General features: G+C 41.3%; 1 protein-coding gene, 1 long non-coding RNA gene and 1 pseudogene across 2 annotated transcripts; 1 reads left to right on the top strand and 2 right to left on the bottom strand.

The window, feature by feature from the left end:
- Positions 1-1,437: 1,437 nt before the first annotated feature.
- LOC127483409 (uncharacterized) lies at positions 1,438-15,576 on the bottom strand. Its single transcript, XR_011381583.1, has 3 exons — positions 14,804-15,576; positions 8,076-8,218; positions 1,438-7,032 (listed from the first exon to the last, which is right to left on the bottom strand). It is a non-coding gene; the product is annotated as an uncharacterized lncRNA (long non-coding RNA).
- Positions 15,577-17,840: 2,264 nt separating this feature from the next.
- LOC100338765 (prostaglandin-E(2) 9-reductase) lies at positions 17,841-44,493 on the top strand. The gene is given in 12 exon segments (XM_070054989.1): positions 17,841-17,933; positions 20,137-20,223; positions 21,096-21,137; positions 26,483-26,650; positions 27,392-27,508; positions 28,321-28,354; positions 28,357-28,397; positions 28,633-28,755; positions 31,412-31,521; positions 32,351-32,516; positions 40,663-40,745; positions 42,550-44,493. Coding segments are annotated over 12 exon segments (1,107 nt in total). The 3' UTR covers positions 42,593-44,493.
- LOC138845113 (U2 spliceosomal RNA) lies at positions 25,729-25,862 on the bottom strand (annotated as a pseudogene).
- Positions 44,494-64,755: the final 20,262 nt, after the last annotated feature.

A 64,755-nucleotide genomic window follows, 5' to 3' on the forward strand; every position in this document is an offset into this window, starting at 1 on the left:
GCAAACTTTCTGAAGTACCCACATAAATAATAATAAAAAATTAACTACATGTGATATATATATAACATTTTCAGTAAACTTTTATTATTCTTTTTTATATATTAGATAAAATAATTGAGTAACTATATGCTATTCTAAAATTTTATCATTCATGATAACCTTGAGAATCACAATTCTCACTATATCAGAAAATAGATAAAGATTTTAGGTTGGAATAGTTAAGGACAGCCCAGTAGCCATAGATTTAAAAGTAAAATATCAATATGAATTTATGAGGCATTTTTATCTTTTAAAAGCATGTTGACTGCCTCGCTTTATGCATTCAATGAAAAACAGACCAACCTAACAATAATAAACACACTGAATGGATACAGTGCTGCTGAAATGCAATTTCAAAATGAAAAGAAGCCAGAGCCCATAGAGAAATCAGTGGTTCTAATTCCAGGGCAAGATATGTACAAAATTAGCCTGAAAAATATCGTCATATGAGAAAGCAGGAAGAAACTTTAGGGGCCAAGATGCAGAGGATCTAACTGTTAACAATGGGAAAATTTGAGCACCATGAGGGTCATACAAGCCAACTATGGACTGCCAACTATGCAAGAATAGAATTCCAAATTATACTTTTAAAACACTACTTGGTCTTCAGTAGAGGATGCTGTTTAGAAAGCTAGTAAACAAGGAGAAAGAATTAAACACTTATTCTACTTTTCCTATATGAACAATACCACAGAGTAACCAAATAGTAGATGATGACCTTATAGAAATATTCCAGTTTTAAATAGATAGAATAATTACCATTTTGCATCTTGTTTCTTATAATAATAATATACAATCAACATTATGTGCCTCCAGGTAAGTATACTATCACCTATGAAATAACCTGGCTGCCAATGCTAAGCCTTTTTATGCAACTATTACTTCCCATGCAATACAGAGGAGCCAGTAGTAAGTTAAATTAAACTTACAGGGCTGTGATTAGCAAAGTCAGGCTACAGGAAACCACCAGAACAAATGACCCGGTTTCTTCAATAAATAAATCTCAAAGAAAATGAACAACAAGAAAAGATGATTGAGAAGACTATAGAAAAACAAAAACAAGCAGAATCAAGCCATATAGAGAAGTCATTTAGAGTGTTTAGGATATACTAAGCTAAGAATCCAAACTTTTCATGCAGGAAAAACTGTGTAGCTTTCATCATTTTTTTTTTAGAATGTAGCCACTCAAAGGAAAAATACCAAATGAAATTTAATGATTACATGTGCTTTATTTATTTATTTATTTTTAACTTTTATTTAATGAATATAAATTTCCAAAGTACAGCTTATGGATTACAATGGCTTCCCCCGCCATAACTTCCCTCCCACCCGCAACCCTCCCCTCTCCCACTTCCTCTCCCCTTCCATTCACATCAAGATTCATTTTCAATTCTCTTTATATACAGAAGATCAGTTTAGTATACATGTGCATTCTTGACAATAGTTCTATTACAGACTTCAGTAACTTAAGTTTTTAACTTTTAAAATTTAAAAGATGCCTCTAATATTCAGACTTAACTGAAATTAAGCAAGAAACCAGATTTCAAATTAATGTAAGACTTGAAAAGTATTTACCTACAAGGAGTGCAGAACAAGAATATTCTGCTGTAGAGCTAACAATGTGACTTTCTATCATGGTCTACTGCTACTTCCTTACCTCAGGCAAGGTTAACAAGCCAGGGAATTAACATTCACCAAGGACCAAAGACACTAGTTAGACACTAGTTAGACAGTTCCATTTGGAGCTAACTTTCTAGCAGGGAAATAAATACAAATGTGATTATGTTATGAAAACAGGATTCTCTCAAGTGAGCCACTGTAAGTAACAGGAATATGGAGTAACTCTCCGATGAGATGACGCAGACAAAACAATGGAAATTCATCTTAAGTACTTAACCTCTGATTCTTTCTCCCTCTTTCCGTCTCTCTCTCACCCTCACCTCCCAACTTCTTTCTTTGCCCTCTTCCTTCTCTACCGCCCTCCTCCTTTCCTTCCTTTCTTTCCATCTTCAGATGAAGCTAATAAAATCAAGAATAATAAATAGGGGCCGGCGCCTTGGCTCACTTGGTTAATCCTCTGCCTGCGGCGCTGGCATCCTATATGGGCACCGGGTTCTAGTACCGGTTGCTCCTCTTCCAGTCCAGCTCTCTGTTGTGACCCAGAAGGACAGTGGAGGATGGCCCAAGTGCTTGGGTTCCTGCACCCACATGGGAGACTGGGAGGAGGCACCTGGCTCCTGGCTTTGGATTAGCGTGGCACTGTCCGTAGCAGCCATTTAGGGAGTGAACCAACGGAAGGAAGACCTTTCTCTCTGTCTCTCTCTCTCTCACTGTCTATAACTCTACCTGTCAAATAAAAACAAAAACAAAACAAAAACTATGGATCTTAAGACCTGAAGAAAATATACCTTGACACTTTTTAAGGTTACAATGATGAAGAAAGGAGAAAAAAGAACGCTTATCAACAATTTTTAATATAAAATGAGAAGAGAAATGCAATCATCTTAACCTCTGTCTTTTACTACAGTTGAAAATATGTGTACATGCATACACACAGCCATTACAATAATCCAATGGAAACCTGTACCATTACTGGAGAAGTTATCCTCTTAGTCCCACAGTAGCAGATGGTTACGACCTAACATTAGCTCTCACACTGGAAGATTCTGATGGCTTCCTAGAGAATTTACCTAAAGCTTCTAAGAAAGATGTCACATTAGAAAGACACAATAGTCTGAAGAAGTGAAATAGTTCAGTAAAGCTCAGGATTTTGATCTTAAAAATCACATGCAAAGAAGACTATCTTATTCAACACTCTCCTGTAAATAACTTTGATACATAAAAACTTTTTTAAGAGTCTCACCCTTGAGAAAATACTTAATGCCATTTATTCTTTGAGCTTTTATGAAAACAGTTTCTAATAATCACCTTATAATTTATATGTATTTAGTTACTATGCTTCAAATTATCTGCTTTATTTAAAAACATAATTAAGGTAATATATTGATCATTCTTATATTCCACACAGTGATATTTATTTTTTATCTGTTTTGTTTTGTTTTCCATATTAATCTATGGGATTTAGAGTTGTACTTAGCCAACTTAAAAGTATACAAAGGATAAAAATACAGTTAGAACAGCTTGGGGGCTGGCGCTGTAGTGTAGTGGGTAAAGCCACCGTCTGCAGCAACGGCAAGCCATGCGGGCACCTGTTTGAGTCCTGGTCACTCCACTTCCATTCCAGCTCTCTGCTATGGCCTGGGAAAACAGTAGAAGATGGCCCAAGTCCTTGGGTCCCTACACCCAAGTGGGAGACCTGGAAGAAGCTCCTGGTTCCTGGCTTTGGATCGGTGCAGCTCTGGCCATTGTGACCAACTGGAGAATAAACCAGTGGATGGAAGACCTCTCTCTCTCTCTCTCTGCCTCTCCTTCCCTCTGTGTAACTTTCAAATAAATAAATAATTTAAAAAAAAAGAACAGCTTTTAGCCTCATTCATTTCTCTATCTGCTATTCCTTTGCTCTTAAGTTACCTTTATCATCTTCACAACGAAACAAGGAAGAGACAGAAACATAGGGAACTAAATTGTGTTACTTGTTTTTAAAAGCCAAAACCAAAGGCATTTAAGTAATGGGCTTTTATACATTATCTGTCCTCTACTTTTACAGAAACATCTAAAGAATGTAGAAGGAATATGTATAAAGAAATCTGTCTAAATTAACAACAAAAAAATCATCCACTTTAAAAAAGGATAAAATGTTTACTTTTTTAAAAATACACAGAGTGGCCAGCTTTGTGGCACAACTGGCTAGGTGGCCACATGTGATGCCCATGTCGCATCTCAGAATGCCGGTTTAAGTGCCAGCTACTCCAGCTCTGGTCCAGCCCCCTGCTGATGCACTTGAGAAGCAGTGGGTAATGGCCAATTAACTTCAGCTCCTGCTACCCACTTGAGACAGCTCCTAGCTCCTGGCTTCAGGCTCACCCTGCCCCAGCTACTGCAGTCATTTAGGGAGTGAACCTATGGATGGAAGATCTCTCTCTTTCTCTCTGTCACTCTGCCTCTCAAACAAATCCTTTAAAAGTAAAAATAAAAACATACAGAGAAGGGAAGCTAAGGTGCTGGCTGTGATACCCATGTCCTCAGAGTGCCCAGCATCAAGTCCCAGGGTCAAGTCCCAGCCCTACTCCTGATTCCATCTTCCTGCTAATGCCACCCGAGTGTGGTTCAAGGTGTTGGGTTCATGCCACCCATACAGAAGATGGATTGAGTTCCTGGGTCCTGGCTCTTCCCTGGCCTAGTCCTAGCCGTTGCAGGCATTGGGGAATGAACCAAAGATAGGAACGCTTTCTCTCAAACAAACAAGCAAACAAAATCAATTATTTTAAAATCCCCAGAGATCGGGCTGGCGCTGTGGAATAGTGGGTAAAGCCATTGACCTGCAGTGCCGGCATCCCATATGGGCACCCTTTCAAGTCCCGGCTGCTCCACTTCTGATCCAGCTCTCTGCTATGGCCTAGGAAATTAGTGGAAGAAGGCCTAAGTCCTTGAGCCCCTGTACCCACATGGGAGACTCTGAAGAAGATTCTGGCTCCTGGCTTCCAATTGGCACAACTCCGGCCGTTGTGGCTAACTGGTAAGTGAACCAGCAGATGGAAGACCTCTCTCTCGCTCTCTCTCTCTCTCTCTCTCCTCTCTCTCTAACTCAGACTTTCAAGTAAATAAATAAATCTTTTAAAAAAATCCCCAGAGAAACACACATAATGAAAGGCAATTTCATAACTGAATACTCCCTCGTGACTAGTATACAGCATGTAAACCGAGGATTCATCAAGCAATTTGATGTTGTTCTATTCTTATTTTTTTTTTACAGGCAGAGTTAGACAGTGAGAGAGAGAGAGACAGAGAGAAAGGTCTTCCTTCCATTGGTTCACCCCCCAAATGGCCGCTATGGCCAGCGTGCTGCACCGATCCAAAGCCAGGAGCCTGGTGCTTCCTCCTGGTCTCCCATGCAGGTGCAGGTGCCCAAGCACTTGGGCCATCCTCCACTGCCTTCCCGGGCCACAGCAGAGAGCTGGACTGGAAAAGGAGCAACTGGGACTAGAATCTGGGGTGCCAGCACCACAGGCAGAGGATTAGCCTAGTGAGCCGTGGTGCTGGCCCTATTCTGAATTTGTCTATGAAAATAAATAGCATCAGAAACTAGAGACAAAAGTAATTTTTCCTTCTTTTAAACTGAATGTTTACTTGATAGAGTTTCAAAAATTTAGGATGAAATTGTTAAACAATTTTCTTCAGAGGGCTATGAACTAGTGGCATAGTGTTTAATACACATGCCACACTAATCCCACATTAAATCAAGTAATGAGGAGCTGGTGTTGTGACAAAGCAGGTTGGACTACCGCCTATGACACCTGTACCCCCTACTGGAGCATGGATTCAAGTCCTGCTCTGCTCTGCTTCCAATCCACCTCCCTGCTGATAAGCATGGGAAAGCACCAGATGGTGGCCCAAGCACTTGATCCCCTGCCACACACATGGGAGACATAGACACAACTGCAGATTCCTGGCTTCGGCCTGGCTCAGCCCTGGCTGTTGTAGCCATTTGTGGAGTGAACAAACAGGTAGAAGATCTCTCTCTTTCTCTCTCTCTATCTCTCTGCCTTTGAAACAAATAAATCTCTAGAAAGGTAATGAACAATTAATTCTTTAGTTTCATTACAAAAATAGCAACTGATTAACCAAAATCTTTTTAAAAGAGACTTAATGTTTCCAAATGTTAAAAATTCTTGATAGCAGGCCGGCGCCGTGGCTCACTAGGCTAATCCTCCGCCTAGCGGCGCCGGCACACCAGGTTCTAGTCCTGGTTGGGGCGCCGGATTCTGTCCTGGTTGCCCCTCTTCCAGGCCAGCTCTCTGCTGTAGCCAGGGAGTACAGTGGAGGATGGCCCAAGTCCTTGAGCCCTGCACCCCATGGGAGACCAGGAAAAGCACCTGGCTCCTGCCATCAGATCAGCGCGGTGCACCAGCCGCAGCGCACCGGCCACGGCAGCCATTGGAGGGTGAACCAACGGCAAAGGAAGACCTTTCTCTCTCTCTCTCTCTCTCACTGTCCACTCTGCCTGTCAAAAAAAATTCTTGATAGCTAATAAGCAATTATAAATAGTACATATTTATGTTTCATTTATAGTATTTTTATAAAAATTATGAATAAATACAGGTTACTTATGTATGTTGCTGTGTTTGTTTTCTGAACAACAGTGTATTTCTACAAGACAAAAAAGTGACTTCAGCTCTTTCTAACACATGTAGGCTTCCAGATAAGACAGGCATTTTGGAGAGCCTTACAAGAAATGTTACAGGATATTTTTGCTTTACTTACTTTGTAATATGGTCAATGTTGGCGATTTGCTTCTTGTTCTGTATGATCTTAATGGCTGCCCAAAGCTGCTGGATAGCTTTTGTATCTGCCTGTGGTCATTTTGTTAAGTGTGCCATGACCTGTTTTCTGTCGCTCCCCCTCTTCGTGGAGGAATGACACTAAACCCTGCGCTGTTCTTTTGTCTGCTCGGCCCTTCCCGGGTTTGCTGCTGGTCCTTCCCGGGTTGGCTGCTGATCCCTCCACCTCCGTGGAGGGGCGGCTCCCCCTGCCACTTTCCCCACTTCCGCGGGGGAGTGGCACACCACCGGCCGGCTCTCTCGGGGGCTGCTCAGATGTTATCCGGATGTTCCTGGTGCATGTTGTCTCTCTCCTCCTTTATAGCCCTCTTCCACCAATCCCAACTCTGCTACCCACACGCCGAGCACGCTGCTCTCCTCCAATCAGGAGCAGGATCAGCTCCTGCAGCTTATCAGTCAAACTGATGAGGCAGCTGCGTAGAAGTTGTTTACTCCTCTCCCAGCGCCATATTGTGGGAGAGCAGATGCATAGAATAAGTCTTAATTCCAGTAACTTAGTCTAGTCCGAGTTGCTCCCCACAGTTTACGTCTTTAGCTGTAGTGAAAAAAAAAAAAAAAAAAAAAAAAAAAAAAACACGAGGAAAAGAACATGGATTACAAGATGAATTGGCAACATAGTAACATTTTCAGCTTCTCTTGACTATTAACTGTACTAATGCAGGCTGCAGTACTGCCAACTTTTTATTGCTGACCATTGATTTCACCAGTTATTTGATAAAAATTATCATTATTCCATTACTTTGTAAAGAATGACATGCTAACAACCATAAAGTTAAAAAAGAGGTCTTCCCAAGAAAGACAAGTGGCAACCTTCTACCAGTATAAATATGTAGATATCTTTCTAAGTTTTATGCTAAAGGATAGAAATATTGCATGATAAGCTTTAATTTTTTTAAAAAAAAATGTAATTTGACCAATACAAAATAGAATGTGTATGTCCTCAGTACTTCAGAGTATTACAGTCATGGCATGAGAAATGAAATGATTGATAGAGATGAGTTTATAAATAAAAACATTTCAAAAAATAAAACAGTTACTTCTGACATTTCTCAGATGAGGCGTGAAAGGCTGGGGATAGTACACTAGATGATCAGGAACAATCAGTTTCTTGGATTAAGTGTTTCAAGGTTAGGCAACAACATTGGTATTCTATTCAAATTTCAATATTCTGGGTGAACTAAAAAAAAATAGCCACCACATCTACATCTAATTTTCCAGCTGTCTCCTGGCAAGACTGATGAAAATTACAGGGGATTTCAGCCCCTGTCTGACTACAGATGGTATTATGGGAAGAGCATGGATTCTGTCTATTAGGAATGCTGTAGGTCTATTAAATCTTCACCATGGACTTCGTCTTTAATCATGAATCTTGGCATTGATGAACCAATGCAACATATAATCTCTTAAATCACACAGCTTATGATGTTGAGTTTAAAATCTAGGCCCTTAAATATAAAGTTAACATGAAACCGTCTCAGTTTGCGGAAATCTCCTTGACCTCTCCTTTCCTATCTTCTAAGGAAAGAGACGGAGCAATGGAAACTCATTCTTTGTTCCAAAATTTGCTGAGAGACTTACATGAATCTCTGTTCTCTCTGCAATTCTTTGCACAGTCCTCTCAGTTTTCCCTCTTCCTCTGGTAGCCTTAAGCAAAACCTGCGGTGGTCCTCAAAGCTTATGTGGAGAAGGCAGATGTTGGTGAGTCTGGTCTCAGTCAGCTCCTAGAATAGATGCTTTTCAGAATGACACTGGTCACAGGATGTAATATTTTGTAAAGGTACTCTTGAGTATCCTATTTTTTCCCCATCATTACTTCTTTTTTTATTTTTAATTTTTAATTTTTAATTTTTTTGACAGGTAGAATTAGACAGTGAGAGAGAGAGGGAGAAAGAGAAAGGTCTTCCTTCCATTGGTTCACCCCCAAATGGCCACTGCAGCCAAAGCTACGTCGATCTGAAGCCAGGAGCCAGATGTCTCTTCTTGGTCTACCACGAGGGTGCAGGCACCCAAACACTTGGGCCATCCTCCACTGCCTTCCTGGGCCACAGCAGAGAGCTGAACTGGAAGAGGAGCAACCGGGACTAGAAACCGGTGCCTATATCGGATTCTGGCACTGCAGGCAGAGGATTAGCCAAGTGAGCCAGGGTGCTGGCCCTCCCATCATTACTTCTAATCACTACAAACCTTGCTCAGGAGAATTACTTTTTAAAAAAAAAATATATGGGAGACCCAGATGGAGTTCCAGGCTCCAGGCTTTGGCCTGGCCCAAAGTCAGGCCTTTGCAGACATTTGGGGAACGAACCAACAGATAGAAGATCTCTCTCTCTCTTTCCCCATGTGGTGTTTGTCACCCTAGCTCTATTTGTTTCAAATAAATGAATAAATGTGTAAAGAAAAATAAAATAATAATGCCAGTATTTACATTTTAAGAGGACTTGAGGGTCCAGCCTTGTGGCACAATGGGTTAAGTCACCACCTGCAGAGCCAGCCATCTGGGGAGTGAACCAGTGAAGGGAAGATTTCTCTGACTGAATCTCTCTGTCTCTGTCTCTCTCTCTCTCTCTCTCTGTGTGTGTGTGTGTGTGTGTGTCTCCCTCTCTAACTCTGCCTTTCAAATAGATAGACACATCTTAAAAAAAAAAAAAAAAAAAAAAAAAAAAGAGGGCTTAGGGTCCTAGGATGTGGCATAGCAGTAAAGCCACTGTTTGCAGCACCAGCTTCCCATAGAGGCGCCAGTTCCAGTCCTGGCTGCTCCACTTCTGACCCAGCTTCCTGCTAATGTGCCTTAGGAAAGCACTGGAAGATGGCCCAAATCTTTAGGCCCCTGCAACCATGTAGGATACCTGGATGAAGCTCCTGGCTTCAGCCTGGCCCAGCACTGGCCATTGCAGCCATTTGGAGAATAAACCAGCAGAGGGCACACTTCTCTCTTTCTCTACCTCTGCCTCGCCCTCTCTGTAACTTTGACTTTCAAATACAATACATAAGTTAAAAAAAAAAAAAAGACTTAAGGAAAATCAGTAGTTCCATATGCACTTAGACATACTACTAAGATTTAAAAATTACAATCACAACTTATGAACATTTTTAACATGTACAGAAACTTCTCAGGAGTGCTAGTCATCAGAATTAGATAAACCTTATAATAAGGAAATTGTTGTCAAAATATAAAATGTTCTAAAGGTGACATCTAATGGTGAACTGCAATAATACAACTCAAACCTGAAGATTATTCAAATTCTCAGATAAAAGAACAAAATTTCCGTAAATTATTATACGCTTTAAACAAGTACAGTTGTTCATTTTGTATAAGGCACTATGTTTAAAGTATTTAAAAATGTATAAATGGTGATCCTTCTCAAAAAATAACCAAGAACTGGTAAAGTTTGACATATACATGGAACAATACTAACTGTACAGTCATATAGAACAAATAAATGGTCCAGAATATGTGCTACGAGAGTTCACACAAGAGACACACTACTTTGAGGTAAAATTTAGACAAAGAGAGAACTCTGGTGAATGTTTAAGAAAACATAAAGGTCTTTTTTCTTTTTTTTTCTTTTTTCAATTTCTTGAAGAAGTAACTGTTTGGGGTTTTGTGACACAGAGGATTAGCTACCGCTTGAGATGCTGGTATCCCAAATCCAAGTTGCAGTTGGAACCCAGGCTATTCTGCTCCTGATTCAGCTCCCTGCTAATGCAAGTGGAAAGGCAACAGAAGAGGACCCCCGTGCTTGGGCCCCTGACATGTGGGAGACCAGGACGGAGCTCCTAGCTCCTTGCTTTGGTCCAGCCAGGACCTGGTTACTGTTGCCATTTGCAGAATGAACCAGCAGATGGAAGATATCTCTCTCTCTCTCTCTGCCTTTCAAATTAAAAAAAAAAAAAAAAGATTTTCAAAAAAGATAATTGTCTAAAATAAAAATAACTAATAGGTGTCATTAAGCATCATACAACAACCACTACACAATGAGGGGGAAGTAAATAGAATTATTATAAGTATCTTAGTTTCAAAATGTTTACTTTATAGTTTAAAATTTCTAAAAAAATTGAGTTCCCATATACCCATCATCCACTTTCCCTATTATTAGCATATTAGTATACTTGTCACAAATAAATGGATTTTCTCATTTTATGTGAAGTAGTATTATATTAATCCAATGGACACTATATAAATTAGGATATATCCCATAATCTCTAGAGCAAACAGTGAAGAATATTACAAATAGGCATAGGTAACATATAGCTCAAGTTATTTATTTTTAAATAATTATGATCTGTACAATTAATAATTTATTCAAAACTATACAAAAATGTATAATAGCAAAGCTGACATTAAAATAATACTAAATATAATATAACACTTACAATAATATAGTGGGAGGCTAAGTAGCAAAAGGTTTTTAAATGATGTCATATATTCCTAGAAATGACAAAGCCAAGATTAAAGAATAGGAGCAGGCGTTTGGCACAGGACATCTCCAAATCACGGTCCTGAGCTGAAGCCCCAGTCCTGCTTCCAATTCTGGCTTCCTGCTAATGTATACCCTGGGAGGCAGCAGGTGATAGCTCAAGCACTTGGGTGGCCATCACTCACGTGGGAAAGTCACTTTGATTTCCAGGCTCCTAGCTTTAGCGTGGCCCAGCAATGGCTATTGCAGGCATTTAGGAAGTGAACAAGTAAATAGAAAGCTCCATCTCTTTGGCCCCGTCTCTCTTTTTAATATATATTTTTTTAATTTAAAGAATGAAGCAGGCTGGCGCTGTGGCTCAATAGGCTAATCCTCCCCCTTTCGGCACCAGCACACCAGGTTCTAGTCCCGGTCGGGGCGCCAGATTCTGTCCCGGTTGCCCCTCTTCCAGGCCAGCTCTCTGCTGTGGCCCGGGAGTGCAGTGGAGGATGGCCCAAGTCCTTGGGCCCTGCACCCGCTTGGGAGACCAGGAGAAGCACCTGGCTCCTGCCATCGGATCAGCGCGGTGCGCCGGCTGCAGTGCGCTGGCCGCAGCGGCCATTGGAGGGGGAACCAACGGCAAAGGAAGACCTTTCTCTCTGTCTCTCTCACTGTCCACTCTGCCTGTCAAAAATAAAAAAAAAAAAATTTTAAAAAAAAGAATGAAGCAATACTACACTTCAAGAAAAGTTGAAATCAAAGATTTCTGAAATTATAGTTTCTGTCAGTGAAGTCACAGAACATAGTTATACCTCACAACAAAGTGAAACCATGAAGGGATGATCACCAGTTATAAGAGCCCAAGTAGAACAATACAAAGAACATAAGAGGAAGACGATCCCAAATAAAGTAAACACAAGGAAGTTTGTGACGTACCTAAAAGTGCCAAAACGACTTGACTTATTTTTAAAGTACAAATTCTTCTTTCTTATGAAATATAAATTCTTTCATTCACTGAACATAAATTCCATGCATGTTTGTTATGTACCAGATATTCCTCTACTCTAGAAATACAACAAATAAAACAGGCAACATTCCTTCTTTCTTTCGTTTTTTTTGTTTGTTTTATTTATTTATTTATTTATTTTTTGACAGGCAGAGTGGACAGTGAGAGAGACAGAGAGAAAGTTCTTCCTTTTACTGTTGGTTCACCCTCCAATGGCTGCTGCGGCTGGCACACCGCGCTGATCCGAAGCCAGGAGCCAGGTGCTTCTCCTGGTCTCCCATGCGGGTGCAGGGCCCAAGGACTTGGGTCATCCTCCACTGCACTCCCGGGCCACAGCAGAGAGCTGGACTGGAAGAAGAGTGACCGAGACAGAATCCGGCACCCTGACCGGGACTAGAACCCTGGGGTGTATTAGCCTATTGAGTCGCGTTGCCAGCCAGATTCCTTCTTTCAACTAGCAAATATGATTAAGGATGTGACTAAATATGAGGAAAGCATATAAGGAATTCATCAATAAGGTCTTAGCAAAAAACTCCCTTGCAATTGACTGCCTATCTTCCTTTCCCTTCATTTAGCAGATTATGACTATTATGCCAAGTTTTCCTCCCCAAGCTGTTAATTTGAAATGCCTACCTGAAGCTGACGCCAGGGCCAACTCAAGCCGCCGACTGCCGGACTCTGCACCACATTTTTTGCCTTTAGAGAGACTTACCATCAAGGAGGATGAGCAGACCAGAGTCATTGTTGTGGCCAGATTCATGAGGAGTGGTAGGAATAGAAATGATAATTGTGTACACACAGGTCACCATGGGTGCTTTGTGAATAGTATTTCCAAGGTGGAATTAAGAGCATTACAACAGTCTTTTGATAGAAAACAGCCAAAGTACTACAATATGATTGTTGCTGTTCACATGTGGGAACTTACTCAAAGTGGTAGAAAAATCTCACTGCAACCAAACCTTGCTTTCATTATGGAAACAATTGCAAATGACAGCTTCTGATTTCCCAAATTTCATGTCATGGGGCTTATTATTCATGTCAGTCATGAAATCTGGGAATTGCTGGCAATCCCAGTTGTGAGTAAAAGGCCCATGGAAGTAATACAGATTTGGGAAAACTGAGAATTTGTTTTTAAGTGGAGATAAGCAATTGATTCTGTATATATCAGATGTTTCATACTTTCTTTTTAAAAACAGAATAGTTAATGTGTTTGTAGACATAGATAGCATGCCAGGATTCAAACTTGATAACGTGTGTTGGATGTTTTTGTAAAACATAACAGCCCTCATGCACTAGTCCTTCAATTCCAACTCATACAGATTGAATTTACAAATGGTTTTGGTGCTTCTATCACACAGTAAATGATTTTTCCAATGTCAACCATATTTATTCCTATTTCACTCAGTTTTAACATTAAGAGTTACAAATTGTGCCTGTGAAATACGGAGCATGGCAGGAGGTCTGGTAATGAGCAGCACAATGCATCTGAGTCGAGGTAATGGGCCCTGGTGTTCCACAGAAGAGCAGGGTAACTATAGCCAGTTTTATGCTACACGTAACTGTTGGAATATTGCACAATACTCCATAAAATATAAGGGATTTCATGCTAATCCAAAAAATTGAAGAAACAAAATCACTGACACTTGACTGAGTATTGCACCATTTAGGGAAAGAAAGTTCCCTCTGCCTGTAGGGTGGAATCTATGCATACAACTGGGGCCTGAGTAGCATGGAACCTCAAGAAGTTGAAGTTTCCTACCTCAGAAAACTACCCAACACACTTCCTTTTTTTAAAAAAAAATTATTTATTTGAAAGGCAGAGTTACAGAGAGGCAGAGAGAGAGAGAGAGGTCTTCCATCTGATGGTTCAATCCCCCATTGGCTGCAATGGCCAGAGCTGTGCCGATACAAAGCCAGGAGCCAGGAGTTTCTTCCGGGTCTCCCAGGTGGATGCAGGGGCCCAAGGACTTGGGCCATCTTCCGCTTTCCCAGGCTAAAGCAGAGAGCTGGATCGGAAGTGGAGCAGCCCCGACTAGAACCAGCGCCCATAAGGGATGCCGGTAGCACTTCAGGTGGCGGCTTTTCCTGCTATGCCACAGTGCCACCTCCCCCCATATTTTGTTTAGAAATCTTCACGTCTCAGTTTATTACCCTTCCACAGCTCTTGGTGTTCCAGCCTGTCGCCAGTGGAATTTAGCAGATGCACGGACAACAGGCTGTGACTGTGATTTCAAAGATGATGGAAGTGTGTTCTCCAGTGCAAACCTGTTAAGAGAAATCAGTGCTCATAATCCAGGAGGAATGAAAATGCATTAATGTGGAGCTGGCGCTGTGGTAAACTTGTCTCCGATTTTATATGCAAATGTCATTTTGTTTTGTTTTGTTTTGTTTTGTTTTTGTTTCAATAGTAGCTTCTTAAAATCTTTGTTTTTATTACCAATAGATTAGAATCACCTGCTGCTCTTAGTAACCTTGATTAACCATACCTTCTCCCATTTGGAACCTGTAGTGCATTATTGGTTTCATCTGCTTACAGAGTCATCCCAAAGTACTGAATACAAAATCCCTCCGAGTCTAGTAGGACAGTTAGACACATAACCAACAATGTTTTAGTTTTATGAGCCACACATCTGAGATACAAAACTGTTGATGACAAAAGACTTTAGATAGCCACGTTTAAATTATAAACACATTAACCAACAAGAGGCATTTGCTTACTCCACACAGTATTTTTGAAAGTAGCAAATGTAATTTTAACAATGATTTTTTTTGTACAATTTAGTAAAATTCACAGTGAAGATCCACGTTTGTGTGTATGTGTGAAATATAGGAAATGAAACATGAATGAAAGCTGATTTCTACACATGGGCAACACATGTGGTATTGCTGTCCCATATGGGGCTTACCTCGCTGTGGATAAGGGTCTCCACCGCCTTTGACTTTTGGAGTCGCTCCTATGTGAGAGACCACGACTTGACACTTGTGCACTGATGCCCTGTGCCCACAAGGCCTTTGTGCGCATGCGTGTCGCCTCCACCTTCTCAGGCGCACACTGCGGAATGTGTACAGCAGCGTTGCTTGGCAACGGCTGTTCATTCTGAGCTGAGAGACTGCAGACTGCGGAGCCGCGCTGTGGCACCGTGGTGGTCCGACCAGTTGATTGCCGTGTTTTTGTGTTCCAGAAGCAGCGAAACGCCACTAGTAGCCTCGAGGATGAGGAAAATTGTCTGGTGGGCTTCAAAGAGGTCCTCCATCGGGTGCGAGAATGGCATTGAAGCCAAATTCGGCTACCGCATGCGACACAAGGATCTCCGGAAGCTCCAAAAGGCCGCCAGCGACGGGGATGGAGCCAGGGTCCAGCACCTCCTCTTGCTGAAGAAAAGCAGCGTGAATGACCGCGACCGGATGAACAGGTAAGGGGCCTGGGAGTGGGCGGCGAGGGCGGGCGAAGTGCTCCCTCCCGGGCTCTCCTGTGCTGGCGGATGCCCGCCTTGCTGCCTTCCGTGGGCCTCAGCACCAGACAGCGACCCCTGTGCGTCAGCGTCTTCCTGAGTAGAGCAATCAAAAACCAACCTCACCTGGGTTCTGATCTCTCCCTCTTCCCCGCCCCCCAAAACCTTTTACTTCAGATGTACAAACTTCCTAAGTACAGCTCTAGGGACATAGTGATTCTTCCCACCCTAGCCGCCCTCCCACCACTCCTCCTCGTCCCTGTCCTGTTCACATCCTTATATGGTATTAGGAGCTATCTTCAATTAACGTAATTCGCAAACAATTAACTCTATACTAAGTAAAGAGCTCAACAAATCATATGAAAACAAAACAAAACAAAAAACCTGTTCTACAACAGTCGAGACAGGGCTGTTCAAAGTCATTGCATCTCAAAGTGTCTATCACACTTAGTGAATTCTGTACAGCCTTCATCTTTAGTGTGCATGAATTCAAAACCGTATTGTTGTAAGTAGAGTAGTAAAGTGCATAAGGAGAGAATTTACCGAATTTATCACTAAAATTAGAGTAAAATCCAGCATCACTGTCCATCTGTGTATTAATGTTTTTGAAGGCTCTTGGATGAAAATGTTGATGACTGAGTGTTCTTAAACAGGAGGAGTTACTTCTTTCAACAAATTGTGAGGTTTTAACAGTTTATCAGTTTTTCATGAATCCAATAAAAATATCAAGGTTTCATTTCTTTTAGTTGCATAAATAATGTCATTTACCCATGTGATAATATCAGATCATAATGTATTAAAGACTTACTCATCTAGATATAAAATATTTTATAAGTTTCAGGACAAATAACAAAATACATAAAGCATACTTAGAAAATTATTTGCATCACATGTGGTTCAGATGAAAATCTACATTTTACTGAGGTTTCTTTGAAATGAAAAAGCAAGAAAACTATAGTCTTTGAAATTGCGCAACATGAGTGGAGGCTTAGCCTACTACTCCACAAGGCCGGCTTCTAAAAGTGTATTATTAATGAAATAATGTCTGGGTAGAGCAGATAAGGAATCTTGCACAGATAAAACTTTCCTAGTTTTTATTAACTTTCTGGTGCATGACTGTCTGGGGTAGCATGCTCTGCCACCACCTGCGATACCCCTATGGGCACCATTTTGTGTACTGTTAATTCCACTTCTGATTCAGTTGCCTGAAAATGGCCTGGGAAAAGCATCAGCAGATGGCCCAAGTACTTGGCTCATGCAATCCATGTGGGAGACCTGCATGAAGATCTTGGCTCCTGGATTCATCCAGGATGAATGTTGGCACTGCAGCCATCAGAGGAGTGAATCATCAGATGAAAGATTTCTCTCTTTCTCTCTGTCCCTGTCTCTTCCTCTCTCTTTGTACTTTTTACCTTAAAAATAAATAAATCTTTAAAAAAGTTTTTAAACCCTGCCAGTTAGACTATTATTGTCAGACTGGATTTCCCCAGGCTAAAGACTAAATTAGCTTACACCATTCACATACGGTGGGTGCTTTAGAACAACAGAGGCTTCTTGTTCCAGGACTCTTAACATCCAGCAACTTGAAGGAGAGCTGAGAGGAGGCCCATACTCCCTCTCAAGGTCCTGAGGAAGGGTCTGTTCTGGGGCTCTGACAAGCTTCTGGTGGTTTCCTGGCTTGTTATAGTACAGATTCAATCTTGCCATGACATTTTACTTAGAAACAATGCATTCAGATTAGACCTAATGACTCCATGTTTTATTTATTTATTTATTTATTTATTTATTGACAGGCAGAATTAGACAGTGAGAGAGAGAGAGAGAAAGGTCTTCCTTCCATTGGTTCACCTCCCAAGTGGCTGCTACGGCCAGCGTGCTGCGCCTATCCGAAGCCAGGAGCCAAGTGGTCTTCCTCCTGGTCTCCCATGCAGGTGCAGGGGCCCAAGCATTTGGGCCATCCCCCACTGCCTTCCCAGGCCACAGCAGAGAGCTGGACTGGAAGAGGAGCAACCGGGATAGAATCCGGTGCCCCAACCAGGACTAGAACCCAGGGTGCCAACGCCACAGGTGGAGGATTAGCCTAGTGAGCTGGGGTGCCGGCCCATGACTCCATCTTTTAAAAGATTTATTTATTTTATTTGAAAGGCAGAATTAGAGAGAGAGAGAGAATCTGCCAATTGCTGGTCACTCCCTAAATGGCCACAACAGCCAGGCCTGAGATGAGCTGAAGCTGGGATATTGGAACTCCATCTGAGTCACTTATCTGGGTCTTTCATTTGGTTGGCGGTGGCCCAAGCATCTAGCTCCCAGATTGTCAGCAGGGAGCAGGATCAGAAGTGGAGAGGCCAGGTTGATCACAGATTACTCTAGAGATTGTATTAGCAAATGCAAGCCTGGAACTGCGGGGTGCAGATAGGGCCTTCCCCAGTCCCCATGAGTGATCACAGGTGTCCTGGGACATACATCAAAGTCACAGACTCAGAGCTGTAGGATGCACCATGGTCCTTACCCAGGTCTTACAGTGCAAGTTCAGGTTATACCTGCAATTCTGAATAGACAAAGACCAGCTAAAACAGAGATGCAGGTAAGGCCCTCCAGTTCCCACCTGTGAGTAAGAGTTGCCCCAGGGATTGTAGTACCAACAATCACAGCATCAGGGCTTCAGGACTCAGAAAGGACTCCCCCAGTTCCCAAGGACATGCACGTTTGTTTCTGGTGCAAATTGAAGGGGATGCAGGTTACAAAGAGGAATTATCTTTGATGGTTGTTTCTGAAAGAAAAGGTTAAAAGAAACACTGTCTCAAATTCAAATAAGTAAAAGAAGAGAAGCAGAATTCACTTTGGAGGATTGTTGAGAAAGTACACTGAATTATGAGGCTAGGTCTATGTGAAGCAAAGCAGTTCTTACCTTATGTTTAGGACATTGAGATAGTGACTTAGATATGCCCTATCATGTCCAAATAAACCAGTTGGGAGACCAGGATTATTGCAAGGCTTAAATCCCAAGACTAACCACAAAAATCCGATCTCAAGGGAGATCATAGATGGTGATAATGTTCAGGAAATGCCAGCCAAGTAAAGTCAGAGATAGTAGAATCTATTTTGTATATGTCATTGGAAGGGATTGGTAGCAGCTTGGTTAGCAGTGGAAAAATAGCAAAGACTGAAGGACATGAGATGAAATAGGAAGCATTGAGTAAAAGCAGTTTGATATACAGTTTAGAGTACTGGGTATCTGTGAGGATATTCCACTCTCTTCAGGCTGTTGAGTACAGATCTTTCCCTCTTTTATTAGTAAGCACTTTGACAAGTTTCAAAAGTGGTAAACTTTAATTTCAGAAGGCTGAAAATCACAGATAGGAAATTTTGAAACCACCCATAGTTGTTCAGAAATTATGATTTACATTTTTCTGTTTTGCACTATTTATGAAGTGTATTGAATGAAATTACTGATTACAGTACATACTCTCCACTTTTCACTGAACACATCAAATGCCCATAGTCTTATATGTAAATTTTTTCTATTAATATGGATTTCAAATATTCCATTTTAGTTGTTCAAAATATTCTGTCAATGCACTGAAGTTTACCCAACTATCAGAAATTTGTAGTTTAAATTTGTCCAGTTTGTGCTCTTATGAATAAAGTTGAATAAGATCAGAAAACAGGCAAGCATTCTATATATAAAGTTACAGAACATACAATTGTTACCGGAGAAATTGCAGGGTTCTTGTCTTCGCGCAAGAAAGAATTCAGGCGTGAGACAGAGAGTAGTGGGAGGTAAAATAGCAAGGTTTATTAGGGATGGGACATCTGTAAGGATGGATGGGCACCCCTCCAGACAGAGCCTGAGAGACTGGGGCGGAGGGGCGGGAAGGAGCGAGGTTACATGATTGAGTAGAGAGATTACACCTGACCAGGCCAGGCGGGCGGCTCAGCAGAGAGGCAGAGGGCTGAGCGCCGAGTCCGTTGAGGCTGGGGGTTTTTAAGGAGATGGGTCTCTGTCTTCACACATTTCCTCCTGAAACAAAGGATTTTATGGCTGTAAATACTAAGAAGCTCCTATCTGAGTTTTTCCTTGAAGGTATCAGGCAGGAGGAAGCCTAGCTGGCGCCATCCTGGGTTCAGAGGAAGGGTGAGCAGGACCCCCTAGAGAATGAGGATCCAGAGAAGTAACAAGATTACAGACGTTATTGGGCCAAGGAGAGGAAATAGCCAGGATTTCCATGACCAGATGTCAGGCCAGAAATCCCAGCCCTGCTTGGCCTGGTCCTGGAGCTGTTTGGCTTTGTGCAGGAGAAGTACAAATTTGGGTTTGTACCTGTCCAGTCTGATTGACCCAGAGACAACATTCTTCCTGGAACATGGCACAGACACCTCCTGGAGCAGCAGTTAGCATGTCCAATATTTATTTCTTTCATAGCCTTTTGTGACTTCCGCACACCCTCTTCAACTTACTTGAAACATTCCATCATTTCCATTCCAGTCTACAGTAAACTAGCCATCAGGATAAAGTCATTCTTACAAACCATGTCCTTTCCTTATTAAAAAAAACTCTTTCCTTCTAACCTTCATTACCAAGAACACATTTTTATACCTGTGGTGTTTTCCATAGTCTGGTTGGCTCTTTCTACCTTACTGGGAGACTGAGGTCTCCATGCAGAGTGAAGGTGCCAGGTTATTCCTAGGGCCTTACAAATCCCTTGTGTAACCTGGGAGATGAGGGAAGACCCATTGTCGCTTTGTAAAGATTTTGCAAGACCAAAGCGTTGGATAACTTCCTTTAGGAGAGTTTTGGTCACTTCCTGAGCTCTTTTAGTTCTGGTTGGGAAGGCTTCTACCCATCCAGTAAAGGTGCCTATAAGTACAAGCAGGTAGGTACCTATAGCATTGACAGAGGCTGTGTAAAATCTGTTTGCCAGCCTTCCTTGGGGTAAGTTCCCTTTTGCTGTATAGACCCCTGGGAGTTATTTTCTCTTGTCCTTACCTAGTTCTAGAGCTCTAGTTAAGTGATCAGTTCTGCTAACTGAGCAAAAGTTCCTGGGGGCAGAGCACGCTTCAGTAACGTGCCATGCTGTGACTGCTGTATACCCTGAGAAGCAGGTCCCGTCTGACAAAGCTGCTTCCATCTATGAACCAAACTTCATCTGTGTTAGTCAGGGGGCTGTCTTTTAGGTCCCTTCTGCTGGCATAGATCAAGTCTATAGTCTCAGTACAGGAGTGGAGGGGACCACGTTCCCCCAGGGTTAGAGTAGAGCAATGCCTTATTTTTACCTGAGGGTTTTCTAGGAGGAGGACTTGATATTTTAGTATTCTACTATCTGTAAGCCAGTGAGAGCCCTTTTGCTCTAATAGAGAATTTATTTGATGTGGGGTATAACGGGCGATGTCTTGTCCCAATGTAATGCTAGATACCTCCTCTGTCAGCAAGGCAGCTGCCACTATCATCCTTAGGCAGTGAGGCCATCCTTGTGCAACCATGTCTAAGGTTTTAGAAAAGTAGCCCACAGGTTGCTTAACAGGTCCCAGATCCTGAGTTAACCCTCCTAAGGTGACTCCCTGCCTCCCAGTGATGTGCAGCTGGGAGGGTCTCCCTGGATTTGGCAGTCCTAGCACAGGGCTTTAGTCATAGCATCCTTTAGCTGAGCAAAGGCTGTGGTTTGCTCTTTCCCCCAAAGGAGGGGGCTCTGCTTTGGCTGCCTGTCAAGAGCCTGGTTTAGGAACTGTGCTGTTTCCCTGTATCTAGGAACCTGATAGAGAAAACGGGGACTGCCTGAAGTTTGCAGAAGTAGGCATTTGCTGCATGGCCCATATCCTCTCTGGGGCAGGTTTTCTCTCCCCAGGGGTGAGGATTAGGGTTAAATAATTAACACTCTAATGGACTAGCAATGCTTTGTTTTCCTCTGGATACCTAATAGCTAGTTTTGCTAGGAAGTTAAGCCAATGTACAAGACTAGAGTCTCAGGCTGGGAAAAGAGACAGACTAACAAATTATTTACATTTAACCATCTACATTATGGACTATTGTGCACCCCCCTCAAGAGATAGGCCCTTTAAGTCCTCAGTGAGGACCTGTCCAAATAGGTGCAGGACTATTTGAGTTAGCTGTTACTGAAAGCCCTGTTTTTAGGAACTGGCAGGGAGGGCTTTCTAAGCTTAATGCTATTGGATAGACTTTTAAGGCCTGGCTGGGTGTGTGAGGCCCAGACCTATCCATGGGGTGCTGGAAGAGAATTGCAAGAGATGCAAATCTCCTTTAAGGGAGGCACCCTGTTGACTTGCATTACATGGCTGGACTAGGAGGAGAGCTGAATAGGAGGCTGATAGAAATAGGCAACTTATGTTTCACTGACCCTAGGCCATCCCCTCAATAACAGTGGCTGGAGCTGGAAGCTGGGCAGAGCCAAAGGCTTTTTAGCTTGGGGCCACAAAGTCTGTGGTTCTGAACCAGGAGTCCTTCGACACCCAGGGCAGTTCCATGTCCAGTGGCCTTGCTCTTGGCAGAGCTGACAGAAGGCAGTTTCTGTCACAACAGCTGCTTGCCCAATGCCCTGGCTCCTTATATCAGCAACAGGTGCTGTTTGGGGTGCACTGGCCTTGCTGGGTCTCCTTGACGGCAGATCACCATGTAAAGCAGCCATTGATTGGCCTGTTGCCCATCCTCTGCTGCTTGCTTGCTCCTCGTTCTCCTGGTCTCTAATAAGGTAGACCAAGGAGGCAGCCTCTATGATGTCAGTCAAGGGGGTGCTCAACCCAACCCTGATTTTTGGTGATTTCTTTAATATCATCAGGGTGACACAGAAAACTATGGTCATGGGCAAATTCTGACACTTAGTATTTTCCTGCGAGTTAAAACCGTGCCCATGAGGAGAACTATGACCTTTTAGGTAAGATCAACTGTGGTGACCTGCTTTTGTATACTTTGAGGTCATCAGTGCAATTTCCTATCTATCCCTCAGTTTGGTTAAAAGGAGAGTTCTGCCCATTTACCGCGTACACCGAAAAATCAATTTAGCTGTCACATTTTAACCTCTTATTCTGGCTATGCTGTTTGGTCCTCTATACTGTGGCCAGGCATTATTACAGAAAAGGTCAGTCATCCCTTACATAAGGTCTGGGGATCAAACCGTACATCACAGTGGAGAGTCCTGCAGAACGGTAGTAACTTCCCTTCTGGAAGAGAAAAGAGGAGAAGTGAGGCAGCGAGTCGGGTCTCTAGCCTGACTTCCTGGGCTTTCAGATTTAACTGGCGGTTTAACCAGTGCTTACTGCATAGCCTGACTTAGAGGAGACATTGTGGCAGAGGTCTCTGCCATCCTTTGGCTTCTGGATATTTACCGTGTAGCCAGTGGGTTATGGGCCTGGGTTTCCGGGTTTAACTAGTATTACCGTGTAACCCATAAGTTTAGGTTTTGGGGCTTCTGGGCTTCCACCGTGTAGCCTGTGGACACTAGAGCTTTCTTGGGCTCCTGGAACCCAGTTCTCTAGCATCTGGCACATAACCATCTCCCGTCGTCTCTAAGTCTCTTTTGGAACACTTTCTCCCTTTTGGCTAGACCTCCCCTTTGATCCACATTTGAACTAGCAATACATTTGAACTAGCAATGCCTGGTTGTTCAGCATTAGCTGGACGGAGACTATGTCAGTCCCTCTTTAAAGGATCTGGCTTCTGAGCCAGAAACTGGAGCAGCTAGAAAGAAACATGTTTATAACTGAAGTTTAGCATCATTTCACATCTTGGCACCACTTTTAATCTAAACAGCCCGATTGGTTATATCTCTGCAAGATGAGAGATATATCTTTTGACATCTCCAGGGGCCCTCTGGAGATACCAAAAGTCCAGAGAATTTAGAACTTTGATTTTCAGAAAGTCTGTTAAAGGTGCCAAGAGAACTTAGAGTATCTGGTCAAAATAGAATTCCTTAATGTCGCTCCCCCTCTTCGTGGAGGAGCAACACAGGACCCTGCGCTGTTCTTTCATCTGCTCGGCCCTCCCCGGGTTTGCTGCTGGTTCTTCCCGGGTTGGCTACTATCCCTTCCACCTCCGTGGAAGGGCAGTTCCCCCTGGCCGCATTCCCCACTTCCGCAGGGGAGCGGCACACCGCCGGCCGGCTCTTCTCGGGGGCTGCACGGGTTCCCTTAGATGTTCCCCATAGATGTTCCTGGTGCATGCCGTCTCTCTCCTCCTTTATAGTCCTCCTCCGCCAATCCCAACTCGGCTGCCCACACGCCGAGTACGCTGCTCTCCAATCAGGAGCAAGTCCTACAGTTTATTGGTTGAACTGGAGGCAGCTGGGTAGAAGCTGTTTTCTCCTCTCCCAGCGCCATATTGTAGGAGAGCAGATGCATAGAATAAGTCTTAATTCCAGTAACAGTCTAGTCCAAGCTGCTCCCCACAGAGGAGAGCAGATGCATAGAATAAGTCTTAATTCCAGTAACTTAGTCTAGTCCGAGCTGCTCCCCACACTTAACATCCTGAAATGATAGCCATTCATTAGTCAGGGTGATTTTAACACTTTTAGACCAGATCTAATCACAGAGACAGTAGAGTACACAATAGATTACTTTGGCAGAACATGAATTTTATGTCTCTTGTTGTCAAGTAAGCCAGAAATAAAAACCTTGAACATTAGAGTTAGCACACAAAATCATCACATAACTCAGAATTATTTAACAGAGTCAAAAAGAGCTTACAGGACCTAACTTTAGAAATGGCAGAGTAACTGATGAAGCAGACACTGTTAAAAAGAGACGTTACAGTTTTTGCAAAAACAGATTCCAAGATTTATGATTGAGACCATTTACTAACATTAGTACACATTTTTTAAAAACCCCATTGTTATAACAGAAGATCAGACTTCAACTTTAGGTCAGTGTAATTTTGGCGTTAGCACTCAACTTAAAGAAAACTCTGTAAACAACTTTAAAATTGTAAACCTTTTAAAACTTTTCATGACTTGCTCACACCTTCTGAAACTTTACACCCATAGTTACTTTTACATAGTCTTGAATTGTCATGTATGGACAACCTATGAGAATACATGCTAACAAACTCAAATAGTCTCTCTTACCGAATCTGAGATGTTAAAAGTACACATAATACATTTCCCCAAGTTTTACTTAGCACTGATGCCTAGATAACTTAAGACACTGAGTTATTAATGAATACCACACCATTATCTGAATTAAAAGTCAAAATTACATTTCCCATGCTTTTAAGTAACCTAAGGATAACACCTGAGCAGCAACAGGGACACTAGTGCATGTTTACAACTTTGAAAAGATCTTCATCATTAAGAGAAACAAGTTTAAAGCATATCAAAGACATGTAAAACTGAGCAAGTGAGCCACCTTGCAAACCGAAGGGTGTTTGCATTACCTCAATTCTCTGAACCAATCTGCATTGGTTTACTTTAGTTAACATAAAGGCTTGTATACACAGAATTTACTCTCATTTTCATAAGACCACTCTAGCTGGAAAGTAAAAACATGAATACAGCATAGGTCTGACACCATTTACAACATTTTAATACACTTCACATAATCTGAATTGACTCAAGCAGCTGTTACTTTAACAAATTTAGAGTCTCATCCTTTGAGAGTTCCAGGGATCTGACTGGAAGCCCAAAGTTGGAAGACTCGGTATAGAATTTAAGCTGTCAGAGAGTCAAACCATTTAGCCAAAATTAGTACATTTCTGATCAGTTCGGCTGACATCCAGGAACCTAAATTTCTCACCATTCCCTAATTGAGAAGGATGGAAAATGTACCGAAATGGATTTTCCAAGCAGTGAGGTTTAAGTAAACCAAGTAAACCTGCTTGCTTTAGGAGACTGAAAGTTTGCTATGTGCTAGTAGAAGGAGTGCAGGCACCCAGTTTTCAGTGCAGATCGGAGAAACTGAGCTTCAGTAGCTTTCCTGACAACATTTCCCACATGTTGGCCTAACTCAATGGTGGGGGAATTTCTTGTGCTCTGCATGACTTCACTGGGATAAAACTCATTGAAATTCAGAGAGTACTTAGTCTCATGCACATTTTTCCTGTGTTAATTCTACTTCGTACCCTCACAATATCAATAATTTTGATGTACAGTGTGATATAAGCACAACTTCTAGTGAAAATGTTAGAAATTGCATCTCTAACTTCTTTGCATATTATATTTCTCATTTATTGACAAAGTTCAATACCCAGGGAAAAGGACCCAAAATATAGGTAGGATGAGTAAGTTCTATTGCAGAAGGAGTAAATTCTTATATTCTACAGCATAGTAGAGTGGCCATGAATCACCACTTATTGTATGTATTATAAGTGACCAAAAATTTTGAAATTTTCTAATTAAAGAAATGATAAGGATACAAAAATGATAATTATCTTAATTATAATGTTCCATCTTAAAATGTAATGAATTATAGTATGTTACTTCAAGTATATGTTCATTCTTTACCCCATAAATGTGTTTAATTGTTATATGTTAGTCTACACTTGATCTTAGCCAAAAGGCTGAGAAGCAATTATATGTCAGTCTAAAAAAGAAAACATGAAAAAATAATTTATTATGGAGTTCACGGTTTAGAAAACAGTTAACTGTAATAATAAGACTCCACAACACATCATTTAATCAACAATCAAAGGTTTTTCTTTTCAACAGGTATTTGTAAGTTCTTTATTAAACTTTTAACTCTCATCCTTTCCTCTAAAAAAAATCAGTGCTGGAGGAATTCAGACTTTTCTGTGTGATTTTCTGAGAGGAATGAATAATGCTTGCTCTGTGTTTTTTTATGCTTCATTCCATGCATATTTTCCCTCTTTGAACCTAACTTTTTGACCTTACTGCATGAATAACTATGAGTGTAACTCTGGATATTAGTCTTTCCAGCTAATCATTGAACCTGGATGATGTTTCTAGTGACTTATGATATTTGTGATTGCTGGGACTGAACGTGTACCTGGGATGCCCAACTTTATTTTTTCAAAAAGGAAAGAGCCAGGCAAACTGGGATGAGTTCATGACTCCAACTGCAGAACTAACCCAAAACAAGAGGAACAGTTGATTCTTGTCAAGGTCAATGCTTTTACCTGAACTAGCTCTTGTCACATGAATTTCCAAATGCTGCTTTTGGTTGCTCCTCTAGGTTCCTAAAAGTGAGGCTTTGGAGGCCACCAAATTAGCTATAGATGCTGGATTTCGCCATATTGACTCTGCATATTTGTACAAAAATGAAGAGGAGGTAGGACTGGCCATCAGAAGTAAGATTGCAGATGGCGTTGTGAAGAGACAAGACATATTTTACACTTCAAAGGTACTGTCTTATGGTGCACAGGTGTACAAAGTAATGCAATGTTATGAGTCGAACTGATAATTATATGATTGGATTCATAGCTGTTGGTGTATTGTGTTTAGTGCTACAAATTTTATTCAGATACATTTGCATGTAACATTTATTTCTTCAAATGTATGTTTTATATTCAAATCTATGTTTTAAGTAAAGTCCCTTTACCTTTCTGAGTCTCTCTCAAAGCACTGTGATGTAGCATGGCTGTGGAGATAGACAGCACTATCATCAGGTTACAGTTTTCCTCAGTGACTTTAAAATTTTCACGTTATTTTCATTATCAGTCGTCACCTTTATCAATAAGACAGAACAATTTAAGAGTTCTCATTAGACATTAAATATATATAAACATATTTAATATGTGTAACACATCAAAATTTTCAAAATATTTCCCTTCAGTTTTGCCAGTAAAAGGGATACTAGCTCTTCCCTATTGAATTAAGCAGATGTCAGAATTATATCATTAAATTTTATAAAAACTCTGCTATTACTTGATAGCATTTTTATCTCTGGTGCCATGGTTCACTAGATTAACAACAACCAAACATATACTACAGGTCATATAGATATAAGATCACAGGAAACCCCCAAAATGGAAGGAAGTGCTTTTTCCTTGTAGTCATCAGTTTCTAACCAGTATAAAAATATACCAACAAAATTTGGTTAATGTATTCCTCCAACACAATATTCATTCGTTAACTTCTTCAGCTTTGGTCCACTTTCCATAGACCAGAGCTGGTTCGACCAAGCTTGGAAGAGTCATTGAAAAAACTTCAACTGGACTATGTTGACCTCTATATTATTCATTATCCAGTGTCTCTGAAGGTAGGTGATTTGTATCATAAAGCTTCTATAAGTTGCCAATATAACCACAATTTTTATGAATTGTTGAATGACACATGTATATAATTTATATAAATTCAATCTGTGTACTTTATAGAAACTACTGAAGTTAGCTATGAAAAAGAATTTATTGGATTATTATTATTATGTAACTGGGGAGTCCAAGCCACAAATAGATGTACATATTTTAAGTAGTCTTAAGATATGTGCATTGATATTGATCTTGCCTCCTCTGTATCACTGAAGGTTACTTGATTTTTGTTGAACTTTCTCCCAATGGTGTAAAATATGGTCTTGGAGCAATTCAAGGCTCATGGTCATTAACACTTGATAGAGTCTCTGCATCTTCCAGTATTAAAATTAATTTTGAAAGGAACCTTATATACAGGTAATGTGACTTCACTTGGAACAAACAATATTGGGGTAGATAAAGAAAACTGTTTAGCTTGGGTCAAGGCTGCACTCTATCACTGCTACAGTTCAAGGTTATGTAATTATTGGTTTTCCAAGTAAAACAGAGGTGTTTCTTCAGAGAAATATATAGAGGAAGGAAAAGTAATAATGGATGTGGGAAAAGTGTATCTACTAATACATATAATAGGTGTAAAAGAATAGGGAAATTCCATATAGTTGCACATGCAATCTTTTTTTAAATACACACACACACACACACACATATATTTGTAAAGTATTTCCAACTGCTTCCTGGAGGTTTGGTGCCCAAGTATAGGAGCATTGCCTTGGCTGGAGATTTGTGTTGGGTGACATCGTTGTGATGACTGCTTCTGTTACAGCCAGGGGGAGAACTTATTCCTAAAGATGACCATGGAAAGTACTATTTGATACAGTGGATCTTTGTGCCACATGGGAGGTGAGTATGTAGAGGGGAGAGTAAGGAGAAGCCTGGAGAGGAGGTTCTGTCACACTTTCACCTGGGAGAATGGCATATGCACCCACTCATGGAGATAGAAATCTATAGCTTTTGCAAGGGAAATCATCCTGAGTGATAGGGAAGAACCAGAGCCTGCTAGCTTCACTGGGATTTCTGCATTCATATTGGCTCGGCCAGCTGTGCAAATGATTCTTCACAATGTTTTCCTCCACAGGCAATGGAGAAGTGTAAGGATGCAGGATTGACCAAGTCCATTGGGGTTTCCAACTTCAACCACAGGCAGCTGGAGATGATTCTGAATAAGCCAGGGCTTAAGTACAAGCCAGTTTGTAACCAGGTCAGCACACTGTGCTTCCTTTCCTGTTCTTCCTTCCTTTCTTCCTATGTACTACTCCCAGAATCCACTGATCCTCTGCTCCCATTGGTCTTACATTTGAGGAATGGAAGATCTACAAGCATAGCATTTTTGTCTTGGAAAGTGTGGAGGACCAACTATTGTGTTTCTTCTTAGGACAGTCTTAGTGGGAAGGTGTAAAGACCTTAATTCCTAATTGTGTAATATAGGGAGGTAAAGACAATGAAGGAGGCAGCACTTGGTAATCAGACTTCAGAGGGAAGGTGGATCGATCCCTGAGCTATGAAAAATGAACAGAGATCGGATGGGTGAAGGTTATGTGGAAGGAACTGTGTCCAGGAAAGAAGGCCATAAAGCATGAGATGGGCAGTAAGTGGAGTGAAAATAAGAAAAGACCAGTATTTCTGATGTCTTCTGTTTTATACAGAGGTACAAATGGAGAAAAAGTTATCTATAAGTTATGAAATTCATACACATTAGAGGTAGGGAGTTATCTGCTTACAGAGATACTAGTGATGGATGAAATCAGCACTCAAGAGCTTGTAATAAAACATAGACCTGACCCTGTACCTAAATACATCAGAGTCTGCATCTCCTCCCTAGCTTCTGCCACCAAGTCAACTGTTTAAACACATCCATTCTGTGTCTGGTTCTGTGCTCTAACTTAGGTTATAGAAGCAAGAGTCCTCAATTGGAAAATGCAACTTACAAAATTCCTGAATTTGGTATACAATGATAAAACATCATAATTCTCAAATATAAATATTAGAAATTGTCATTATTCTGGACATAATTTTCTTATAATTTATGAATAATTTCTCATAAATTGTGGAAATTTTCAAGTTTTAAAATATTTGAAACAATGATACAGAACATATGTATTTTATATTGTACCTATGAAACTTTTGACATTTGCCACATTGTGAAGTACATAAGATGCACACACATATATCATACATGTATATATATGTGTTTGTGTGTGTGTGTGCTGGGTATATCTGTACAAATATGTGCAACATTTTAAAAAATCTCTTCAAAGAAAATTTTGGACATGACAGTTCACCTCTACAGCTCAGAAAGCAGGTCATTAGAATAAATACATTCTCCCACACAGTAACACCTTCTATTATGACATATAAGGAAATGAACAATCATTGCCTCACATCATCTAATACCAAGTCTATCATCTCGTTTGTAGTCCATTTGTCAACAATTTTTTCTGACGTGTCTTTTGTAGGTCTTCTCTGGTTCTCACTTTGCTTTAGTCCTGTTTCTTAAGCTTTTTTCCCCCATGAGAATGATCATCCAGCCCTTTTCAACATGATACTAGGCCAGGTTTTTGCCAAATATTTTAATTTTACCAGGTTGCTATCTTGTGGTGTTGATTAGCTTGTTTCTATATTCCAGTTTTCTATAAATCAGAAGGTACTTCTGAAAACTTTATTAAAACTAAGCATTTTTGGTAAGAAAAAGTTCTTAGAATGCTTTAACCCTCACATTTTGTCGGTAGGAAGCACATAGTGACAGGTTGTCCCACTGTTGGTGATGACAGTATTCTTCAGTTGGCTGAGTTAATGGTAGCCAGATCTCTTTTTTTATAAATATGTTTCTTTTTGACAATTACTGGTAGTCTATTGAATGACTAATATCCTAGGATAAATAGTATCCTCAACTAAGTTTTATGTAATATTTGAATATTCATCAATGATTTTTGCCTGCTTCTGCTATCTCATTGAAGTTTAAGTAATTATTTTCATTTTTAATCACTCTTATTTTTCTCAAATAGTATTTTTGCCCTAAAAGGCCCTCATCAAATCACAATAAAGTAAATTATTTCTATAAGACATGTTAAACTCTTAATCTGTTCCTTACAACAATCAATGTCACATGAAACAATTACTATAACATTCAGCATACATCAGGACAAGCAGGTTTTTTTTTTTTTTGAAGATTTATTGATTTATTTGAAAGGGAGAGTTACAGAGAGGTAGAGGCAGAAAGAAACAATTTGATAATCAATATGCTACAATGTCTATCCCTTTTCCCCATTCTGGAAGTCACCATGTGCCCTTGTAGTGAACAAAGATGTAACAATCAAGAAGTGGTTTGTAGGGCATCTTTTTAAAAAATTTTTAACCAGGGCAGGTGCTGTGGTGTAATAGGCTAAGCCTCCACCTGCGGTGCTGTCTTCCCATATGGGTCAAGATTCTTGTCCCAATTACTCCACTTTTGATACAGCTCTCTGATAATGGCCTTGGAAGGCATTGAAAGATGGCTCAAGTTCTTGGGCTCTTGCACCTATGAGGGAGACCCAGAACAAGCTCCTGGCTCCTGGCTTCAAATAGGCCCAACTCTGGTCCTTGTGGCCATTTGGGGAGTGAACCAGCAGATAGAAGACCTCTCTCTGTTTGTAATTATGTCTCTCAAATAAATAAAATATTTTTAAAAATTTAACTCATCCAGGAGACAGAAATATAAAATCTATTTTTAAAAATGTTTATTATTTAACGTTCATATTTTTCAGTTTAATTTTGATGTTATACACTTTAAGTTCAGTTCTTCTACTTTTCAAATTTTCCTACCACATTAGTAATAACATTGCAATAATCTGATACTGTTTTATCTTTTCCATGCACAGGTGGAATGTCATCCCTATCTCAACCAGAGTAAGCTGCTGAATTTCTGCAAGTCGAAAGACATTGTTCTGGTGGCCTTTAGTGCCCTGGGAGCCCAAAGAGATAAAATATGGTAACAAGGATAACAGGCAGTTTACTTAAATCACCATAGTTTATGTAATATTTTCTATCATATTGTAGGGCAGACATTGTGGACCTTGGACACCTGAATCCCACATCAAAGTGGCTGGGATGACTTGTGCTTCCTCTTCCAATCCGGCTTCTTACTAATGCACTTGGGAGGCAGTAGATGATGGTTTAAGTACTTCAGTCCCTGCCAGCCACATGGGACACCTGGATAATGTTCTTCTTTTTTTTTTTTTTTTTTGACAGGCAGAGTGGACAGTGAGAGAGAGAGACAGAAAGGTCTTCCTTTGCCGTTGGTTCACCCTCCAATGGCCGCCGCGGCCGGCGCACTGCGGCCGGCGCACCGCGCTGATCCGATGGCAGGAGCCAGGTACTTCCCCTGGTCTCCCATGGGGTGCAGGGCCCAAGCACTTGGGTCATCCTCCACTGCACTCCCTGGCCACAGCAGTGGATAATGTTCTTAAATCCTGATTTTGTCCCAGCCCTGGCTGTTGGGGCCATTTTGGGCCATTTGTTATGAACCAACAGATGAAAGATCTTTCCCTTTACCTTACCTTTCTGTGTCACTTTGTTTTTCAAATAAATAATTTTTATATAAAAAAATCATACCAGTTTTCTGGAGTTAACTCTCAAGTGGCTGAGGGGGAGGACAGTAATTGCTTTTCATAGCAACATCCCAGGTGAAGCTGATGCTGTGAGTCCAGGGAAGCTGTTTGAGAGGGATCTTTGCAGTAGACACCTTAGTCTGTTTGGGGGACCTCCTAACAAACTGAATGCTCAGCTTTAAGAGTTGGATTTCCTACTTTTCCTTCCAGGGTGGACCAGAGCTCCCCAGTTCTCCTGGAAGACCCAGTCATCTGTGCCCTGGCAAAAAAGCACGAGCGAAGTCCAGCCCTGATTGCCCTTCGCTACCAGCTGCAGCGTGGGGTTGTAGTCCTGGCCAAGAGTTTCAGTGAGAAGCGAATCAAAGAAAATTTGCAGGTGATGAGTGGGGCTGTGGCATCAGAACATCTGTGTCCTGTGTTCATCTGTAGGCTGTTGGGACATCTTTGGGCCAAGTCTATTTCTCTGGCATAACTGTACAGAATTCATGGAGATTTGCATCATTTTTTCCTCCCATAATGGCAATAGGATGGTCAAAATTATGGCTACATAAAATTATGATTGATGAGAGAATAAATTTGAGTTTCAGTTTTAAGTTGAGAACTTACTCTGTAGCCCAATGCAAGATGCATCTCATTTTTTTCAATTTCTGTAATGAATCCTTGGAGTAAATGATTTTCAGTCTAGAAATTGTTATAGCTTTATTTTTAATTTCCCTCAACAGTCACACAGTTTATTGCTTACACACTTATGTATTTTGACTCCTATTTTATGCACTGTCTATTCAGAGTTTTGTCCATATTTATTAGATTGTCTTTTTTATTTGTGTATAGGAGATCATAATTTTTTAATTAATTAATTAATTTGAAAACCAAATCAACAGAGAGAAAGAGATCTTCTTGCCAGCACCGCGGCTCAATAGGCTAATCCTTCGCCTTGCGGCGCCGGCACACCGGGTTCTAGTCCCAGTTGGGGCGCCGGATTCTGTCCCGGTTGCCCCTCTTCCAGGCCAGCTCTCTGCTGTGGCCAGGGAGTGCAGTGGAGGATGGCCCAAGTGCTTGGGCCCTGCACCCCATGGGCGACCAGGAGAAGCACCTGGCTCCTGCCTTCAGATCAGCGCAGTGCACCGGCCACAGCGCGCCGGCCGCAGCGGCCACTGGAGGGTAAACCAACGGCAAAGGAAGACCTTTCTCTCTGTCTCTCTCTCTCTCACTGTCCACACTGCCTGTGAAAAAAAAAAGAGATCTTCTTTCTGCTGGTTCACTCTCCAAATGGCTGCAACAGCTAGATCTGGGTCAGGCCACAGCCAGGGCCCAGGAATTCCGTTCACATCTCTAATGTGGGTTGCAGTAACATAAGCACTCGGGCAAACTTCTGCTACATTCCCAGACACATTAGTATGAAACTTGGTCAGATGCAGAGTGACCTGGACTGAACCAGCACTCTGATGTGGGATGTTAGCATTGGAAGCAGCAGTTTAACCTGCTGCACCATAACATGGGTTCCACAAATTCTTACTACACCGTAACTTGAACATGAATATCAAACCACCTACCACATGGAGATTTAACAGCAGAACCATTTATACAGCTCATGATTAACACTTTGCCTGTGCTCAGCTGAATTTTTTTTTTTATGGATTACAATGGCTTCCCCCACATACCGTCCCTCCCACCCACAACCCTCCCCTTTCCCACTCCCTCTCCCCTTCCATTCACATCAAGATTCATTTTCGATTATCTTCATATACAGAAGATCAGCTTAGTATACTTTAAGTAAGGATTTCAACAGTTTGCTCCCACACAGAAACATAAAGTGAAAAATAATAGATGATTTTTTTTAAATGATGATGAAATCAGATCAGACCTATTGTCATGTTTAATCCCAGTGAGAGTCAAGTTGGGAGTTGATAATTTCTTTTTTTTTTTTTTTTACAGAGGATCAGTTTAGTATACATTAAGTAAAGATTTCAACAGTTTGCACCCCCATAGAAACACAAAGTGAAATATATTGTTTGAGTACTCGTTATAGCATTAAATCTCAATACACAGCACATTAAGGACAGAGATCCTACATGAGGAGTAAGTGCACAGTGACTCCTGTTGTTGACTTTACAAATTGACACTCCTGTCTATGGCATCAGTAATCTCCCTATGCTCCAGTCATGAGTTTCCAAGGCTATGGAAGCCCTCTGAGTTCTCCGATTCTTATCTTGTTTAGACAAGGTCATAGTCAAAGTGGAGGTTCTCTCCTCCCTTCAGAGAAAGGTACCTCCTTCTTTGAAGACCTGTTCTTTCCACTGGGATCTCACTCGCAGAGATCTTTTGCCAGAGTGTCTTGGCTTTCCATGCCTGAAATACTCTCATGGGCTTTTCAGCCAGATCGGAATGCCTTTAGGGCTGATTCTGAGGCCAGAGTGATATTTAGGACATCTGCCATTCTATGAGTCTGCTGAGTATCTCACTTCCCATGTTGGATCACTCTCCCCTTTATTTATTCCATCGATTAGTGTTAGCAGGTACTAGACTTGTTTATGTGCTCCCTTTGACTCTTAGTCCTTTCATTATGATCAATTGTGAACTGAAATTGATCACTTGGAATAGTGAGATGGCATTGGTACATGCCACCTTGATGGGATTGAATTGGAATCCCCTGGTATGTTTTTAACTCTACCATTTGGGGCAAGTCAGCTTGAGCATGTCCCAAATTATACATCTCTTCCCTCTCTTATTCCCACTCTTATGTTTAACAGGGATCACATTTCAGTTAATTTTTAACACTTAAGAATAACTGTGTATTAATTACAGAATTAAACCAGTCATATTAAGTAGAACAGATAAAAAAACTACTAAGAGGGATAATGTATTAAGTTGTTCATTAACAGTCAGGGCTATGCTGATCAAGTCACCGTTTCCCATAGTGTCCATTTCACTTCAGGAGGTTTCCTTTTTGGTGTTCAGTCAGTTGTCACCGATCAGGGAGAACATATGGTATTTGTCCCTTTGGGACTGGCTTATTTCACTCAGCATGATGTGTTCCAGATTCTTCCATTTTGTTGCAAATGACTGGATTTCGTTGTTTCTTATTGCGGTATAGTATTCTAAAGAGTACATATCCCATAATTTCTTTATCCAGTCTACCGTTGATGGGCATTTAGGTTGGTTCCAGGTCTTAGCTATTGTGAATTGAGCTGCAATAAACATTAGGCTGCAGACCGCTTTTTTGTTTGCCAATTTAAATTCCTTTGGGTAAATTCCAAGGAGTGGGATGGCTGGGTTGAACGGTAGGGTTATCTTCAGGTTTCTGAGGAATCTCCAGACTGACTTCCATAGTGGCTTGACCAGTTTGCATTCCCACCAACAGTGGGTTAGTGTCCCTTTTTCCCCACATCCTCGCCAGCATCTGTTGTTGGTAGATTTCTGCATGTGAGCCATTCTAACCGGAGTGAGGTGAAACCTCATTGTGCTTTTGATTTGCATTTCCCTGATTGCTAATGATCTTGAACATTTTTTCATGTGCCTGTTGGCCATTTGGATTTCCTCTTTTGAAAAATGTCTATTGAGGTCCTTGGCCCATCTCTTAAGTGGGTTGTTGGTTTTGTTTTTGTGGAGTTTCTTGATCTCTTTGTAGATTCTGGTTATTAACCCTTTATCTGTTGCATAGTTTGCAAATATTTTTTCCCATTCTGTCGGTTGTCTCTTCACTCTCCTGACTGTTTCTTTTGCAGTACAGAAACTTCTCAATTTGATGCAATCCCAATAGTTAATTTTGGCTTTGACTGCCTGTGCCTCCTGGGTCTTTTCCAGAAACTCTTTGCCTGTGCCAATATCTTGAAGGGTTTCTCCAATGTTCTCTAGTAACTTGATGGTGTCAGGTCATAGATTTAGGTCTTTAATCCATGTTGAGTGGATTTTTGTGTAAAGTGTAAGGTAGGGGTCTTGCTTCATGATTCTGCACGTGGAAATCCAATTTTCCCAGCACCATTTATTGAATAGACTGTCCTTGCTCCAGGAAATTGTTTTAGATCCTTGATCAAATATAAGTTGGCTGTAGATGTTTGGGTTGATTTCTGGTGTTTCAATTCTGTTCCATTGGTCTATCCATCTGTTTCTGTACCAGTACCATGCTGTTTTGATTACAACTGCCCTGTAGTATGTCCTGAAATCTGGTATTGTGATGCCTCCGGCTTTGTTTTTGTTGTACAAGATTGCTTTAGCTATTCGAGGTCTCTTGTGCCTCCATATAAATTTCAGCACCAATTTTTCCAGATCTGAGAAGAAGGTCTTCGGTATCTTGATTGGTATTGCATTGAATTTATAAATTGCTTTTGGGAGAATGGACATTTTGATGATATTGATTCTTCCAATCCATGAGCATGGAAGATTTTTCCATTTCTTGGTATCCTCTTCTATTTCTTTCTTTAAGGTTTTGTAATTTTCATCGTAGAGATCTTTAACATCCTTGGTTAAGTTTATTCCAAGGTATTTGATTGTTTTTGTAGCTATTGTGAATGGGATTGATCTTAGAAGTTCTTCCTCAGCCATGGCATTGTCTGTGTATACAAAGGCTGTTGATTTTTGTGCATTGATTTTATACCCTGCTACTTTGCCAAACTCTTCTGAATTTTTTTTTTTTCATTTTTGCCTGAACTCTGTTGTTTATTTTACTCAACTTTCTATGCATTTGCAGGCACTGTAGTTCAGGATGTTGATTGGAGTCTCCAGTGCTTCAGCTTTCTTCCTTACAGTTTTTCTTCTTCCTGCCAAGTTTCCCAGGCTTCACTCCATCACAAGACATGATCACAAGGCAGCGTGTGGATACTTGAGAAGTGTCCACATGTCTAGATTCAGAACTGTCACACCATTGCTTATCCCAACTTCCCTTAGCCAGACAGAGTTAAGGAGTGTGAAAATAAACATCATTTCTTAAGAAATTGAAGTGCTAATGTAAATAACAAGGGGTCTGGAGACGGAGATGTGAAATATTAGGATCACTTTTATAATCAATGATCATATATTTGTTATGTTAAATATGTTTTTATTGATTTATTGTCATTTTTTTAAAGATTTATTTGTTTATTTGAGAGGTGGAGTTACAGACATACAGAGAGAGAGGCAGAGAGAGGTCTTCCATTACTGGTTCACTCCTCACTCCTCAAATGGCCACAATGGCTAGAGCTGGGCTGATCTGACACCTGGATCCAGAATCTTTTTCTGGGTCTCCCATGTGGGTCCGGGGCCAAAACACTTGGGCCAACTTCCCTTGCTTTTCCAGGCCATTAACAGAGAGCTAGATTAGAAGAGGAGCAACTGTGTCTTGAATCAGCACCCATATGGGACCCCATACTGCAGGTGGAGGCTTAACCTACTATGCCATATGTATTTTACTTACTTTTGTCTCAAGATGCATATATGCATATGCAACATTGTATTGTATTTTATTTTTATTAGCTCTTATACAACAAATGAATAGAAGAGATGTTTGTTACAATTCATTGTTTTTTGGACAGGACTGATAAATATATATGACCTTCAAAATTATACAATTGACCAGAAATAATTCATGTTGTTTGATTACAGTGGCTACTAGCTATCTCTTAATTATTAAGGTGGAAATCTCATGAATTTAGAAGGAACAGGAGTATGCACTATATATGTTAGTGGCTTTCAAGGAAATTACCAGCAAATAAAATAAAGAAGTAGAAATTAACAAACTATAAGTAAATACATGGAACGTGGACTGGTGTTTTAGACTAGAAAGCTATTAAAGGACACAAAAGCAAATTGGCTTTCTTTGGGCTGGCATTGTGGCATAGCATGTAAAGCCACCACTTGCAAAGTTGTCATCCCATATTGGCATGGGTTTGAGTCCTGGTTGTTCTACTTCTGGACCAGCTCCCCACTAGTGGTCTGGGCAAAACAGCGGAAGATGGTTCAAATGTTTGGGCCCCTGCCACTCACTGGGGAGACCCAAATGAAGCTCCTGGCTCCTGGCTCCTGGCTCCTGGCTCCTGGCTTAGGTCTGGCCAAGTGCTGCTGTTGAGGCCATCTGGGGAGTGAACCAGGAGATGGAAGATCTCTCCCTCACCCTCTCCCTCTCTCTCTCTCACTTTCTCTGTAACTCTGATTCCAAATAAATAAATAAATCTTTTTAAAAAATTATCTTTCTCAAAGGGATCCAATGGCTTTTGAAAAGTGTTCCTCGGTGGAAGTTTTATCCATAGATTTACAGCATACTGAATTGTCTTTTACTTCAAGGATTATATTGTTAAACCCCTTTGTCAAACACACATGAAAGTATAATCATGGACCACCAAAAACATGTAATTTTTTAAGATTAGAATAAACACTAATTCATTCCGAATTTACATTTAGAGTATACTCAAAATGGATTGTTATAGCACAGGCCAAAATTAAACCTCTAATGCTGTATGTCTAATCTATATGAAATATAATAAATTAAAGAAATATTTGAGTCTCTGGTTTATCCAATAATGAAAAATTAATGCACGTGTCATGGTCCACTCATACTTTATGTCACCACTGATATCTGAATATAGTTTTTACTCAAATTGTTAACATATCATCTCCCAAATTTTACTTGTGATTTCATTCTCTTTATGACAACAACAAGAATATTTTCTTGAACAAAGTTCCTACTCTTACTGGGGTCAAATTTCTCATGCCTTTTCTTTGTGATTGATGAGTCTTTGCTTTTTCATACATTGGGAATATAACAATATTCTACACTAAATTCTTCACAATTCTTATGCTTTTTTCCTTCTAAATTGGATCTGTAAATGTAATTATTATTATGTTAAATATGGAGACACATATACCATATGTGTTTTTAAAATGTTATCTAAGGTACATGATTTTCACAAATACAGATTTAGGAACATGGTAATTCTTCCCACCCTGCCTTCCCTCCCACCTGTGCTCCCAAGCTTTTTCTCCTCTCTCTCCATTTCCCACTCTTCATTTTTACAAAGATGTATTTTTGGTTTACTTTATACTCTTAAGATTATACAGTAACTATTCAAAAGTAGGAGGATTTTTGAATGGCAGTTTAAATGTCCCAGTAACAATATCTTGATTGTCATCTCTACCATGCATCAAATATATGTAATTATCTTCCTGACATCTCTCCTGTATTCAGTATATTTATTTACTTTGACATAGTACCTTAATTTTGTATGAAAATAAGTCTGGCTATCCATAAGGCAATATTCACTCCTTTATATTAGAATATTTTTATATCTGTGACTATGTTTTCTTTTATATATAATTTATAATCATATCAGTTCCCACAAGAAAGTAAGTTTTAAAATGTTTCTTTAATACTGTAATGAGGTTGTCAATTAATTTGGAAGAATGAAATTATTGATAATATTAAGAGTTGCATAATTATTATGTAAATTTACAATTACTTAGGGTGTATTTAATTACATTTTATAACTTCATTTAGAAATTATGTATTTTGTTAGATTAATTCATAGAGAATAACTTTGGTACTATTTATTTATTTACTTATTAGAAGGCAGAGCTACAAAGAGAGAGAGTGAAAGAAATAACTCCCATCTGCTAGTTCACTCTGAAGATGGCTGCATGGCCCACAATGGCCAGGTTGAAGCCAAGAGTCAGGCGCTTCATCTGGGTCTCCCCTGTGGGTGATAAAGGACCCCAGCATGCTACTGCTTTTCCTAGGCCATTAGTAGGGAGCTGTATCAGAAGTCAGAAGTAGAGCAGCCAGGACTCAAACCAGTACCCACATGGGATGACCGCATTGCAGGTGGTGACTTTACCTCCTGTGCCACAATGTTGGCCCCAATACACTTTTGATAACTTTTCTCAACGTTTTCTTTTAAAATTTTTCAAACATGCAGGAAAGTTCAAAGAATAATGTGCCTTGTTCCCAGATTGATAACTGTTCATACTTTGCATTCTGGTCTTTCTCTTTTTCTCTGGATATTACTGTGTATTAATAGATATATTTGGTGCAGTGTATTAGCAATTACTATTACTATTAGCAATAATTTTATGCTTAAATATCCCAGATTTACACTACAAATTCCTCTTTGAGACAGTTCTTGTGTACTTTGAACATAATTTACTAGTCTTTAGATAATTTCTCAATTAAATTATGGTTACAATATTTTTTCACCTTCTTCATGCTCATATCTGGGATTTAGGGATTTGTTTGAATCCAGAAATATTAAAAAATTATCTTGATATTTTATCATTTTTGAAAATACCATTTTTGTTTCATCTCTCTTCCTTTGAGATGTCATTTTGCCTAAAGCGTTGCACTGTTTCACTTTAGTACTTATATATACAGAAATGGCTTTTTTTTTTTGACTGATATTTTCACCTTTTGAATATTTTCTTGGTATATCTAATAACTTTGGAGACAACTTATATTTTTATACATTGCATATGTACTGATAAGTCTGATGCACTTGGATTTTCAAGATTGCCAATTATGCAGCCTAAAAGTAATAATAAAAAAATTACTTTTGTCCTAGGTTTTTGAATTTCAGCTAACTTCAGAGGACATGAAAACTCTTGATGGGCTGAACAGAAATTTTCGCTATGATGCCACCCCTTTGTAAGTCACTGGTTAATATGTGGTCTCAGTATATTCCTGAGGAGGAATGTAGTACACTTGTTAAAAGTTATTTCAATACTAGGAATACAGAGAGATGAAACAGCTCTGTGGAATTTTCTTCCTATATGCTCTCCAGAGCTTTGGTATCTGGAACAGGAGCAGTGTGAATGGGTCCAGGGGCAATGTGGACTTCTTCATATGCACCTTTACATTATTTTATGGGCACTTAAGAGCAACTGATATATCCCCCACGTGGGGAGATTTATATATTGCCATCTAGTGGACATACACTGTAGTTATTACCCAAGTAGCTGAAAGGCACCTCAACCCTGTGACTCATATCAGAAATTCTCATCCCTTCTATATGCAATTGTGCACTGGATTCTGTCACTTAAATGTACTTAATAGTTTAAAATCTGCCTTTTCATTTCACTGCATGTTTGTACAGGATTCAAACACAGAAATGCTAGTTTTCATGGAGTACAAGAGAAGTTTTAATTTTGATGTTATGAAATACAGATACTTCAATGCAAGAAATGCAAAAATTTCATTAAAGAGATTTAAAACCAAAGGAAGCATATGGAGGCAAAACCAAAATGTTGTTGGTGGAGACAATTTAAAACCAACAGAAGTTCTTCACTATTTATTCATGCTCTGAAGTTACAGAGTTATGAGAAAGAATATTAATTATACCTGAGGAGAAAATGATGAATACTTATTACTGCCCCAGTGGAGACCTTAACTTAAATAGAGATAATTTAACATTTTATACTCAAAAATTGGTAGATATATAATTATAGCCATAATATTTTATTAATGTGGAGTAAATAAAAAAAAAGAAAAGGAGAGTGGCAAGCTATCAATGATTCTCAAAACCAATAAGTATTTAATAGTATGAGATAGTTTTTTATCATTTTATATTTTATGTAATTACAGCTATCTAATTATGTTCTTGCTGTCAAATAAGCTTCTTGGATGTCGATTCTTTTCTACTTTAGATGACACTGTTTCTATTTCTGAATCTCACTTGTTAAATTCCATGTAGTGGGCAGTTATAAAGTAATTAGTGAATTACAATAGAAGTGAAATTGCTATCAGTAACCTGATTCGGTAAAAGTATTGATTAGTGCTGAGAATGTAGCTGTTATTTATTCCTATGCAAAACAAGGATGAAACAGTTTCTTCTTTCATTAAGAATTGCAATAGGCCGGCGCCGTGGCTCAATAGGCTAATCCTCTGCCTACGGCGCCGGCACACCGGGTTCTAGTCCCAGTCGGGGTGCCGGATTCTGTCCCGGTTGCCCCTCTTCCAGGCCAGCTGTCTGCTGTAGCCAGGGAGTGCAGTGGAGGATGGCCCAAGTGCTTGCGCCCTGCACCCCATGGGAGACCAGGAGAAGCACCTGGCTCCTACCATCGGATCAGGGCGGTGCGCTGGCCGCAGCGCGCCAGCCGTGGCGGCCATTGGAGGGTGAACCAACAGCAAAAGGAAGACCTTTCTCTCTGTCTCTCTCTCTCACTGTCCACTCTGCCTGTCAAAAAAAAAAAAAAAAAAAAGAATTGCAATAAAAAACTATGAATATCTCTTTGGTTTTTCTTTTCACAGATGTGTCTAAGGATAATAAGTTTGAGTATTTGACTTTAGGTGTTCTGTGTTGAAAGCCAGGAAAAGAAATATAAATTGAATATTTTAATTATTATTTTAAAATTTCATTAAAAGTCATGCTTATGAAAATAAGAAGCTTCATAAAAATCACTTCTTCTAGGGAGTCATCAAATTGATTATACATTATTCTTTCTCATTTTAGTTTTGATGGCCACCCTAATTACCCATTTTCTGATGAATACTAACATGGAGGACTGCATCATAGCTTCATCATAGCTCCTGCTTGTGGATCATGATGTGAGAGACGTCTTAAATGCTGGTGATTGGACCCCTCTCTTCTGATAAATCCAAGCTGCTTACCAACTCACATAGAGCTAAGTCTGTATCAGAAAGCAAAGGCACTGCATCTTCTCATGTGATGGAAAATAATATAAATTGTTTTTCCATTTACTACGGTTTCTACTACTGGAATGTTTTGTTTTCTTTTGACTCATTAGGAATATTTAGCTTACACTCCTCCAGGAGTCCACATTTCTATTTCATAACAGAATGCTAAATCAGGACAGTTTGGAATGAACCAACTCAGTCCTTTGATTCAGTCTCTCTGGCATAGTGTAGTAAATGATGATTCACTTGGTGTTCATAATTTTATTTTCTTTCTCCTTGTTTTGTGTGCATGGCGATGTGAAAATAAATTATAAGCATCACCTTTCACTTCAGCATGAGTTTCCCAAGAGCTAAGACAGTAATCTTAAATACAATTGTCTCTCAGTATCATATGAATGTGTAACATTTACAATCAGTTGATTTCAAGTAAGGGATATCACCCTCATCCAAACTGTTAAAGGCCTTAAGAGTAAAAACTAATGTTTCCCCAAGTAAGAGTGAATCATACACAAAGTTCAGACCTGCTTGCACAATCACTTTTGAACCTGACTACAGAACCTTGCTTACAAGGCTCTCACTCCAAAGTGTAACATAGAAATCCTGTGTGAGTTTCTTCTAGATTGTTTACTTACCCTCTGGATTTGGGGCCTTACACTGGGACTTCAGCACTTGCCTGAGCTTCCAGCTAATCAACTGAATTTCATATTTATCAGTCACATAATCGCAGGAACCAATTCCTTAAAAAAAATCTTTGCTTATTTTTGTTGTCTCCTCTCTCTCTCTCCCTCTCTCTCTCTCTCTCTTTGTCACCAAAACATACACAGATGTTGCTTTTGTAAAAAATGTATTGATTGACTGATTTGAGAGAGAGAGAATCTTCCATCCACTGGTTCATTCCCCAGATGAACAGCTGTGGCTTGGTCCAGGCTGAAGCCAGGAGCCTGCAATGGAACTTTGTCTGTCAGGCTCTAAAAGTTTCATCTAAAAAATTGGAGCTTATTGGTTGATTTCATTTATTAATAGGGCTTTTATTTATTTCTACCAGAGACTGGAAATAGGTGGGATCCAAAACTATTTTCTTTCTGCTTCTCCAAATTCAAGTCTAAATCTGACCTTCCAAAGGCTGACATACCTGTGGATCAGTGTTTTTCAATCCAGTATGAGTGGATCTGTGTGCACCAAAAATCTCATCCTCATTGTCAACTGGGATGTCCTGGAAGCCAGCTATGAGCACAGACAGTTGCCTATGAACTGGGCCTCTCAGCACCACCAGGAGTGTAGTTAGTATAGACCCAAAGGATAAAAATGATCAGGGACATGCAGCAGACTGGAACATATTGTGCAAGCAGGTCAGAACTTCATTTATGATTCACTGATAAGCCCTGAGACATCACAGATGTCTCAGTATATCACAATGTCATCAAAACTGGCACATCCCCCACATGGCCGAGACTCATCTTAATCTCAGAGATCTTATTTTTTTTTTTTTTTTAAACAGGCAGAGTGGACAGTGAGAGAGAGAGACAGAGAGAAAGGTCTTCCTTTGCCGTTGGTTCACCCTCCAATGGCCGCCGCGGCCGGCGCACCGCGCTGATCCGATGGCAGGAGCCAGGAGCCAGGTGCTTCTCCTGGTCTCCCATGGGGTGCAGGGCCCAAGCACCTGGGCCATCCTCCACTGCACTCCCTGGCCACAGCAGAGGGCTGGCCTGGAAGAGGGGCAACCGGGACAGAATCCGGCACCCCGACCGGGACTAGAACCTGGTGTGCCGCCGCCGCTAGGCGGAGGATTAGGCTAGTGAGCCGCGGCGCCGGCCATCTCAGAGATCTTTTTTTTTTTTTTTTTTTTTTTTTTTTTTTTTTTTTTTATTTATTTTTTGACAGGCAGAGTGGACAGTGAGAGAGAGAGACAGAGAGAAAGGTCTTCCTTTGCCGTTGGTTCACCCTCCAATGGCCGCCGCGGCCGGCGCGCTGCGGCCGGCGCACCACGCTGATCCGATGGCAGGAGCCAAGAGCCCGGTGCTTTTCCTGGTCTCCCATGGGGTGCAGGGCCCAAGCACCTGGGCCATCCTCCACTGCACTCCCTGGCCACAGCAGAGGGCTGGCCCATCTCAGAGATCTTAAAAATCCAAACACCTGGGCCGGCCATCTCAGAGATCTTAAAAATCCAAACACCTGGGCCGGCACCGCGGCTCACTAGGCTAATCCTCCGCCTAGCGGCACCGGCACACCAGGTTCTAGTCCCGGTTGGGGCGCCGGATTCTGTCCCGGTTGCCCCTCTTCCAAGCCAGCCCTCTGCTGTGGCCAGGGAGTGCAGTGGAGGATGGCCCAGGTGCTTGGGCCCTGCACCCCATGGGAGACCAGGAAAAGCACCTGGCTCCTGGCTCCTGCCATCGGATCAGCGCGGTGCGCCGGCCGCAGCGCGCCGGCCGCGGCGGCCATTGGAGGGTGAACCAACGGCAAAAAAGGAAGACCTTTCTCTCTGTCTCTCTCTCTCACTGTCCACTCTGCCTGTCAAAAAAAAAAAAAAAAAAATCCAAACACCTGAATAGCGGCAACTCAGGAAGACAATCCAGGGTCTGCAGTGATCGTGTCACCTCAGTCCAAGAGCTTGCCACTGGAATGACAGCATCTCAGACTCTCCAGTGCCACCCTCCTATTCCCTAGGACCTCCATAGAAGATCCACCTTGCCTGGGCAAGCTTAACACCATGTGAACAGACTAGCTTCAGTGCCACTACAAACAGTGGGGACCCAGCTACCATGACTGGTTTTCAAACACTCTGATTTGTTGGCCTCTGATACTGCTTCACACAAGGATACCTGCATAACCATGAGTTGTGTCCCTCAGGATTGTGGTTTCACAATAACTCGAGTTCAGTAGTTGTGGGTCCCAGTGCAAGGCTTATTTATATAAGTGCCCACAAACATTGCCACCATTCTTACATGCATGGTTCCCTAGAAGCTCCCTCATCCTGGGTGACCCTACAAAATACGGAGATTTTTGTTGATGCCCACCCCACCTCAGTGAGTTCCTCACTAACACCTTCTCTCTCTCTAGCACTAGGAAGTGTTCGTCCCAACACAAAGGTCCCAAAATCCTGACTCTCCATCCAGCATTAGGGAATACCTGTCTTACCAACTTGATGTAACATAATACCATTCCAGCTTAACCTTTTCCCCTGCCACCACTGTCCTCCCCTACTACCAAATAGGTACCGCCAATGTATATATCCTGCTTGCTGAGATCACAACCAGGAGATAGTTATGATTAAACAAAGACAGTTGGGACTTGACACATCACCCTTTTTACCAAACTTGGCATCCATTCATCTATTCATCTTTTTTTTAAAGATTTTATTTATTCATTTGACAGAGTTACAGACAGAGAGAGACAGAGAGACAGAAAGGTCTCCCTCTGCTGCTTCACTCCCCAAATGGCTGCGATGGCTGGAGCTGCACTGATCCAAAGCCAGGAGCCAGGTGCTTCCTCCTGGTCTCTCATGTGGGTGCAGGGGCCCAATCTATTGGGCCATCCCCCACTGCTATCCCAGGCCACAGCAGAGAGGTAGACTGGAAGAGGAGCAACTGGGACTAGAACTGAAGCCCATATGGGATGCTGGTGCTGCAGGCAGAGGATTAACCCAGTGCACCACGGCACCAGCCCCTATCTATACATCTACCCAGCCACCATCTAGATCAATAATGGTATATACTAAGCTATGAACACCCTAGTCACCTGCATCCCATTTCACCAGCTATTCCTCTCACTTCATCCTGATGACTGCTTAATGTTCACAAATAGTTCTCACTAAGGGTAATGGTCAAAAACCCTACTAGGGAACAGCACTAATTATAGATGTCCCATATCTAAACCACCACATCTGCCTGTTATTTCCTTGCAACTCATGACTCACTCCCTGTCACTTACATTCACCCTTCCTCATGCATCAGAGATGGGGCTGTCAGGTTGTACTTTATGGTGGATACCTTGACTTCACTCCCTTGATACCCCATCTACACTGCAATGCCTTTTCTCACAGATGTACTCTTAATCAGCTGCTTTCCTGGTACCAAAGGATTGCCTAGTCTCATTAAAGACACCCCTAGAGTTCCCCCAGAGTTCTGCCAACACACCGTGAGCTGTATATATACTCCATGCATATGCCTTGCTATGGAAGACATTACCTGTTCCAAAGGAGGACTGAAGAAGCAGATGGAATTGAGAGAGAGAGAGAGAGAGAGAGAGAGAGAGAGAACTCCATCTACTATTGTAGTCCCTCAATCCCCATAGTGAACAAAGTTTGGCCAAACTGAAACTGAGAGCTGGGAGGTCAATCCAAACCTGCCATATGAATGGCAGGGGCCCAATTACTTGAGCCATCATTACTGCTTCTTAGGGTCTGCATTAGCAGGAAGCTGGAGTCAGGAAACAGAGCCAGGTACTGAACCTAGACACTCCATGGTGGGACACAGGACTCAAACCTTCAGTCTCTCTCTCTCTTGGCTTGTGTCTGACCTCACCATATCTCAGGCAGCATAAGTTTGTAACACTGGAAACAGCCTTAGTTACTCTTTTATGGCAGAATAAAAGACAAGTGATATTGAGAGGGCTGAATAATAGGAAAGAGGGAAGCTTTAGTACCTCAGATTCAAACCAGGCCACTGAGGTAAAAATATTCACCACCAGCAGGTATTCCAATCTTCTTATGTAGTGCAATCAAGTGTGGGGAGAAGATAGTACTTCAGTTAAAACACTGAATTATCATGCCTATGACCCTATCTGTGCTACAGCCCAACCAGCAAAACCTGGCCAAACTCAGGAGAGTGTTGCATTGCAAGGAAGTCTTGGAACTACCGCCCCAGCAACTTCTTCTTGGCAAAGTAACTACTTGAAAAACAAAGCTTGAACACTTTAAATCCAACTGTTGCTCATCTGGGATGCCAGGATCACAGATGGTGGCTTTACCCACTATTCCATAGCACCAGCCCCTCTGTTTAACATTTTTAAGTTCCAACCTATCAAAATACAGCACTTCTGTGGATTCAGTCACCTTTAACAGTATCTTGAGCTATACCCCCTCCCAGTTCCTCAGTGTGGTCAATCCAGAATTTGCCTGATTTTCCATGGCTCAGCTTGAAGCAGCCTGGTTGATGGGCCCACTGACCCTCATAATTGGCTGTGCAAATATGAGTAATCACATGGAAATCTGACTATTTGCTCTAAATCCCCTCAATGAAACTCCTCATAAGTGGGGCTGGCATTGTGGCTGCCTGCATCACCAGCATCCCATCTGGGTACCAGTTTGTGTCTGGCTGTTCCACTTCTGCTCCAGCTCCCTGCTAATGGCCTGGGAAAAGCAGAAGAAGATGGATCAAGTGCTTTGTCCCATATACCCATGTGGAAGTCCTGGATGAACCTCTGGGTTCCTGGCTTAGGTCTGTTGCAGTCATCTGGGGAGTGAACCAACAAATGAAACATCTTCTGTCTCTCACAATCTCTCTGTAACTCTGACTTTCAAAATAAATAAATAAATCTTAAAAAAAAAAAAACTCCTTATAGGAAACCCACTTGTATAACACTCCAGACCCAGGATCCAGGTAAAAGTGGTGTTCAATTCCCTCCTTCTCTGTCTCTCTCTGTATTTGCACTTTTGATTGTTGTGTGTGTGGCCTCCAGGCATGGCATGTAAGGCTTGTAAGCAATTTGTGTGTATCTCTTCTAATCATGTTAAAGATTCTAAAAGCATTATGAAACATAGTTGGTTCTATGATTTCAACTGCAGCATAGAAGATAGGTTCAAAAATACAAGTTTGGTTGTCAATCAGTATCAAACTAGCTTTCAAGTTTCACAATGGAAGATTGAAAGGTGGATCAGAATATAAAAACTTTTCAGTGTCTACTGGGCAATGAGCCTGCTTTTATTCCTGTGAAGTTCAGCATTTTCCTATTTGTGTTTGTATATACCCTAGATATCCACTAAAAGGTAAGCACTAAAAGTTTTACATGTAGGAAATGATTGTCTGTTGTCAAAAATTCTCATGTCAATATGGGATCATTCTCAGTTACTCAGATGTAAAATATAGTACATTTCTTTTGGTCTTTTAAGTGATTATATTAAGTACTTTGTCATAGGCTCTCTGTATAATTTGTACTACTTTATGAATATAATTTCTTTACATTTAAAGAAATGAATTATAATGAATGCAAAACTTAAATTAAATGCATACCCGCAATCACATGCATGTCTGTTATGGGAACATATTTTTTTTTTTTTTGATGGGGTCTCCTATACCTTCTCTCTTCTACTTCACTCTTTACAGCAACCCTTCACAATAAACCTTGCTAAAAATTTAGTATGCATTTTAGAGGTTTTCTCTCTGCTCATATACAAGATATGAGAGTATGCTCTTATCCTCACTCTTGCAGTATTAGATCACATGAGCATTAACATTTTAGTCAGGTCGAGTGGCTATAAAGTGGGAACTGTTGCTTTAATTTGCTTTCCCCTAACTACCAGCACAGGTAGGCATCTTTTACCTTACTTAGGGTCACTTGGATCTATTTTGGGAGAAATCTCCTTATAACTTTATTCAATTTTTAATAAATTATTTTCTTTTTCTTATCAGTTGTAAGGTGCTCACTTAAGTTATAAACAACAGATTTCTTTTATCTAGGTTTACTTTCTTTCCAACTCTGTTGTTTGCTTTTTAAAATGTTAATAGCAAACTTTGCCACTTTTCATTTTTTATATAATTATATATATTTGCGTCTTCTTTCATAAAATTTAATTCTTTTTCAGTTATCTAATAAGTATTTCTTTTGCCTAAGATTGTGCCTGGGAGTCTCCTGTATTTTTTTCCATTTCTTTTTATACCTTATATTATTTATATATCTGGAACATATTTATATACACAACGTCAGAGAGAGAAGTTCAATCCTATTTTCTCTGAGATAGATAAACATTTTTCTAGCATTACTTATCAACTACTTTTATTCCCACTGAATTGTAATACCCTTTGAGTTGCATCTTCTCATATAAATAAAAGCTAATTCTGAATTTCCTATTCATTGAACTATTTCTGTGTAACTTTATGTTGGATTTTCAAAAACATATTTATTTATTTGAATGTCAGAGTTACAGAGAAGGAGAGGCAGAGAAAGAGAGAGAGAGAGAAAGAGAGAGATCCTCCATCCACTGGCTCACTCCCTGAATGGTCGCAATGGTTAGGACTAAGCAAGGAGGAAACCAGGAGCTAGGAGCTTCTTCTGGGTCTCTCACGTGGAGTCAGGACCCAAGCACTTGAGCCATCTTCTGCTCCTTTCCCAGGCACATTATCAGGGAGCTGGAAAGGAAGTGTAGCAGCCAGGGTCCTGGCACTGCAGGTGGCAGCTTTACCCATTATGCCACAGCGCTGGCCCTGAGTGTTGGATTTTGAAAGCATAGTTTTTGTTTATAAACTGATATTTCACTGGTGACTCAGTAAATATTGATTGAGTGAATAATATAATAGAAGTAAAGAGATAAAAGTGAAGTAGGAGACATAGGCAGTAAGTTCTAACAATAAATATTGGTAATGTTAGTCAATAAGTATTCAATGGCTTAGAATTTTATATCTGAAAATAATCACTTTATATATGGAAAGAATTAAACTCTTTTGCTAAAATAGTTGCTGACCTCATTGAGGTGACTTTATCTGACAATTGCCATATCCATTTCTAGGCCTTATCTATGATTTTCCCTTAAAAAGTCATATATATATATATATATGATTTCTGACTACATGAAAGAAATTAAATGATCATTTTTATTATTTTTGTCACAATTACCTTAACATATCTATTAACTTTAAATAGTAACTAGACTGGGCATTGTCTGTAATGAGACAAAATTCATTTTTCCTCTGCCCCTCCAAGAGTTCAAAACACTAACACAAATATTTGTCACTTCAGCTAGTAAAATGACTACGTACAAAAATAGAGTGCAGCAGTTTGTGTGTGTGTGTCAATGTTCATGTAGATGTATTTATTTTCCAAATGTGTTTATGACAGTCTGATGCATTAGTGGATGATTATAAAACTATTTGGGTTTATGCCTATTTCTAAGAGAAAATTATCTTAATTTTCATGCCTGTGTCAGTTTAACAGAAACTTCAATCAGAAAAAATATTCATTAACCCAAACTTATCCTTTGTCTTTTAGATTTTTTCTCATTAAAATTCTCCAAATTTTGATGACTATTGAGAGCAAATGCTGTGGTTGTCCCAGGATTCTTTGATTTGATTGACTAATAGGGAAGACCTGAGTAATAAAAAAACATATCTGGTTTATTGCATGTCACTTAGAATGCTCAGTCACAAGTTGATCCAAATCTCTGCATCAGGGAATAAAAGTCTTGCAACTCAGAAAATAAAGACACATTCTAAACAACCTAAACTGCTATAGCTTTGGTGTTTGCTTCTCCTCCTCCCCATCTGTTTCACTGAGAATGTAATGCTGAGGTACCTGCACATGACAACAGGAGATACTAATTTCTTGAAAATTGTTAATCTTTGGTTTGGCAGCAAATTGTCAAAGCCTAGATATTGTCTGTAAGTTTTGTTTTTCTTCTGTATTTTTGTTTTTCCATTGCTTTTTCCATAATACACATATATTAGACTTTTTAAGTGAATTTGAAATTTCATTAATACATGGTACCCCAAATGTCCAGAGGTCAATTAAAATTATTTTTTATAAACATGAGCAAAGAAAATCTTGGATGAAAAGACAAGCAACAGATATTCATATACAGATAACCAATGTTATAATTATCTTCCCAACATTTTAAGGCAACCATCAAAAAATTTTAACAAGAAATTAAAAATACATTTTCAACAGGTGAAGTAAGTTTTTAAAAAGAGGGAGAAATCCTTAACAGAGGAATAAAAGATATGAAGAATAACAAATGGGAATTTTAAAACTGAAAGATGCAATGATCAAAATTTAATTTCCATTTGATAGACTCAATTAAAGATTGGAAGAAAGAGTACACAATCAATAAAATGGAAAACAAAACATTATGAATTACCCAGTGGAACAACAGAAAGAAAATACATAGAAGGAAAAAGAAAGACTAGAGCCTTGAAAACCTGTGGAACTACAACAAAATTCCTAATATACATGTCATCAGAGTCCTAGAAGTGAAAAAAAGAAAACGGCAGAAAATGAAGCTGACCAGGTATTCTGTAGGCACCAGTGGAGTCTGATTCCCCTTTAGTTGGTTTTTTTTTTTTTTTTTTTTACAGGCAGAGTTAGACAGTGAGAAAGGTCTTCCTTCCATTGGTTCACTCCCCAAATGGCCGCCATGGCTGGCGCACTGCGCCAATCCAAAGCCAGGAGCCAGGTGCTTCCTCCTGGTCTCCCACGTGGGTGCAGGAGCCCAAGTGCTTGGGCCATCCTCCACTGCCTTCCCAGGCCACAGCAGAGAGGTGGGCTGGAAGAGGAGCAATCGGGACAGAACCAGCACCCCAACTGGGACTAGAACCTGGAGTGCCAGTGCCGCAGGTGGAGGATTAGCCTAGTCAGCCATGGTGCCGGCCCTCTTTAGTTCTAAGCAGTCTTGACCACATGGCTCCAGTTACTCAGGGCCTGCTTTGGGACTCTGGGTAGCTTTGCCTCCAGTGGCCATTACACTGGCACATAAGGGGCAAGACCCAATGGGCTTCCTTCTTCCCCACATGTAAGAACAGTCCTTTTCCCAATAGCCTTGAGGTTTTCAATGGGAACACTGCATAGGATGGTGGCTCTTACCTGACTTGTCCTGTCCCTCTGAACATTTCTTGGCCTAGGTGTCCCCAGGATAGCAGTGAAGATACGACCAGTGCAAGAAGTCTGGACTTGTGTCTGTCTCCCTGAGTCCAATTTTTCTTCTCAGTCTTTTTTTTTTTTTTTTTTTTGGACAGGCAGAGTGGACAGTGAGAGAGAGAGACAGAGAGAAAGGTCTTCCTTTTGCCGTTGGTTCACCCTCCAATGGCCGCCGCGGCCAGCGCACTGTGGCCGGCGCACCACGCTGATCCAATGGCAGGAGCCAGGTGCTTCTCCTGGTCTCCCATGGGGTGCAGGGCCGAAGCACTTGGGCCATCCTCCACTGCACTCCCTGGCCACAGCAGAGAGCTGGCCTGGAAGAGGGGCCACCGGGACAGAATCCGGTGCCCTGACCAGGACTAGAACCCGGTGGGTGTGCCGGCGCCGCAAGGCGGAGGATTAGCCTAGTGAGCCGCGGCGCCAGCCTTTCTTCTCAGTCTTGTCTCTGTTATTAAAGGCTCCAAAGGCTATAATTACAAGTTAAGGACCAGCAGGCAGCTTTCATAGTTTCCTCCTAATATCAGAAGCTGACTGGCTTTGAGTGAGTGCCCCGTAGTACTTTTCAAGCCTGAGACTTGGGTCTATGTTGTTTTTTTTCTAAGTGTTGTTTTTTTTTTTTTTTAGGATTGATTATTTTGAAGGCAGAGTTAAAGGAAGAAAAAGACACAGAGAAAGAGAAAGTTACAAAGAGGGAGAGATCTTTTTTGCTGGTTTATACCCTCAATGGCCGCAATAGCCAATGCTGGGCCAGACTGAAGCAGGAGCCTGGAACTCCATCTGGGTCTCCCATAAGGATGGCAAGGGCTGAAGCACTTGAGTCATCTTCTGCTGCTTTCCTAGGCAAACTAGCAGAGAGCCAGACCATACGATGGGCAGCCCGGACTTGAATCAGTGCTCACATGGGATGCCAGAATTGTAGGCAGCAACAATTCACTGTATCACAATGCTGGTCCTGATTTTGGCTTATTTTCTAAAGGCTTCAATCCATTGTCCTTAGAAGAGAGCTGGATTTTCCTTAAGGTCCTGAGTTTATCCCAGTGTACTGGTTTGTTTGTTTTTTTTTTTTTTCACATTTTTTTCATTCCTTTAAGAGCCATATTATAAAGTAATTCCTTTTTTCCAGATTAGGGAAAATTAGAAGCCCTCTGATAGCTTCAATTTTCAATGGCTGCACCAGTAGGAGCCAGACTGGTCCGGATCCAGGAGCCAGGAGCTTCTCCTGGGTCTCCCACATGGGTGCAAGGGCCCAAGGACTTGGGTCATCCTCATCTGCTTTCCCAGGCTCACTATTAGGCAGCTGGATTGGAAATGGAGCCGTTCAGACTTGAACCGGCACCCACAGGGGATGACAGCGTTGCAGACAGTAGCTTTACCAGCTGCACCACAGTGTCAGAATATATGTTGATGAATTTTTTAAAAGCATATTTATTTGTTTGAGATGTATAATTACAGACAGAAAAAGGGAGAGACAGAATGGTTTTCCATCAGCTGGTCAACTCCCCAGATGGCCACAATGGCTGGAGCTGAGCAGATTGGAAGCCAGGAGCCAGGAGCTTCTTCTGGGTCTTCCACATGGGTACAGGGACCCAAGCACTTGGGCCAACTTCTACTGCTTTCCCAGGCCACAGCAGAGAGTTGGACTGGAAGAGGAGAAGCTGGAACTTGAACCGGCGCCCATATGGGATGCTGGTGCCAAAGGTAAAGGCTTAGCCCATTCTAAAATAAATAAACCTTTAAGAAATGTTATACATTAAGGGTATATTGAGACACCTAGTATACATATAAAAGCTTTAAAATAATATTTACATGATATATTGATATATAGTTGCTACTCAGAAGTTATCCATTTTAGCTATCATCTATTGTAAACAAATGAAGTAGAGAAGAGCAGAAAAAGCCCCAGGGAGCAAGTGAACAGTACCAGGAGCCAATCAGCTTAGCAAGGCAGGGGCTCTGGGGGATGCTGCAGTTTGCACCCCACTGTATGAGTCTTTTGTTGTTGCTTTGTTTTATTATTTGCCCTTTAAAGCCCACCTAATTCTATTTTTCCTTAATTTGCTACTTTAATTTCCTATTCCTTTAGCTTTTTGTCTCAAATTTTAATGTGTACTTTCTTATGAGGGAATTTCAGAAAGTTCATGGAAAATGGAAATCAAAGATAAGCTCGTTTTGGTGAAAAAATTATTAAATCCATATACACAGGTTTTTAACATTTTTATTTTTTGATTTGTTTACTTCTGCAAGTAGTAGAAGCAGTTTATTTAGCATCACATGAATGAGTCAGGTAGTGGAAAGTTTTAGTTAGAGGTAGTTTTAATCCTGGTTCTTGCTCTCCTACACATTTTCCATGAATTTTCTGAAGTTCCTCACCTGGTTCCTCTCCAATACTTCATCTGTTGAGTAAAATAATGATTAAGTGATTTGTTATTTTATACAATCTTGTGATTATTGTATATAATTTTGTTGCTTTTTTTTCCTTTAGCTTTAAACATATTGAGACAAGGAGGCAGAGAAAATAGTTGAGGCACCTGGGAATAAAAGTTCCTGCTATCTCAAGATTCAGAATATGGGCTTGGTTCCCCACAATCTGAAGTTAAATGGACCCTCTGCTAGAACTCAGCTCATACAAGTTTAGGGAGATAAGGCTGATCTAGGTTGATGCGTAGCTCACTATACACTCTGTAGTAAGTGAGCATGGTAAATGAAACACCTACCACTCCCCGTGACAGCAAATGCTGGGCCACATAAAGAGCCAACAGTGGTAGGAACTGCATTCTAGGAAATCTCCACCCACCTACTTTCCAGAAAAACCTTGATTTTCCTCCCCTTTATTAGAATGCATCTCCTTTTCTTTAGAATAATCTTCCCTTTTTAATGAACAGGTCATTTAATGTTAAGCACAATGCAGAGAGGAAGGTGGAAGGCCCACCCTCTGGAGTTCCTGTCTGCTTTTGCAATAAAACACTTGGTGCTCACCATTTGCTATGCTCTAGCTCTCTCCTGAATTCTCTCTTGACGTGTGATCAAGGACCAGGTACCAAGCAGCCCTCATTGCATGTGGTTAAGAATTTGTTACTATAAATGTATTCCAAAAAGGCATGCTTGTCTTAGGAATACATAAAAAAATGCAACAAAAAAAAAGTGGATGATATTAAGCATACAATCCATAGAGAAGGGTGAGGGTGAACTACAGAGGAAGAAATTGCTAATGAACCAAATATTTCTAATAAACTACTGCACTCTTATCTAAAACTATAATTTAAAGAAACTAATGAAAATACTTTATATTCTGTTTGGTATTTTATTTGTTTCATAGTTGCTTGCATTTTTAGTATTTAGGACCAAATTATTTGAATTCTCTTGCTTGTTACCATTGCAAATGTGCTTTAAATTTATTTCACCTTGACTTTAATTTTTTTTTAAATTTTATTTAAGGTATACAAATTTATATATTTCATGTATACAGATTTAGGAATAGTGATACTTCTCTCCCAACCCTCTCTAATGGACTCTTTCCTTGTTTTGTTATGTTGTATGTCTGTCACATTCTTTTTCAAACAGAATATATTCTCCAGAGTTGATCTTGCTAATAGGGGTGACACAAATTTTTGGCACATTAACTGGTATTTTCAATGTAATATTCTTCCTTATTCTAAGAACATGAATTTTGTGTAAAAATTCACACTTCCTTGAGCTCAAAGAACACCCACTAGTAGGATATATAACCATATAACCATAAGAGTCATAAGGATAATTTACTTCCAACTTTGCCAATGATTATTGTGAAGTAATAACTATAGAAGAAACAAGAAGGGTCAAGGAGGAATCATTCTTCATTTGGAGAGAGAAATAGACCCTCCTTACCCTTAGTGCCAGCCTCTTCTTAACACCCTCTTACAGTAATCAAGTGAAAAATGATTTGCCTGGCTGAACAAGATATATCTGGCACCTAAGTCCTTCCAGATTCTGCCCAGGGGTATTTACCACAAGAAAGACCACACCCACAGAAACACCAGGCGCTTATTACAGCTGAAGCCCTTACTTGGCTGAACACACATATGCAGACACATGCTCACACTTATACAATCCTACAGTCTAACACATACACACACACATGAGGGGAGTTCAAAAAGTTTGTAGAAAATGCATTGTAGGAACAAACTTTTCATGGTTTAAGAAAATATTTCCACCAGTATAAACTGATCTTGTTTGTTACAGATTTGTTTATTTACTTGAGAGGCATAGTCACAGAGAGAGGGAGAGACAGAGAGAGAAAGGTCCTCCATCTGTTGGTTCACTCCCCAGATGGGCACAACAGCTGGGGCTGCACTGATCGAAAGCCAGGAGCCAGGAGCTTCTTCCAGTCTCCCACAAGGGTGCAGGGGTCTAAGCACTTGGGCCATCTTCTACTGCTTTTGCAGGCCATCAGCAGAGAGCTGGATAAGAAATGGAGCAGCTGGAACTTGAACCAGTGGCCATATGAGATTGTGGCTCCACAGGTGGATGCCCAACCAACTATGCCACAGTGCCGGCCCCATAAAATTACCTTTTACTTCCACTTTTACATATACTCATTTTCACTTTATAATTCCCTAAAATAGTTCATTGATTGAAATGTTGTGGAAAAGGGAATTTTTACATTTCCTTGATAATGTTAAAATGTATGGTTGATATTTTTTTTCTTTCTAAAGATTTTAATTATTATTTGAGAGGTAGAGTTACAGACAGAAAGAGGGAGAGACAGAGAGAAAGGTCTTCCATACACTGGTTTACTCCCCAAATGGTTGCAATGGCTAGAGCAGGGCTGATCTGAAGCCAGGAGCCAGGAGCTTCTTCCAGGTCTCCCATGCAGGCGCAGGGGCCCAAGCACTTGGGCCATCTTCTACTGCTTTCCCAGGCCATAGCAGAGAGCTGGATCTGAATAGGAGTAGCCGGGATACGACTGGCACCTATATGGGATGTTGGCTCTGTAGGTGGAGGCTTAGCCCACTATATCACAGTGCTGTACCCAAGCACTGTTTTATAAATGTTTTTGTCACTGATTTTATAGATTATTATATATTACATATATAATATATATTATATATTATTATTCTAGATTATTATAGATTACTTAGAACATGCTTTACTTGAGCTTTGATAGTATTATGACTCTGTTGAGATGAGGGTTTATTTAGGAAATTGAATCTCAGTGAAAAACAGTTCTAACATAGGATTAGGATCTTGCTGAATGCATTGAGGAACTTTAAACGTGAGTTTTCTGCCCTCTCGTGGCCATCTCTCAAAATACAGACAAAGCTGTATGAGAATGAAGACAATTAAAGTGTACAGAGTACAACCCAAGAAGCAAATCACTTTCCCCATTTTAGAGGTTTGAGGTTCTGAGAAATCACCTCACTTGATTTCCTCATTTAATTTTGCATCGTGGACTAGGGATGTGGCCAGCCAGTTCAGCACAGCTGAATCCCATATAGGCACAGGTTCTGGTGCTGCTGCTGTGTTTTTTTCTTTCCCCATGACTAATCAGCGTTGAGAATCAGTACACAGACATTTCAGTTGGTACACAACTCTTCACATGTGTACCTAAAATCTAGAAAACCATGGCTTGTCCTTCTTTTATTTAAAGTTATTCCTGTGACTTTCCAGCTTCAAATTTGGAGGTGTCTCTTCCTGAAGAGACTAATAAGTACCAGTATCTGCAAAGGTTGCTGTTAAATAAACCCCACCAATTCACCATTTCATATCATATACATGACATACTCAACTTTTCAATCTTCCACATTACTAGGAGGACTGGACTCCCACAACCAAAGATGTTATGAGCACACAGCGATCAGCAAGCACTGGTTTTTTTTGTAGGAAACAGCTCCACTAAACAACATGCAGGAAGTCATAGAAAATACTTGAGACAGATTAAATGTCCAATTGTGACTCCAAATTGCCATTTAGTATGTGATGTAGGATATAAAAACCATCCCCTGTGGCCTGCGTTGTGGAGCAGCAGGTTAAGCCAGCAACCCAAATGGCATTGATTAGAGACCCTGCTGCCCCACGTCAGATCCAACTCCCTGCTCATGCACCTGGGAAAGCAGTGGAGACTGGCCCAGGCCCTTGGGCCCCTGCACTCACCTGGGAGACCTGGATGACTCACCTGGCTCCTGGCTTCAGCCTGGCACAGCCCTGGCTGCTGTGGCCATTTGGGGAGTGAATCAGTGGATGAAACATCTCTCTCTCTCTCTCTCTAACCCACTCTCTGTAATCCTGACTTTCAAATAAAATAAATATATCTTAAAAAAAAAAAAAAAGCACCTCCAGCTATGGAATGCCAAGCTGATACACAAGACAGTCATAGCCTCCCATAATTCAATATCCTGCTATTTTCTGGTTGCCCCAAAAATAAACTAGCAGAAAATGATTTCATCTCTTAAAAAATCATGAACACTTAAAAAATGGGATGAGGTGGGCTTCCTTCCTCCTTAAAAATGTCTCAAGAACTACTAAAAGAAATTGCATTTACAAAAGAGTTGATAAAAATATTCCTCTGGATTGTCCAAGAAGGGAGACAGGGAGCTCTGCTGAGACACGATGTTCGATGAGTCAGACTTGGCTTCTTTGGCTTCTGTTTCATCAGAGCTGGACTCTCCTCAATTGGAATGTCTCCATTTCCTGCAGGCAGATCTTGAGTTTCTTCGTGAGCTACCTGCACCTGTTTGCCCTTTGCTCCTCCCTCCCCCTTTGCTTGCACTATTTTGTCTGATGACTTTTCCATCCTGGCTGCCTGCCTTCCCACGTTGGCAGGAGAAGGTATCACCCACAGCCTCCCTGACCTGGGCTGGGGCTCTTCAGTCACTGCATTTCAACCAGCATGTCTGTGGTGGGCCTGCAGGCCACCCAGAGCCTCGCGAGGCTGAGTTTCTTGGCCACTGCCACTCCTCCTGCCGCCAGAACTGCAGCTGGGACCATAACAGGGGCCACTACTTTGTTTCTGATCCAGTCTTGGGAGGGAGAAGAACTTCAGCTCACTCCATATAGGAGAGCTCAACGCAGCCAGTTTCAGGGTATGTGTGCAGATCTATTAAATAGTCATGCAAGTGTTTTTTATGTTAATAATAATAGCTACGTAAACCATCTAGAAGTCAACTGTTCTAAGTAGTAATTCAACCAGTTCTTACTTCTAGCTCAGAACATAGGTATTCCTTTTTATAATTTTATCTATCTATCTATCTGGTCTGCAGAGAGAAAAAAGAAAGAAAGGGGCCGGCACTGTGGCACAGTGGATTAACGCCCTGGCCTGAAGCACCGGCATCCCATATGGGTGCCGGTTCAAGTCCTGGCTGATCCTCTTCTGATTCAGCTCCCTGCTATGGCCTGGGAAAACAGTAGAAGATGGCCCAAGTCCTTGGGCCCCTGCACCCATGTGGGAGACCTGGACGAAGCTCCTGGCTCCTGGCTTTGGATTGGCGCAGCTCCAGCCGTTGTGGCCATCTGGGGAGTGAACCAGCGGATGGAAGACCTCTCTCTCTGTCTCTACCTCTCTCTGTAACTCTGTCTTTCAAATAAATAAAATAAATCTTTAAAAGAGAGAGAGAGAGAGAATATGGCGATAAATGGTAATAACAACCAGGCTGAAGCCAGGAACCAGGAATCCCATCTGTGTCACCCAGGAACATCAGGGGACAAAGCATTTTGGTCATCTAAACCTACTCCCAAGGCACATTAGCAGTGAGCTTATTTGGAAACAGAGCAGCCAGGACGGTGGTATGGCAGGTTCCAAGCAGGGGCTTAATCTGCTGCATCACATCCCTGGCATAAGATAGACATTCTTCTTCATCATAGGCCATGATGGAGAAGCTGAGGCAGAGAAAAAGATGGTACCTTTCCCAAGACTCCACTCTGGGAAATTGTGGAGCAGTTCTCAGCTCTGGGTTCTAGGGTCAGCACACAGCACAACACTATGCGGCCTTGTTTAGGATGCTACCCTCTTGTGTTGTATGTCCCGAGGAGGGGAAAACACATGTCATGTTCACACTGTGTATCCAGCACCTGGCATGATTGCTACCTTCCAAACTAAGTGTGTGTTTGTTGCAGAGGAGAAGTGTTCAAACAGCAAGAGTTTGAGGCCGATTTTATGGCACAGCAGGTGAAGTAACTGCTTTTGACACTAGCATCCCTCATCTGTGTACCTGTTGGAAAACAAGTTACCTCACTTCCTATTCAACTCTCTGTTACTTTGCCTGAGAAAGCAGCAGAAAATGATATAGGTGCTTGGGTCTGCACATCACATGGGAGACAAAGATAAAATTCCTGGCTTCTGACTTCAGCCTGGCTCAGAGCAACTACTGCAGGCATTTGGGGGAATGAACCCACAAATAAAAACTCTCTCTCTCTCTCTCTTCTCTCTCTCTCTCTCTCTTTCTCCTTCCATCCCTCACTCCCCCCTGCACCTTCCACTCTTTTTCTGCTACTCTGCCTTTCAAAGAAGTGTATCTTTTTTTAAAATAAGCACAAATTTGTTCCTACTTTTGGAAATTAGCATTATTTGGAAATTAAAACTATCAAATCTTGGAGAAGAGGTACTTTCTGTTATTCATTCAGCAATCAAATCTGTGGTGTTGGGTGAAAGAACACAGGTAAAATAGGCAATTTTTCCCTCTGTGGTATTTTTGTTAGGCTGATGAGCAAATCATCATGGATAAGATTCCTATTAGGGGCCAGCACTGTTGCCAGCTGAAGTGCCAACATCCCATATAGGTGCCAATTCAAGTCCAGACTGCTTCATTTCTGATCCAGTTCTCGTTATGACCTCGGAAAGCAGTGGAATGGATGACCTCTCTCTCTCTCACTTTCTCTCCCTCTCTCTCTCCCTCCCTCTCTCTCTCTCTCTCCCTCCCTACCTCCCTCTCTCTCTCAAATAAATATTTATTTATTTGAGAGGTAGAGTTACAGTGAGGGGGAGAGACAGGGAGAAAGGTCTTCCTTCTGATGGTTCACTCCCCAATTGGCCACAACAGCCGGAGCTGTGCAGATCCAAAGCCAAGAGCCAGGAGCTTCTTCCTGGTCTCCCATGTGGGTGCAGGGGCCCAAGCACTTGAGCCATCTTCTACTGGTTTCCCAGGCCACAGCAGAAAGCTGGATTGGAAGAGGATCAGCCAGGACTTGAACCGGCACCCATATGGGATGCTGGTGTCGCAGGCGGAGGATTAACCTACTGCGCCTTGGAGCCTACCCCAACCGAATGCATTTTTACTTCAGGATCTCTTGGATCATTCACCAGGAAGAGACTATACCCTGGTCCATGTAATGAGTTATGATCACCAAGGGTACATTTGAGTATTTTTTTTTTTTTGACAGGCAGAGTAGACAGTGAGAGAGAGAGAGACAGAGAGAAAGGTCTTCCTTTTGCCGTTGGTTCACCCTCCAATGGCCGCCGCGGCCGGCGCGCTTCGGCCGGCACACTGTGCCTATCCGAAGGCAGGAGCCAGGTACTTCTCCTGGTCTCCCATGGGGTGCAGGGCCCAAGCACTTGGGCCATCCTCCACCGCACTTCCGGGCCACAGCAGAGAGCTGGCCTGGAAGAGGGGCAACCGGGACAGAATCCAGCGTCCCAACCGGGACTAGAACCCGGTGTGCCGGCGCCGCAAGGCGGAGGATTAGCCTACTGAGCCACAGCGCCGGCCACGTTTGGGTATGTTTAAAAGGATTGGAATCCTGTAACATTTGTACTTCTTGTTGAAAGTCCTCTCTTAGTATAGATGGAAATCAGAAAGGACAGTGCCACAGCACATGTATTCAAATACACGGATTTGTGCTAAATATCATCTGAGAGTGTAGAAAAGGGGAAGTCTGTGACAGAAGTTGAAGGAGAATAATCAATAAAACCTTGTAGTAGTTGTAGGGAGTAAGAAAATAGATCAGGGGCCTTTTCCTGGTTTCTGGCTTGAGTTATTGGATGATGATCCAATTTTCCCCAAACAAAATGCAAATGTAAGATTTGGAGTGAGTCTGTGTATCTCTCTTATTGTGTGTGTGTGTGTGCATGTGTGTGTGTGTGACTAGTTTAGTTTTTCTGTCTCTCTGTACAAGAGAATATCAATCTGAACTCATTATACTCTCCCAGAGAAATAGATTTCAATGTTAATAACATCTGGTTGGAAAGAAGGAATGCTTTGAGGACACTCTGAAAACCTGTGTTAAAATGGAAAGTTATGGGGCCAGCACCATGGCTCACTTGGTTAATCCTGTGCCTGCGGCACTGGCATCCCATATGGGCACTGGGTTCTAGTCCTGGTTGCTCCTCTTCCAGTCCAGCTCTCTGCTGTGGCCTGGGAAGGCAGTGAAGGATGGCCCAAGTGCTTGGGCCCCTGCACCCAGGTGGGAGACCAGGAGGAAGCACCTGGCTCCTGGCTTCGGATCAGCACAGTGCCAGCTGTAGTGGCCATTTGGGGGGTAAACCAACGGAAGGATGACCTTTCTCTCTGTCCCTCTCTCACTGTCTATAACTCTACCTGTCAAATAAAAAAAATGGAAAGTTAAGAATCTTTGACAGTTGTACTAGAAGAAAGAAACCACAAAGCAGAACTACAGCAAACAACAGTTCCTCTTTCCTAGCAGGAAGAACCTGCCCCCAGCATAAAGACATGAATCAGAAAAATACTGATTTGTCAGAGCCTATCATAAAGACACTTTCCTTATGGCATTGCGTCATTTGCACTTGGACTTGGGATCTGAGTCCAAGCAGCATGTTCTCTACTTAGGAACCCCTAAGAATGGGGAGTTTTGCCCTATTGGTCTTGAATCATGTATCAGTGGTTTGTGACCTATGGAAGAAAGCACTGCTTTAAAGGAGGTCTAGGAAATGATTTCAGTCTGTCAAAGAAAGATGCATGGAAAGAAAGTCTCCTTACTGCTGGCACAGACATTGGCACGTCTGGGTTTATGCCTATGAAACACACATAACACACACAACGGGTCTTGTCTTCTATTTCTCCATCTCTCCCTTCGTTCCCTCTGTTCTTCCCTTTTTACTTGCTTTTCTCTCAACCTCAACCCCACCCCCACCCCCACCCCCAATCTCTCTGACACACACAAATGTACATACACAAACACAAAGAAATTTTGAAATAATAAACTCTCAAAGTACATACTGAATCTATACATGGCAAAACTGAAATGAAAACAACAGTGTTTTTGATCATTTATGAAACAATTATTAATCAATGGTGAATTTTACTGTTCTTTGGGACCTCTTGGTTTTAAAGATTTATTTATTTATTTATTTGAAAGCCATAGTCACAGTGAGAGAGGGAGAGACAGAAAGGGAGAAGAGAGATCTTCCATTTGCTGATTCACTCCCCAAGTGGCCACAGTGACCAGAGCTGGGACTGACTGAAGCCAGGACCTAGTAGCTTCTTCCAGATATCAAGATCAAGATTCTACAATATATTTTGTTATGTAAAAGCACAGAGGAAGTAAACATTAAGCAAACTCCACAAAACATCTAGTTAATCTGCCTTGTGTACTAGTTGTTACTATCTATTCTTTCATCAGCTCTTTGATTGCAACCATCTCCAGTTTGGGCTGTTCTGATCCTGCTTGGTCCAAACTGATGCAAGACACAGGTCCCTTCTGGGTTGCTGGGAACAGTGTACAGTCTGCACATTTCTGTGCCCAGACTTTTCCCATTTGAGCTCTTCCTGCACACACACTGTCCCATTATGACTGTGTGTTCCATTATGTTCTTTACAGTCAAGGTTATATCAGATTTTATTTCCCTCCAGCTTTTAAGCTGGATATGACCTTGCCCACCCTCTTTTTCTCTATACAAAGGTCAAATGATCTCTCTGTACTGCTTGGAAAGCAACTTAGTTGTGTGTGGTGGAATGAGAGGGCCATGCCAAGGTGGCCACTGGCAAGCGAGCATTAGTTACTCAGGAATGGCTTTGGAAACTGCCTGGCAACAGGCTGTGATTGGATGGCTTTGGAAACTGCCTGGCAGTCTGTGATTGGATGGGGCATAGACCGCCCCTTGACCAGATTGGCTGGTCTTGGCTATATAAGATGTAGTTTCAACTGAAATAAACGAGTGTGCGGGCTGCTCGCCTCAAGCCCGCTTTCACCCGACTCCCGGGGTCTGTGTGGTGACTCCGCGCCTCTCGCCCCCACCACGCTGTTCCTCTCAGAA

The sequence above is a fragment of the Oryctolagus cuniculus genome, chromosome 13 (genome assembly GCF_964237555.1).
Source record: "Oryctolagus cuniculus chromosome 13, mOryCun1.1, whole genome shotgun sequence".
Taxonomy (NCBI): domain Eukaryota; kingdom Metazoa; phylum Chordata; class Mammalia; order Lagomorpha; family Leporidae; genus Oryctolagus; species Oryctolagus cuniculus.